This window comes from Parasteatoda tepidariorum, chromosome 5 (assembly GCF_982258835.1).
Source record: "Parasteatoda tepidariorum strain Cologne lab strain chromosome 5, Ptep-v5.0, whole genome shotgun sequence".
NCBI classification, from domain to species: domain Eukaryota; kingdom Metazoa; phylum Arthropoda; class Arachnida; order Araneae; family Theridiidae; genus Parasteatoda; species Parasteatoda tepidariorum.
The window spans coordinates 12,700,938-12,755,597 of NC_141759.1; the positions used below are offsets into that span (position 1 = coordinate 12,700,938).

General features: G+C 32.2%; 1 protein-coding gene across 1 annotated transcript; it reads left to right on the forward strand.

Moving 5' to 3' along the window:
• Positions 1 to 14,022: 14,022 nt before the first annotated feature.
• On the forward strand, positions 14,023 to 47,500 carry LOC147808571 (cytochrome P450 3A9-like). The gene is made up of 14 exons (XM_087163418.1): positions 14,023 to 14,218; positions 16,513 to 16,609; positions 18,956 to 19,008; positions 23,043 to 23,139; positions 24,943 to 25,059; positions 26,575 to 26,663; positions 28,962 to 29,107; positions 30,279 to 30,391; positions 33,940 to 34,090; positions 38,154 to 38,314; positions 40,942 to 41,030; positions 43,959 to 44,102; positions 45,890 to 46,052; positions 47,127 to 47,500. The coding sequence occupies exons 1-14, from the start codon at positions 14,142 to 14,144 to the stop codon at positions 47,223 to 47,225; spliced, it is 1,596 nt and encodes a 531-aa protein (XP_087019544.1). The 5' UTR covers positions 14,023 to 14,141; the 3' UTR covers positions 47,226 to 47,500.
• The last annotated feature ends 7,160 nt before the right edge of the window (positions 47,501 to 54,660 follow it).

Sequence of the window (54,660 nt, forward strand, 5' to 3'; positions counted from 1 at the left end):
TAACCAAATATTTTCTCTTTTTTGCTGTTGCCAGAGTCTTTTCTCTTTAGTAAGCACTTTGATTTCAGTTTCAATAATTTTCAAGCCATGCCCGCAATATCATCAATTTTGCGGTAAAGTCTATTACGCAAAAAGCGAGCTCCGTAACCAACAGTATGCGGCAACATATCAACGTTTATGTTTAAAATTATTACAGCCATTCTAGAAAATATCAAAAAATAAATCTATATATTCGTTATTAAATTTATATTTCTATAAATATACAATATATATTTTTCTAATTAAAGTCGCACTAACTATTCAACATTATTTAAATTATTACTTAAGACCACCTAGCAAAATAAGTAATAACTGTAATTTTGCCCATAGATAGAAAAATACCTGAGTTATTGGTGACATCTGATATATACAGGATGATCCAGTCAAACCTGCATTTTTGAAAAGGGAGTGAGAGCCGTGAAAGTGGGTGAAGCGAGTTACCGAGGTTACCATTGTGTCCCCCACAACTAAGCATTTCAGTCGCCATGGAGAAGTGGTCTAAACAACTACGTTCGTTCGCTGTGAAAGCGTTTTACCAAAGTGGTAGTTCTGCAGCCGCTCAGAGTCGTTTCCAAACGAATTTTCAGATTAATCGAAATAGACCAGTGCCGTCTGTTAATTCAATCAAATTGTGGGTGAAAAACTTTGAAGCAATTGGTGAAACGAGAAGCAGAAGGGCTGGCAGTGCAAGATCAGTGCGAACTCCAGCGAATATTGACGGCGTGAAAGTTTCTGTGGAAGGAAGCCCTCGGAGAACGGCGCGTCGGCATCATCTTACTGGCGTTATATTTAAACAGTGAATGTTGTTTCTTAAATGCTTTTTAATGTAGATTAAGATAGTAACAATAAAATTTTGAAATATCCATCCGTTTATTTTTTACAGTAATTTCAAAAATGCAGCTTTGACTGGATATATACAGGGTAACAAAAAAATATAGGGATCACTTTTGTGGTTATTTACCACTAAAGTTTTAACACCTTTGCCACAGAATTATACAAACCCATTTTAAAAAGAAATGTATTGCGATTTCACTCAGCCATATCAGTCGCATCAAAAATTAAAAACTCGGACAGATGCAAAATAATGCAAAACCAAAAAGAAGTGGACGGCCAAGCAAATTGAAGAAATCAGATATGCGGAAGCTAGATAAGATGACTTCAAAACCGGATCCACCAACACAGGCAGCATGGCTTAAGCTCTTAACGTGAGTCAGCAAGTTGTAAGTTATCAACTAAAACAAAAGTTGAAGAAAAAATGCCAAAAAAACCCCTAAATGTCATCATTTAAGTGAGAGATCGGTGCAGATTAAGAGGCAACGTTCATGGCCCCTCTATTAGCTTCTCCGTAAGGACAGATGGCGAAAGTTCATTACAACTGATGAAGCTTAGATCTATCTATCTGATACCAATGCTAAATCTAAAGTTCAATATCTTAGCCGTGGGCAGAACTGGCGAGACATGATACCATCAACTACGGTGCCTCATCCCAAAGGCGTAATGGTTCGGATGGGCATATCCGCCCATGGTGTGACCAAACCTCGGTTTCTGAAACCTGGGGCCAAAATAAATTCTGAGTATTACATACAGAAGATATTAAAGCCCTTTTTTAAGGATGATTACTGCAGATTGTACCCTAATGGTGATGCTGTGTTCCATCAGGACTCTGCTCCATCGCATGCATCTAAGGTCACCCAGAAATTCCTAACAGATCAGCAAGTGCAATTCCTGAGACCAGAACAATGGATTCCAAACAGTCCTGACGCTGCACCATGCGACTATTTCCTATGGGGACATCTGGAAAACAAACTGAATAAGCGAAGAATTTCTACATTGAGAGACCTTCAAACATCTATTAGAGAAGAGGTGAAGAAAATCCCCCAGGAAATCGTTTGCGGGCTTTAAAGTCATGGCAGAAGCGTTGTAGACAAATCTATTATACCGGACCTCGACATATTGAGAAGCATCGCTGAATTTATGTAATAAATTTTGGAAATAAAAACATTCAAAAATGATTCCTATGTTTTTTAATTACCATATATATATATATATATATATATATGTATGTGTGTGTGTGTGTGTGTGTGTATAGATATGCACGCCGAAATAATTTTAAAAAAACGGTAAATACCTGCAAACTAAATTTTCTAATATTTCACTAATTCGTTAACTTTAGAAAAGGTTTAGCATGCTTAAATTATAAAATAATGGCAAATTATATGAACCTTCAAATTATTTAGAAATAGTGGTTAATTAAAGCATAATAATTAGAATTTATTAAGCAGAGAGTCACAATTAATAAACTACCACTCGGAAATATTTATTCACTGTCCGGAGCAACCATATATATACAACTTAAGATACCAATACTATACTTACGAAAATCGAAGAAAAAGTATAAAATTTCAAGTTGCGACAGGGCCACGATGTCACAGTTAAAAAAGTTTTTGAAGAAAAATATTCTAAGGTTAAATGAAATAAGTTATTGCCCTTCATGGGCGAACAAAAAGGATCTACTGCGAAGGAGAAAAACGATAAAAAATGAAATAACATACTAAATATCCCCTTGTGAAAGCACTAAAGGGAAATAGCTATCAAACTATCTAAAAGGAGGAAATCTTAAAAAGAAATTAAAGCGGGCCTGTACACCCACTTTAATTTACATTGAAATGTTCACGTTATTCAATCCCTACTATTTTAAACATGCAGGGATTGATCTTTAATTTTGATCATTTACGAATTGAATTAGTGATAGAGTTTATGATAAATAGTGTTACATTTTATGTAATAATATCTCATTCTGGTAACCAGGCCTGAAAGAGAGACTGAAAAGAGAAAGTACTGGTAGTAGAACTATTTCAATAATTAATAATTTTCGGGAGGAGTTCTTTGCAATAAACAAATCACTGTTCGTGAAAGCCCTTATATAGCAAGACGGAAAAGAGAAAAATCTGGTACGTAAAACATTTCATTCCAGCATTTTTTTCGAAAAAAATGAAATATCTGTAACTATCAAGATTTCTTTTATAATTCTGGCATATATATAAAACTGCTTCTTTTCCAAGATAAAGTAGATAGTGTTGAAAAATTTAACAAAAGAATAAGTTAACTCCTCCCCAAAACTAGCTATAACTGAAATGGTTTTACTACCAGCCTTTCCTCTTTTCCGTCTCGCTTTCATCCCTGCTTTAGTAGAAGTAATTCTATATATAAATTGCATCCGTAAAAAGTATTTGGTTGCTATGGATACTTTATTATTCCCGAAAAAAAGTTTAAAAAATTTATTTGCAACCAGTTTTTACTCTTTTCCGTCTTTATAAATATAGGGACTTTTAGCCCTGCTGGTAATAGTGTTATTCTCAACTTTAATACCAAATTTATATATTTTGTTAACTTCTGATTAAACTGCAAGTTTTGTCTTTTCGCAAATGATTGTTTTAAGTTATCTGCGAATTGTGAGAAATTTATAATAACCCGTTTTGTCCCGAATTTATATATGGAAATGATACAAAAAGTGGTTTAATATATTATAGAAATTAATTGGTTTTTCCACTGTTATGGCATTCAAAAAGTCTTTAATAGATCAAAAAGTACTTGTTCCTTATAATTCTAGATCTAATCAGAAATAACTAAATCATTGTGGTATCTGAGAATCTTTTAATTCACCCAGATAGATGAAAATGCTGAAGAAATTTTCCCACCACAATGAATGTCTTTGAAAAAGGGAACTGTCCTAAATATATGACGCTGGGCGTTAACCGGTTAAAGCATTCCATTTAGACTTAATTTCTATTTTCTTTATTTATTTATTCAGGTTAGGCAAGGTAGCAACTACAGATAACAAATTAGGAGACCGAGGGATAGTGGTGACAAAAGGGATGAATCTGGATGATGAGGTACCAATGCATTATGATGCTGAATATTTTCCAGATCCTGAAGTATTTAATCTCGATCGGTAAAACATGGATCTAGGTGGCTAATGCTATGCTATGCTATGAAAATGTAAATAATCGGAATTGTGGTTACCGTTTGTGGAACAAAAAATTATTTAGGTTGCAAATTTGAGTCTGGCAACGAACTCAAACAGTGTATTCTTATTGAAGAAGTAAATTCATGTAGGTATTCAAGTAGTGCTGTTTACCTATGCTTTTTTTCAGTGCTCTTTTTCTTTGCTTTTCTTTTCGCTCCTTTGGAGCTTTTTTAGTTCGTTCTGGCGAAAATTATTCTTTTCGGAAAACATTTCGCAAAGTCCTTGTATCTATGGCGAAAATGTGTAGTAGTTGCACCTCGTTTAAGTAAATTCCATAGAAAATGAACACTGCTCCATGAAAATTGATTTTTGTCAAAAGGGAGTAGATTTCACACTCTTACGTTTCATTCCGTATGCCCCCGTACGCATGATTTGAAATAACTGCGCCGTAAGTTCGCATACTTCAACTCCAGAAAAATACAGTTGTGTCCGGGAAAAAAGTATCAAACTTGTGTGAATGAAATAGGGATTTTTAAAAATTCCTTAATTTAATCACGATAACCAAGAAACTGTTTGGGAATGAGATTCGCTCTGATGGAGATCAAATTATGTATGGCAAACATATTGCATCATCACAGAATCAAAACTCATTCAACAGCTAAAGTAAATAACCTTTGATTTTACTAATTGATTTTTATAGGTCGCAAAAGAAGCTTTAAAGTCAGTGACTTTTTTTTTCTACAGGTACCATTGGAGTACAGGAAATTCAAGTCTTTTCTCAGTGTAAAGGAATTGCCTCCAGGTTTAGAAAAAAAAGACAATATTCACCACTGCAAAATTTCTAAAAATGTATTGGAAGTTACGTGACGCGATGTTTCTTTAAGTTATGCAATGCAGTGTTTTGAAGGGTAACATATTTCAATGGTTGCCTTTATTTTAGAAGTTCTTTACCGAATAATTAATTTGGGATTTGTTTTAAACTTATTTTGCTGTTACTCCCAACAAATAGCTAGACCTGCCAACTCTTCCGGATTTTGCGGAAGATTTTATTTTTATATTTAAAGTGGTAGTAAATATATACTATTTTTTCTTTTATAATTTTAATTTTTAAATGATTTTGATCACCACTATTCTTACAAAAATTAAGCACATATATCAATATGCGTTACTATCACTGTGGTCAACTTAAGTTTTCTCAAATACAACGTATTTGTTTGGTTAAAATTGAAGTTTTAATTCCATTTTAATACCACTGGGAAAAATTATAATGGAAAGGATTAAAAGTTGGCAGGTATGAAATAGATCACAAAATTTCCAAGAACGTAGTAGCTTGCATTAGCTCTTTCATTTAGAAAATTTTAGCTGTGGTAGCAGCTAAAATTTTGTGAAGTCGAAAATTTCATGCTTACATATTATTTGGCGTGATAGTGGCACACATAAGAAGCCAGGCATTGTAAATTGTTTTAAAATGAACAGTGCAAAGGTAAAGGTATATATCGAAGATTATATTTACATAAATATTTAAATTTTTTGGAAACCTATTACGTATTCTTTTGAATCGTATACTAACAAATAGACCATAAATTAGCGCCGAGAAAAGAGCTGCTAACAACAGCACTTTCATTTGGAGATTTCTTTAGTGGTAGCAAAACAATCAATTTGGAAGTCTTAGACAATTATAATATTTGAAGTGACATTATTATAAGATTAAGAAGCAGTCAGAAACAATAAAAAATTGGCCTTAAGCGTTTGCAAGTGTGTTAACATTTTGCATTTAAAAAACACCGCAAAGGTACATTTCAAAATTACCTTTATTCTTGAAATCCTTGATACATGATTTGCAACTCAAAATAAAAGATTGAAGGCCTTCTAAATGGGTGTTAATCCATTATATTCTACACACACAAATCAAAGTAATGCTTTATTTGTATTATCGACGCGTTCTCACAAAAAAGTGTCTAACATACAATTTTAAAGAACGCTATACAAATTTACGATGTCAGAGCATTTGAATTACATGCCGACGAGTTAAGTTCCAAGCGATGAATTTTACCTCTGATTAAGAATAAATTCTCATAATGTTCTCATTACATCTACCAGCTGAAGTTTTCACTGGCGGATGTATTGTTTTAAATTAACATAAATATAGTAATCACATTGATGATCTTCGGAAGATTACAATTTATATTTAATGTAATTAATATTTTGTTGTGGTGGATAAAGAAATTTCATTTTCTTTTTTTAATGCTTCAATGTAAGCGTTTGGTCGAGGCACCAGCCTTGCGGCTTTATAACCTTTTAATCTGAGATAAAATTGCCAAATTCAACGGGCGAATGTGGTCGATTGACTTATATACAGAACAGTAAAATGTGTGATATAAACCAAAAAGAATATTGGAATAATAATTGATAAGATACAAGCGCAATCAATAGAAGAAATCTGAATAACGTAAAAATTTGAAAGTTTAGGCTTAGGCAGTTTTTGAAGTGGCAGTACTCTAAGTTTAGGAAGTAGTCAGACTTATTAAAAATTTTGTCTAAAGAGGAAAACCGCAAAAGTATCCGGTATCAGCTGGTCTGTAGTAGAAAAATAACAGTTTTTATAACAAGCATTAACCCTTTCGCGCCGACTGTCACAAATATGTGACAGCATAAAACCGAATCAATCAGGGTAAAAATATAAAACTGGTAATCAAAGTATTTCTTTAGCAGTTTATTTGTGGGCGGAGTTATAATTGTTTGATTTATTTAATTTACCATTACTTTGTTCAAAATAAAACTATTTAGTTATACTTTGAATTAACATTGATTTTATATATGATTAAACTAACAATAATTAAAGTAAAAGCAAAGTAAGTCTGTCAAATCAGCAACGACTACATTTAAGTTACCGTTTTTTATTTAATTACAACTTGATTCTGATTTTGTACGAATGCATTTCTGAATCACCCGTCCCCAAGGGGTTAAGGATGACAACTGTCTTGATAAAACAGGACTGTGCTATTCAAAAATTAAATGGGCAGGGAATGTTTGTCATGAGTGAGAGAATTGAAATTTTTCTGTTTCTTATTAAATAAATTACTTAAAAATTAAATTTTTCAAAGTATTATCTTTGAGTTAATGAGTTTTACAATAGAGTGGATTTTTTTCTTTTTCTGCTCTTTTAAATATTTCTAGAGATATAATTAATCTGCAAAAAGGCATAATAACAACTTCTGACTTCTCTCCCGCCTAAACTATAGGCATCATGCTTTGCAGATTGCGACTGCTCCCTCTTATTTTAGATTTAAGAATCCAAATCCATTGAAAAACAATTTATTCAGAGAATGGTTATGAAACTGATTTCAGAACTTAAATTATCACCTGCACATCACCTCACTCAAGCCAAGTTAGAACCTTGAACTACCAGTATAATAAATAATTAGTGATGTGCGAAAAACGAACGAATCGATATTTCAATCAACTCTTTTTTTGTGAATCGATTCATCAAGTTCGTTTTTGAAAAAGAATCGATTCTTTTTTTTCTTTTTTTTGACAATATTTTGTACTCTACACTTTATAAGCTTATTCAGAGTTAGTACTTATACTTACTAAACATCCGCAAATGCATTTGATACAGCATTTCGTTTATACAATTGGAGCTTGGTAAAATCCTAACTCAGTTGAATAGACACAGGTCCATTCTCACTCGAGTATCATGTGAATGACAATCTGATTGGTTGAAAATATTTACATGCGAACAACTTGCCAATAAGGTGTGAGAGTTTTCGCTACCGGAAAAATCGCATCCAATGAGAATGACCCCGATGTCAACGTTAGCGCACAACCGGTTTCCGGTGGTGATTAATAAAATGGACTCACTTGAAAGATGAAGGGAATTGAAAATGATATTAATGCACATACGTACTGTATTCTGATGCAGTGAAAACTATGCATCACTCTCTCTTTTTTTCTTTTCATCTACGAAATTAATAAATTCTATTGATGAACAACAATTTAAAAATGGCAACAACAACTGAAAAGCTGTCTTCTCCAGTTTCGGTTCTTCCTTCCAAATAAAAAAGATATTAATGCTGTAAAGCTCAGATATTACTTTTCAGTCCTTTAATATTAAAGAGCGAATTTTTTCATTCATATGGCTAATTTTCAACTTATAAATTTCAGTAAATATGAAGAAAAGCAGAGCTTTATGTTATCGTTTATTCTATGCCAAGGAGCGAGAGCCATAGAAAATGAAACCGTTGCGCTGATTGGGTAATGAACTTCGGTATGAATGCAAATGTCTGATTGGTTGAAAATGAACTGAATGAGAGAAAAAGAGTCGAGAATCGAATGAACGATCTTCTGATTGGTTGAAAATGAGTTGAGTCGAATAAAAGACTCAATGAACTGGTTGCCTATCTCTTAGCATTAGAAGAATCATAAAAGCCAAATGAATCGATTCTTTTGAACTGTTTCCTATCCCTTAACATTGAAATCGGCTCAAAGAGTTGAATTGAACTTCTAAACGATTCATTTGAGTCGTTTCGTATCTCTTAACATTGATATCGGCTCAAAGAGTTGATTTGGATTTCCAATCAGTTCTTTTGAGTCGTTTTCCTATACTTTAACATTGCATTCGATTCACCGAACTGTTTAAATGATTCATTTGAGCGGTTTTATATCTTTTAACATTAGAAGAACTGTTTTGTGAAACGAATCGATTCTTTTCGCTATTATCTTATTTTCTAAAATTAAAAGATACCTTCAGAGGGATGGGGGTTATGAAAAGGGGCATGTAACTAAAAATTTTTAGAAAAAAGGACATTTTTTTTTTAAAGAAAAAGATAAAAAAAAAATATTTATTTATTTTTTTAAGGGGTTGAAAAACTGTTTATTGCGAAAAATGTGAGTATTTAGAGTAAATATTTTTTTAATGCTGGGGGGGGGGAGGGATATTTTTTATTTTATTTATTTATTTTTTGTTAGGAATACTTTTAGACAAACTTATAGAATATGAATTCACATCCTCTCATTTTTTCAAGTTTTAATTTTTTAAGTTTTAAAACGTAATTCAACTATTTATTATTTTGTTTCACGTGATACATTTTGAATTTTTTTTCATTATTATAAGTGAATTTACTGTTTTATTTTTTTACGAATATCTTTATTGTTAGTTATCGGTCTTTATATTGACAAATTAAGAAAAAAAAGAAATTATAAAATTGTTGTTTTAAACAAATTTTAACAAAAAAATTAAAATTATTAAAATTCTAAAAAAATTATTAGTATTGCTTAGATCAGCAGTTCCCAAATGGTGTTTGGCGGAAACCTTGGGTTCCGTTTAGAATTACAGGGGTTCCACTAGTTAGTACCTTTTATAGTCACATTCAACTGGATCACCCTAGTGGAACATTCTGCTTCTGAACCATAGAGCTCGAGATCTAGATTAACGGTTCCCAATTGGTGTTCCGGGCAGCCCTATGGTTCCGTGGAAAAGTTACAGCTGTTACACGAGATAGTACTCTTATAGCCACCCAAGTAGAACATTCAACTTCTGCCCCTTAGAGTATAAGATCTAAAAGAGTGGTTCCCAAATGGTGTTCCATGGAACTCTAGAGTTCCGTCAAGAATTGTAAGGGTTCCGCCAGTTGGTACTTTTTTTAGCCACATTAGGCTGACCACTTAACTGGAATATTCTGCTTCTGCACTCTAGAGCCCAAGATCTAAATTAATGGTCCCCAATTGGTGTTCCGTAAAGCCCTATGGTTCCGTGGAAAAGTTACAGCTGTTACACGTGATAGAACTTTTATAGTCACTTAAGTAGAACATTCAACTTCGGCACCCTAGAGCACAAGGTCTGAAAGAGTAGTTCCCAAATGGTGTTACATGGAACCCTTTGGTTCCATTAACAGTTACGGGGGTTTAGCGAGTTAGTACTTTTCATGGCCAGTGATGAGTTTCAAAGCCTCAGATTGTATTTAGATACAATCTGAGGATATGATTCTATTTATTTAACATATAACCAATAAAATAGAAATGGCATTTTTTTTAAAGAAAATATAATATTTCTAATAACAATATAATGCATAAATTATGAAATGGACAGGCATTCATAAAATATTGCAATGGTATTTCTCAATACACTTTTCGAATCAAAATAATTACCTTCTTTAATAAAGAAATATGTTTCCTTAATTACCATTTCCAACGTTTTTGGCAGTTTTTCTAAATTTCCATTACGAAGTAGAACATAATTCGGCTTATTTTAGCCTATTATTTATTTATATTATTTATTTCAAATTATTTATTTTCAACTTAAACACTAAAATGGAATTTCTAATTAGATTTAATATAGCACAAGAGCTGAAAATTTAACTTTCGGATATTACTGATAAAACGATGAAAATTCTTCCTTCCTCTAGTTAAATACTTTAAAAATATTTTTTAATAGGCTATAACGTTCAGTATTTCCTTAAAAAACTTTATTTATAAAGTCAGGTGTTCCGCCGAAAGAAGGTTAATTATTTAGGGTTCCATAGCCGAAAAATATTGAGAGATCCTGACCTAGATCTACTAAAACAGTCTAAACTAATTTGTACGACCTCCTTTTATAAAGACTCTTCTATGGATGGTGTTTTCTACACTAGGGAACGCTGCAAGCTGGGGACTGCCCAAATTTCCGGGTTAATGTTTCAGTTGTATTTTAAAGCCATTTGGCATCATTGTGTTTTGAGATTCTTGCAAACAATGTATTTGATTACTTATTACTTATGTTTACAATGCTAACAATACTTGCGTTTACAATACTAAAAGTATTAACACTACCGTAAGATGGTGCACAGCTTGCAACACGAACAAACAGTAATAAACAAATGGAAAGAGGCCAAATCAAGACTGCCAAAAAAGCGAGTTATTCAAAATCTAGCAACCATGTCATCTTTTTTAATAATAAATAACTAAAACACATTTTCATTCCAAACTCCCCAGAATTACATAATGATATTAATATCTTATGAAAGACGGCAGATTTGAGCTCAGAAATTATCTAATTTATTTCTTTTATTGAAAACAAAATTATCCGTTTGAAAACATCGCCTATCAGAGTAACATGTAGTAAGCAGCTGCAAACTTTTTAACCGGAACTAGAGTAGGTCCCGAGCTCGAGATTGTTTACATTTCTATTGAAAACACCATTCATTATAACGACCATTTAAAAAAATAATCGATTCATAAAACCGTTCATTTTAGTGAATTGATTCTAAAGAATCGATTCATTTAAATGAATCGATTGGCACATCAGTAATGCCGAATATACAAGTTCTATGCGTTGATTTTCTACGCTAACTGGGAAGAAATTCTCATAATGTATTCATTACATCTACCAGCTGAAGTTTTTCACTGGTGGATGTAATATTACGATTTCCATTATAAGGCACTATCGCGCCACAGATTAAAAAGTATAATAATTATTATTAATATTTTGTTGTGGTAGATAAGATTTGTTTCTCTTATTTTAATGTGAGTGTAAAGAATCGATTCATTTAAATGAATCGATTGGCACATCACTATAAATAATGTTAATAGTCGCCGGCACTGCGCGGTCCCTGTACTGTATTAATATAAATATTTTATGATTGAGATGCATCTCAAGAAGCAAAGTTTTTTAATATAATTTTATTTAATTAATTTAGTGGTTGATAAAAAATCATCAATTATTATAAGATTTTTAAAGCTTTTATAAGGTATTTGTCCATTATTAAATATGTTAGTGCAGTGTCAATAAAAATTAAGTCCTTGTAAACACAAACGATGTCATAAGTACTGACGAAATTGTGGTAGGTTATTGTTAAGAATCATATCATCAGTTATAATTTTTTTTGCCGTACTTGCTAAATTCTCCTAATTCTTGCAATACTCGTAGATTTTTTCTGAAATATATGTAAGATAAGTAGTAATACTTAATTTCATTTTGGGTTTAATAATTATGATTTGCAATGATTTTGAACACCATTACAGCAATTTAAAAAATATATAGGACCTGATAATCATGTAATTATGATTAGTTAGGCAAACTGACTGTAGAGAACTTTATTTGAAAATATTTAAGGAGGTAAAATAATTTACTGTGTGAATTTTTAAAGAACTCTTCTTCTACGCGAATCTTTTCATCAAAAATTGTGAAAATTCTGAAGAATAAAAATTTTGAATTAAGACATAGGACATTTTAATAAAAATTCTGTTTTTGGGGTTTACTACTGCTAATGTTCACTCCATACCTTCGTAATTTCGAACCCAATTTAGAAGACAAAGGAACTCCTAGATCAAGTATTGGGAGAAATATGTCTTCATGGGGGACTTTTTGATGAAACTAAACAGCATTTGCGTTACATGGGGAAGAAAACCATGAAAACCTCCCATGGTTAGCCTGAAGACAAGGGGACTCTAACCCGTGATCCGTCTACCACTGAGGATATTTTACGGCGCCACTGTGGTTGGTGCGAGCCGAGTTCGGAATGCGAGCCGGGTGCAGCCTGCCTTTGACGAGATTCGAACCCGGGTCACTACATTGGAAGGCGAGAGCTGTATTTCCCTAGACACCAATGCTCTAATGGCGTGTATTGTATTTTCACTATAAAGATATCACTTTGATATTTAAAGGTATTAATAACAATTTTTATTGTTGTTGTTTGAAAAACAGCGCATATTGGTGTTTCCACTTTTAAAAATTTTTATGTTGCATACAATGTTGCATACAAAGTTCGAAATTCAAGCGGGAGTGAAAACTACAAAATTAAATATTATACTATAAGAGTCAGATTGAAACGATACCATTTTATTGAATTGAAAAAAGTTTTGCACTATAAAACAAACCTTAAATTGCTTTAAAGTGCAACACCAACTTCCAGAGTGTTTTTGGTAGCTAGTATGGAGCAAAACATTTTACTTTCTTTTAATGCATTATTTTCTTAGTTGTTTTTCTTCTTTTTTTTAAATGTGAAGTTTTACACAAAAGGTAGGAAAAAATTACTGCTAAATAATGTTTTATCAAATGATCGGACTGGCACTTGAAATAATGTAGTCTTAATAGGTAAATCTTAAATATGCTAATTAGTATAAAAAGACGATATTTTAAGGATAAAATTGGGAGATTTTTCAAATTTACGTTAGCTTCCGTACCCACACGCACGTAAGAGTTTGCGCATGTGTCAGCTCTGGTAAAATGCGCATGCGCATTGAAAAAATATCTAAGTCATGTAAAAGAGAATAATGATCTCAGGAGCTCAGATAAATTTTTATGATAATGATGATCATCATCATCCTTATAATTTGTTTTGTATAGTTAAAATGTTTCTGCCCTACTTTATACATTATTATAATAAATTATTTCACATATTCGATACTATAAGATAACTTTGTTGAAGTCAGTTATTTTTCAGTTTTCTTGACACTTCAAATTATTAACGGAATTAATTTAAAATCAGAGACTCCTACGTCAATGGACTCTCCGTAGTTTCAGAAAATATTTTTTTTTCTAGTGGTAGCAAGGATAATATTAATATTTTAATTCATTAGAATTAAATCACAAGTAATTGAAATAAATACATATTAGGTCTTATAGACAAATGTTTAAGCTCTAATACTTTTTTTTCCAAAAAACTCTGCTTTAGTTTATTACAATAAAAAAAAAAATATTTCACAACATCCTCAAATATTGGACTCTGTGGTTAAAATATTGCACAGTCGGTGTATAAAAATAAACTTATTAAATTTGCTAAGAAAACAAAATTATTTTTAATGAGGGTAATGATGCAGTTTTTGGATTTATCAAAAATAGTTGTTTAAATTATTCAAAACATGCTCGATAAAAGAAATAACAGTAGTTACTGCTCTAAGTTAGATAAGATCCGGGAAATAAAAGAAAATGACGTCGTTATTGTTATGATTTGAGTGTTACAATCGGCATCAATCACAGATTACTTTTAACCTTGAATACTTTTGTCATTTTTCTCTTCGTAAAGGATCATTTCAGTTTTGTTGTGAATAGATTACATTTCCAGTTGACAGATTGATGTTGCTATAAGACGAACGTAAACTAGTTGCTCTCTAAATAAAGAGTTTATTTTAATGAAATATCGTTCTTATTTATTAAAATATGTTCGAATTTAACATATATACGTGGTTAATTATAATATTCACTTTGGTCATAGTTGGTATTACCGGTTTTTTGCGGTGAGTGAATTTTTTTTTATAAGAAATTTATTTTAATCAACTAATTCGTATTTTAACTTTACATTCGAAATATGTCTGGTATGCCAACTTTGACTCTTTTCGAGGAATTATTTCCGAAGCGGTAGTAAAGGACTAGCTGAAATGCAATTATTCATAAAATTAACTTTTCATTGTTCGTATGGTTTACAGTCATTTTGGTTACTATTACTTGTTCTTATGTATAAGTTTGATTTAATTGCACTTATTGATTATCAAAATTAAATCAAATTAAACTTAAAAATTCTGATTAAACTAATGTGAAGAGTGTGAAATAATCAGAAAACAAAATAACAGTTGCCAAATCAAATTTCTTTAAGAAAAATAATTAATAAATAATTTCCAGATGCATTTCAATACATTTATAATTATTAATAATATTATTTTATGGCTTTTTACTGAAAGGAAAACAAAAAATCAACTCATAACAGCTTTGTTACATTAAAGTTCATTACATTAATTCCAAGAAAGAATAAATTTTAGTAAATATTTAAATTTTTTATTATCTTATTTAATAATATCTATACGACAAAATACAAAATTTGAAAGAAATCGTGAGAATAGTTCACGAGAAATTGAATTTTAAGAAAGTGGTATTTTTAAAATTTGATTTTTCAGGAATCGTAGGTAGTAAAGCAATTTAATTAAAAAAAAGTATCTTTAATATTTGAAGCATTTTTATATCCCTACTTTTTAAAAAAAATTTCGCCATGAAAGTTTAAGTTGGCAACTAGATTGATTATTTAGCATGTCATTTTTGATTTAAGAAATTTAATTAAGAACAGTATTAAAAATTTCGACTTCCACGTTTCATAACTGTTTAAAAGACATGTGCAAATAACTTGTAAATCATGTAATTGAACTTTTAAGTGCTTATGAAAAACTACTGCCTCAATTAATTTACAACCAGGAAAAATAAAAATAGTAGAAGAGTAACATTGACACAAACAAAAACAAATTGGTATGACTAATTCCTGCGAACCAGAATATATTAGAAAATTTAAAAATTATATCTAGATATCAAAACATGCCAGCTCTATTTCCAAAATTAAAACCTTTAAAATTCACAACAGCATTTTTTTTGCATCGTGAATATAAAACATTGTGTACCAGTTTTTCAAAATTTTTGCCCTTGCAGTTACCGGGTAATTGCATTTCTGCCAACTTTTATACCACAGGGGAAAAACCATCCTCCAAAAGATTGAAAGTTGGCAGGTATGCAATTGTAATTTGATTAGCATGTTATTATCAGAGAGAGAAAAAAAATCATCCTCCAAAAATTGATGGTTGGTGAGTAGTTGTGATTTTTACCAAACTTAAACTTCGCTATGAATATTACGCTTACGCCTCTCCCAACTAATTTTATTTTAAATTTGGATGGAGTAGATAACTCTCTGGGTTAGAAACTCTGTTAGCACTGTATTAGTTCGGCAGTAGTTGTAAATCAATTTACATGTTATTTCCACTGAGAAAAATCATCCTCCAAAAGATTGAAAGTTGATACAATTTACATGTTATTACCACTAAGAACAACCATCCTTCAAAAGATTAAAGCTTCCAGATATATAATTGTAATTAAATTTACATGTTTTAAATATTGAGTAAGAATTATCTTCCAAAAGATTGATAGTTGGAAAGTGAGTAGTTGCAATTTTACCCAACTTAAACTTCGCTATGACTCCCCCCCTACCAAACAGTTTTATTTAAAATTTAGATGATAGAGAGTAGATAACTCAATGGGTCAGGAACTGTGTTCGCACTTTATTAGTTAGGCAGTAGTTGTAATTCAATTTACATGTTATTTCCACTGAGAAAAATCATCCTCTGAAAGATAGAAAGTTGGCAGATATAAAATTATAATTAAATTTACATGTTATTACTCCTGAGAAAAATCATTCTCCGAAAGATGGATGGTTGGTAGATGCGTAGTTGTAAATCTACGATCAAACTTTAAACGCTGTGTGAAGCCTTAACTTTCAGATTGGTGAGTATCCATTTGAAGAAGCAAAACATATGAAGTCACTGTTAAAAAATACTTCCACTCTAAGCACACAGCTATGACTTCTTTCAAACTAGCAAGTCTGAAATCGATTTTTCTTGAGTTACATTTCAATAATCACTAAACTATAACTTATCAAGACCAATTTGTTTCAAAATTTTAAAAAATTTCCTCAAATTTAAATTTTCCTCAATTGTTTCAAAATTTAAAAGAATCTCCCTACTTTTCTAAAACTGAACGTGTTAAATCTTGTTTTTAGGTACATGGGAAGAAATGATGATTACTGGAAGATAAGGGGAGTAAAATATCATCCTCGTCAAAGTTTATTTAAGATCCTTAAAGTACTTTCTACATCGGTAATATTTGTTTTCATATTTTTCCCACAATAGTTAGTATAGATATGGATAAAATTTTATTTTAAAAAAGGGACTGCTAAAATAAACTAAGCATGCGCACTAGGGTATAAGTTGTAATAGTTATCAAACCTTGCCCAAAAGCTTTGTTTATATTATTTATAGTAATAGTCAGATATTTTAGAGCTGTCTCATTCTCAACATTCTTTAACACTTTCACGCCAGGGTGACCCACCGGTGGGTCACGCTAGATTGTCTCATCTTGGCAGCGCACCGGAGTAAAAACTGGTAACAATAAATTTCATTTTTTTCCGGGAATAATAAAAATCCATAACTTGCAATTGTTTTTAACGGATGCAATTTTTATATTGAATTGCTAATTCGCCATGATAAATTTCCTACAGTGAATTGTTATTGTTGAGAATCGATTAACTCCTCCCGAATATTATCTAATATTGAAATAGTTCTTCTGCCAGTATTTTCTCTTCTGCCAGTATTTTCTCTTTTCCCGTACCAGTATTTTCACTTTTCCCGGCATGAACGTGTTAAGAATGCTGAACCAAAAAAACATATTTCTTAAAAATCATTTAAAATTATGCTACTTGATTCCAACGCTCCATTTGGAAGTATGTTTGTTATCTTCAATTTCAGCTGACAGATACCATAACCTCTTTACATCTTTAAAAACTTCTCCGCTTTCAGCAGGAGATTTTTCTCAAATATTTAAAGACATTTTATTTTTGGTCTAATAAATTTGATTTCTAAATGATTTTGATAGTAACTAAATATAAAACAATTTAAACAAATATATTAGAACTGTTACGAGGGCAGTAAAGTTTTTGATTGCTGGCGAAATTGAAAAAAAATTGAAACTATCGTATGTAGTTACGACGCCCGGGCGAGCATCTATGGTTGTAGTTCTTAAGTGCTTATCTCTTAAGTTGGCGATAACTTATCACGGACTATATATATATACATAGCGAAAAAGAGAGAAAAACGAAGAAAATTAATAAGTTATATTTACTGCGCAAAAGCTGCAAGTATATAGAAGTTATAAAATAAGTTTAAAAACATAGGAAAACATGGAAAATAATACAGATTAATGAAAAGAGAAGAGGAAAATTATTAAAATTAAATATTTTTAAAATTATTTAATAAAATGTTTATTTCAAAGTTCAATTCTTTGTCATTTAAGTTTCAGAAAAAAATTGTTTTAATCAATGTAACAAGTAAAAAATTCAACATATGTCTATACAATAGATTGGTTGGGCAGATATGCATTTTAGTGTTAACGAAGGAAATTAACTTTGAAAAATTTATCCCCCCTTTATTTAAATATTATTTTGCTAAACATTGTCATAAGAACGTGCAAGTTCACAGCTGTATTTATCTATAAAAATAAAAATTGAAGTAAGGTGATGCAATCCAATGAAATGTGTTGCAACTTCTAGAGTGAATAAACTTTAAAAGTTGAGAGTGTTAAAACTTTTTTACCGATAACGATCTGTTGTTTTGTTTACATAATACATATTGTAAAAAGTATTGTAAAAAAATACTATTGTGAAAATTATTTTTTCGAATATTGTAAATCGTAAAAATTACAATATTGCATAAAAAATTGGATAACTATTCAATAGTTTTAGAAAAAAAGTGGCAACGAGAAGAAGCTTAACACGTTCACGCTGGGAAAAGTGAAAATACTGGTAGAAGGACTATTTCAATATTAGATAATATTCGGGAGGAGTTAATCTATTCTCAACAATAACAATTCACTGTAAGGAAATTTATCACGGCGAAGAAGCAATTAAATATAAAAATTGCATCTGTTAAAAACAATTGGTAGTTATAGATTTTTAATATTCCCGGAAAAAAACTAAAAAATGAAATTTATTTGTTACCAGTTTTTACTCCGATGTGCTGCCAAGATGAGACAATCTAGCGTGACCTACCGGTGGGTCACCCCGGCTTGAACGTGTTAAAGTTTCAACCGCTTTCTTGACATAACTATTGAGCCCATATAGCAGCTTTCTCCAATATTTTGAGGATTAAAAATCAAAATCCGTAAAAAAAAGGTGTGTTTATTAAGAGATAGACATTTTTGGGTCTGATTTCGTTATGCAAAATATCATGCACCCAAATTAATTGGCATATTTATGTTATTCCTTCGAACTATGCATTAACATTGCATCTTAATAAGTAAAAATGTAATCATTAAATTAAAAGTTATTAAAATGTTTCACTTGTTTCTTTTGCACACTGTACATCGAAATGTCTATTTTAAATACCTACTTTTAGCTGCCTCGAGATTTTAGCTAAAATTCTTAATTATTTGTATGTTTGTTTTCACAGACTTTTCCAGAACTAGTAAAATCAGGTTACCATGAATATGGACGAGTTTATGGGTGAGTTAACCTTTTTTTACTCCCTTATATTCTAATAATGTCACGTTAAAATATGTTTGAGATAAAGATTGAATTATAAAAGAAAATGCATTTACCTTATCACCCCAAAACTGATTTGTTTCATGAAAACTGTTTTTTTGGGGGAAAGAGAAAAAGATTTTTAAATTTTCGCCTACTGTGAAGAATTGGTCATAAACTTAAACTTTTTCGCTTATAAATAACGGAATATGTAAATTCTTTGTTTATAACATCTATAAAACTCGATAAAAATTGATCAAGTATTGGCCTTTACTATTACCAACATTTGTCAAGAAAAAAAAAAATTGTGAGCTTTCTTCTTCATTTTCTGAAATTATCAAGAGATGTCCAAACAAATCAGAGGTGGGAATCGGCTTTTAAAAATAAATGAAGTTGGCATTAAATCCACTTTCTACAGCCACATAAAGGGTTAAGGAAGATTTTACACATTGCACTCAAATATCCCCTGCTTTTTTCCACACCGAAATGTTTTTCAACTGTTGAAATATTTGTAAAGCTCGAATACGGCATCTGGGAGGAAAACTGGTTCCATGTCTTGACCCTCTCTCTTCCTTCTCCTCCTTTTCTCAACTGTAAAGGAATGTAAATATGATATTTTCTCCTTTCTTAGTATTTTTCGCATTTACGAGTCAAAAATATTTTTTCTAATTTCCACTACATTTTTTTTTAGAACTATGTTCAATGTAGTTTTAAGTCCCATATAGTTTCCTAACTTAAAAGTTTTAATCTATTTGAAAATCAAAACAGAAACCCACGTACTTCCGTCTCCTTTGACTCTCCACTCGCAAATGATGAAAGCATGCGAACTGTTGCTATAGGTAGAGAGTTCTACTTTACGCCATCTGTAGCCCTTTTCGATCGCCAATAAAGAATGTCATACTTCCAAATTACATCGTTTTGCTTACCCAAGCAGTAGGAAAAACTTGTAGAAGTTTTTTGTTTGTTTCTTGGCATAATGAATTACAATGCAATGCAGGGGGACACAAAAAACAGGAATTTTTTTAATGCGTATGAGCAGGTGGCAGCACTGTGGGCTAATGACCTTGCACAAGTAAACAATATACTATTTTAGTAACCATGGATCTGTAGAACGTGCAGCAGCGTGATCGCCTTAAAAATGTTTTATAGAAACAGTGATAGATTATAAGCAGCGCAGAGGGAGTTCCAATGATTTTGCATTTTAAGACGACATGATACCGTCCCATCAAAACACACTGTATGAAGTTGGAATAATAGCTTTAAAGAGATGAGGCTTGTCCAAAAGAAAAAAAACCAACAGGGCGACTAAAAAGTGCTCGCTGAGATATTGCAGTGGTCAATGAAGAATCTGGTGCTTAATGTTTACCTTTAATTATTCATATGTACTAGTAGGTGTAATAGCTTTAAACATTAGTTAATGAGAATCTTACATTAAAACACAAATTTCACTACAGCTAGAAAAAAAATCCACAGGGCAAGGCAAGTTGGTATTTCTGCCTCCACATACTAAGGAATTTTGAGGAATATTTTTTTGAGTTGCAGAAAAACTAATGCATTAATATTTTAATGAATAAAAATTTAAAGTATGTTTTCCACTGCTATTATTAATAATTTGTACAAATATTTATAATAGGTCAAACATCTTAGTGATTGTTCTAGCAATTCTTACTAAGAAGAAATGTAATACTGTTTCTTTTTCTTCTTTCTTATAATACATTTGCATTTGTACACGACCTCGGAAAAAAGTAATTCACAATAATAACGGCCAGCAAAGTTGAACACCTTTGAAGCATCGAGTTGATGAGGTTATTAATAAAGGGTTGGGGTTCTCAGTTCCACTTCTCCAGAAGAGCTCAGTTTGTGGGGGTGGTAGACGTCCAGCAATTCATCTGCCTTGGATGTCCCAGGAATTCTCAATTGGGTTCATGCCAATTCACACGCTGACTAATCCATTCGTATGATTCCCTCCTTCATAAAAAAATCGTTAACCAAGTTTGCACGAAGCTGCCTGTAATTGTCGTCCATTAACATGAAGTCATCTCCAATTGCTGCACCTTAAGGGACTACAGTAGGTTTCAGGATCTCATCTCTATATGGAGATCGGTGCACCCATCAATGGAGATGCCAGCCTTGACCATCTCTCCCCCATGGTCAAATCTTACACTTTCTTGCACGAACGCAGGATTGTTTCTAGTGCCACGATCCCTCCAGTTGAAAATACACATACTATCAGGATGAACAGAAAAACAGGACTCGTCAGAGAAAATCATTCTGAGCCACTCATTTCTCCTCCAGTTTTCCTCCCAGAATTCTTGAAGATGATAAACAGAACTTAAAATCTATTACAAAGTACAACTTACGAAAAAAAACTTAATGTTTTTTTCTTCTTTTTTTTAAGAAAGAAAAATCCTTCATAATTTTCGTCCTGCTGGTGAAACCTGCCTTAAATTAAGCAAGTAGCACAACTGCCAACTTTCGGTAGCAGTATAGCAACAACCACTTTCAACCTTTATGACAGTCACTTAATTTATGAAAGTCTAACCAAAATTTATTGAAGGTGGTATCTTTCTTTTATTTTGTGCGCTATATTTTGAAGCTTTATGAAATGGTGCAAATATCTTTCTAGTGGGTGAGCGTCGAAGATGAATTTTTTTTCTTTGTCAAACACACAATGCAGTCCAGATAGCTAAATTATTTGACACAGAATCTTGGAAAAAATTGTTCATCTTCTAGAGCGCTCGATCGCTTTTAAATATTTTACATAATGGGCTGCAATCATACCGTCGAATAACGATGAGTAGCACCTATGATCAATTGAAAGCTTTGTTAAGTTCAATGATGAAACTTTCCTAAGTTCTATGACGAAAAGTGGTCTACTATATATGAGGAGGCGAAACAATATTTGTTTCAAATTTCAAAGCTAATTAAATTTAGGAATGAATTTTTAAAAGGGTTGTACATTCAATCAATGTATTCTAAGAACATATTGCGTTTACCAAATAACGAAAGTATTTGTGTCGAATTAAATTTATTGAGCAAATATTTCCTTAGGGAAGTCAATGATATTCAAGATTTTAACCTCCAGCCCATCTGAGCAATTGCGAGCTCACAATTCAAAGAGGGCTTTTTATAATTAGTTAATTAGCGTAGTCAGCACGATACGAACAAATGCAACAAAAATATGTAAAAAATAATTTATTTTTATATAACTGGTATAAGAAATTTAAATAAAACTGATTAATTAATTTTTTGATGCATTTTAATGTGTATCATCTATTCACAAATGGAGCAGATAATTTCTAGGAGACATTAAACAAATAAACAAAAGTATTAGTTAAGTATTATTAACCTGTTTTCTTAATTAAAATTTGGAATGAAATTAAGACAGAAAAAAAGAAACATTTGTAGCAAATTCCTTTCCCTAACATGTTTCGTGAAGACTAAAATAAACTTTCACTATTCCCAATTATAAAGTATTTTAATTATGCTAAAATAAAATTAAAGTGAAAACAATTCCATTGCATTAACATACCCACATTGATGCTGCAAAGTCATGTTATTTTCTCTGATTTATAAATACCCTAAAACTAACCTGCTTTAAGTCGGCAGATAAACTTGTCTGTTTTATCCACTATCATGATGATAACGATAGTTGCAAAGAAAGTTTATATCATTTTCTGATAGTTGCAGGAGGGATTGATGGTTATAGAAAATTTCATCCCCTTTCTGATAAACTAAAGTGCTGAAATTTTAAGTGGAGCTCTGTACCCGACTCTAATCAAAATGGTTAAATTAGTTTTGTTTTTGTTAAATTAAAGACAAAATAGAACTAGAACGTGTCACTTTTGAAGGAAATAAAATGTTAATCTATCGATGGTGATAACAGTTTACGAAGGAGATGAGACCTATAGTATTTGATTATTGTCCGATAAAAACAGACTCTCTTTAGACCGTTTAAAAAACATAGTTTTTTATTACATTTTATAGTTTCATTTTATTTTATTATCATTTTTCAGGACTTTTTCGTTTTCGCAGCCCGCCATTACGATTTCAGATCCAAAACTTTTGAGAGATATATTTGTGAAGGATTTCAATTACTTCAGCCACAGGCAGGTTAGTGATGCATTTTATTCTTCAGGTAAAAATAAAAAAAGCTCTGAAACACAATACTAGTCATTTTAATAACCTACAAAATTATAAATATGAGAGGGGACATTATAATGATAAGCCACATATATTGTTTCAAATTGTTTGAAACAGCAGTTTAAATGAAACACCTTTTACGATTCAGCTCTGTTGTTGATTATCTCTGTTGTGACTCTGCCGGAAGCTGAAAATAACAAAAAGGTTTAAAAACTTGAATATTTGAAGCACCTTTGTGTCAAAGTTGTAAAATAACAGAGGTCGCCAAATAATAACTCTATGCTTCCGGTGCCATGGATTCAATCAGGTTCAAAGATCTCGTTTTCATGCTCAAAAGAGCATAAAAATGCGGTTGAGACAAATGGACATACTGCGAAAAACCAAAAGAAGATCAAGCAACAAGTGCAAACAGCGGAGGAGCACATCCATCTACCCTCAAAAGATGCGTTAAATTTAAAACAAAGGCATGATAAATCCAGAGTGAGAACTCAAACAGTTCACAAACCACCGAATGCGAGTCTCATAAGTCGAATGAAAGACGATTCCTTGTAAGTCGAATGTAATAAGATTCCAAATAATTTCTTTATCGTTGTGATCATAATTACAGAGGAAATGGTATAGCAATTCTAGCCAAAATTAATCTTTATACGGAATACAACAGTAACAAAGAAGATTACAAGAAAATCTCTATACTTCTTAAATATGACAATCATAAACTTAAAATTACCGCTGCTTACTATTCGCCAAGACATAGCCTCACTGAAAATAATATAATAAATACATTACCCTCTCTGAACTTAAAACGATTATTGCTTTTCTTTTTATTTATTTATTCTTTTTTTTTTTACTTCAACATTATTTTCAAAGCCGCAGACGAGAATACATGCGTTTACACTGTGACCTACAAGTTTTCATGCACTTTCAAGGTTTTATTAAAATAATACAAAATAAATCAGGCAAAAACATTTCGCATTAAAGTAGCACTCATTAAGTTTCTTTACAATAAATTCTTTGGAATAATACCGCCTTTTATTTTCTAAGCAAGCTTGAGCATCCCCTCCTACATCAAACAGCTCTTTCTATGAGTTTCCCACCAGAGGTCATTTTTCAAAATATTTAAAATTGATTCCTTTGATATTTTGAGCTCTCGGGCAAGCTTTAGAGCGCAACTCTATATGCTTCCTCATATCTTTTCCCTGACTCTTTTCACAGTTTCTTTTGTTCGAACCGACCGCGGTCAGCCAGTTCTCCTGTTAAAGCCATATCATGATACCTTCTGCTAGTTCTGTAAATAAAATCTGTCATCATTCCCAGATCTTTCAAGTCTCTGAAAATTTTGCCCCACTGCTCTCCTTCGATGAATTTATTTATCACTCTTTCTCTAAATTTCTACATTCTACCGAGAAAAAGGAAATCGTAAGTAATACAGGATATATGCTTGCAATAGCTTATATATTCCTTACATTAAAGTGTCGGAAATGAATTGGAACTACATTAACACTTTGTAATTGTTTGATATGCTTTTAAAGTTGTATGAGAACTCTTTGTTCACTGTGTGCATAAAACAAAACGTTTCATAGAAATGTATGCATTCAGACAAAAAATTAAACTAAACTAAAAAACATCATTTTGAATTGAATCTGCAGCTTTGCAAATCAGATTTGAAACCCCCGAATTAGGTAACATCATTGCATAAATGCATCACAAAATTTGTTTCCAGGTGTAATTTATTAAATACAAATGTTTCAAATTTGCCTTTTTCTTCAATTGTAGGATCAGGCATTTAACGATAAAATTCTGGACACCATGATCTCCGTTTTAAATGGAGAAGATTGGAAAAGAATTAGAACCATCATATCTCCTGCATTTACTTCAAAACAGATGAGAAAGGTAAATAACCCTTTTGGAAAAAAAAGGATCAAAGAATTTCTGAGAGTTTTGTCAAATATTACTAATAAGGAAACAGATTTATGTGTTTTTTTTATTTTCAACCAAAAAAAATCCTTCTGAAGGTTCCAATCTGCATTTATTCCCGTTTTCAGCTTCCAAAATTTTCGCTACTCGAAAAAAATATTTTGCTACTTTTCTTTTTCGGTAGACTGTAAAATTTTATTTTCACAGCTTCGGTTTCGACTCTAAACCATTTGAGGTTGCTGGATTGATGATATAGGACAGGGGTGGCGAACCTTTATACACCAACGTGCCATTTTTTCTAAAAAATTGCTTAATGAGGTCATAGACGTGCCGTCAAATAATTCTGACTTCGTGATTATCGGGAAAATAATAATACTAAATATTATCAACTCAAAACTCTTTATTTACATTGAAAAAAGAAAAAAAAACATTTTGCAATGTCTCAGTTATACACGTAATTCAACTTAAAGTAATATCAGAGTGACTTCTGTTGTTGCAGATTAGATGACCAATAACTTATATTAGGTTGTAAGATGTTAGTTTAAGCAGGACTGTTGATTTTTTTTGCTAGTTATTTACTGTTAGCTTGTTTTTTACGATTATTAATTGTTTTTTTTAGCATTAATTTTTAATTTTTTTATTAATAATTGTTTATTATTTTGTTTGTTTTTTGTGAATTTTAATTTAATTGTTACATATGCTTCATAGCGTCATAACATTTGTGTAATAACAATTCATAGTGTAACAACGATTGTGATCAGTGGAGTGCCCAAAATATTGTGTCGCGTGCCATAAATGGCACGCGTGCCATTGGTTCGCCATCCCTGATATAGGACAACCTACACGGTAGAAATGAAACTCGCAGAATTCGCTAATTTACCTAAGGTTAGGCTTAGCTTTTATGTTTGACATTAATGGACGTGATTGTACTCTTATGCAGAGATGCCAACTGCTCCAATATCATCGCGTTGTTGATTAACAGGACTTCCCCCAATAGTTTTTTCCCCCAATGGTTATCCGATTGACAGTCCGTGAAAATCCGACCATAAGAATTTTTTTTTTCTTTTTGCAAATAGGAATGAGTAAATATCTATTGTTATCTATGAAAGTTTTTCTTGAATTTAATTCCGTGAGTTATTGAAGTTTTTTTCGGATTAAAATAGTCTTGAATTATCGTCCTGTGATTTATGTATGAGTCATTTTCATGATATAGAAGACAATCATAACTTGTCGAGCGAAGAAAAATATATTGTTTTGTAACTACTTTAATGTTATTTTTTTAAATTTAATTTTAATTCGAACTTTAATATGTTCTTGTAATTTGAAACGATCTTATTATTAGCTCTATTAAATATTGACACTATTAAGTAAAAGCTATAGCACTGTCTTAATGTTTTAGTATAGTGGTCAATAGAAAATTTTATTAAAAGAAAGTAATCAGTTATAATCTGCATATAATATGCATCAGAAATAAATTATATTTTTTTATAGATGGAGAATATCATCAATGGCTGTTCCAAAACTGTTCTGAAGACATTTGAAAAATATTACAAAAATGGAGAACCGGTTGATTGCAAGGCGCAAGTATCATTTCAATCATGAAGTTTTGTTTTTTTCAGTTTTGTATAGTTAGTCTAAAGTAAGGACTCCCCTATCCACCCTAGGCGGTGACTATGGTAGTGAGGTATAACTCTTTCAAGTAGGAGTGTGGGGTGACTGTTTAGGACAGGTTTTGGTTCCGTTCTTTTCTTCTAGAGCTAACACAATAGACCGAAGAAAAGGAATCTTTTTCTTCTGTATATTGTGTTAGCCCTAGAGTGAAAAGAAGCTACAATCCCTGAAATATGCTATTCGCGTCTCCATAGCAGCAGATGGCCTCGGACATTGTGGTAAGGGAGTTCTTATCGTAAACAAACTATATACTGATTTATATAAAAAACACTATAATATTTTTTTTTTAGATTTTACTAAAGAATTCTCAATTTGCAATATTTTAATACTTTGTATGTTTCCCAAATATAAAAAGGTCACGGGCTGTAATATTAGAAATTTTGGAACAATAGTAGCGAAACATTCAGGGTTATATATTAACATTAGAGAAGTTCACCACAGTTAAGTATATCTAATTAATCAGTTCGCATGAGGGCATATAAAGTAAATGTAAAGTCCTACTTAAATCGATGAATCAGAACAGAACAACGTGCATCAGAGTGATTTTTAGTGACAGATCATGGGAGTAAGGAAGGTATTTAACTTCAAATGGTTATAGCTTTTGGCGAATATTGTATAGGTTTACTGACTGTTTACAAATGTTGTAAAAGTATTCGTCAAAGATGTTATACGGATAAGCTAAAATACATGGCAAGTTAAACGTCAGATCTCGCATGAATGTTTTCCTGTTACTGCTAAAATGATAAGGTGTAATGGATAGTTATGTTTCTGACATTTCTTTTCTGATATGAGTAAAGTTATGGTGTATCCATTTTGTGTCTCTAAATATGTTACTTCTTCGCATTGTTCTGTTCTAAACGCATATTTCTAATTTTTACTTGAAACGTGTCATGTGAACTGCTAATCACTTACAAGAACTTTTCGATGCACTTTGTTATTAAACCAAGTAATGGCGCTATTAACCTTAGTATATTTTTTTGATGCTGAACTGCGTGTTCCCTTTTCATTTGATTAACCCTCATGAAATTGTCTTAAATGTCAATTAATATCTAAGAATTTTCTAAAAACAAACCTGTATGGAGACAATTATCTTTAACCCTTTGACGGTTAGGGAAATGAGCAGTTTTCCTTTCATTAATTCGCGAAGTATTACGAGCAAACAGAAGTCGAAAGTGGCAGCTGTTTTCGCCCACCGTTCTTCCGAAAATGTCACCCTTCTCTGGCGATGCCAACTGCTCCGCTTTCTGGAATAGTTATAATAAAGTGGTAACAAATTATGTAGTAAAATTCGTTGAAGAAGGACAGTTACGTCTACTTTTTAACAGAGTAAGCAGTAAATTGCAGATTTAACGTTGCATTTTGAATGAAACTTATAATTTTTGATACCTAGTGATGAAAAATTTACTTAAAAGGAAAAATACTATACTGAAAGTAACTTGAATTTCGCTACCACTAGAAAATACCATTTTACAAAGCGGAGCAAGTTGTCATCGGCTAAATAAATACAACTAATGTAAAACTTTATGAAGCATTTAAATACAGTAATTACCTAAATACCCTGAACAAAGTCTTCATCAGGCTCGAAACTTGATAAGCTTTATGTATCATAATTATCTAACTTTCGCTTTTCAGCCATTTTACTTTACAAACATCCTAAAAAAACGCTCCAAAATACGCATAAAAAGAACAAGGTAAAAAAAAAAAAATTCCCTCTTCATTATGAAAAGAAATTCATGGAACCCGTACTGCCATCTGTAGGCAGTAAAACTAACTATGTTTCGCGATTCGTTTTTAACTTGGTCAATGCAGAATAATAATGGCGAACAAGCTCAGCTCGCATTGGGGAAAAATTTCACTACGCGAGTAGTGCTCGTTACTAACCATTACGGTCGAAATCTTGCTCCCGAGCGGAACTCGTTTGCACTCATTATGAAGCACGATTAGACGGCTAGCCGAACTCGTTCATAACCGTCAAAGGGTTAAAAATGGTTTTAAACATTATGTTAAATAACAGAAACAATCAAAATTCAAAATTATGAAACCAAAAGTAAAGGAATTATTCGTGGTGTTGTATTTAATAAAATATTTACGCTAAATACAAATGAATTCAACATATACTTTATGATATTCCTGTTTTTGTGCCCGTTTGAATCATGACTTGATGCACTAAAAAAGTCCCCATGAAAAATAACGTCAAATATTTACAGGATATTTGGAGCATTTGTGACAGATGCCATAGCACTTTCAGCTTTCGCAACTAAAGTAGACTCTCTTAACAATCCTGACCATATTTTCGTCAAAATGATTAAAGAATGCAATCAGGCATTTGATATAAAGCGGGTTATTTTCCTGAGTAAGTATACTGCAAAATATCTTAACTTTCTTTTGTTTTTAAAATATATGAGTATCCAACTCTTACAAGATTATTCATCAAATATTATTTATGATTAAAGAATTATTTATCAAACATTTTCATTAGGCACACCTATCGATTGATCAAATAATAGAATTATAAGAGAGTGAACAAATTTTAATTAATATATGTTATAGATATTGAGAATATATAGTTATTTATTGATACTTTTATGAGGATATTCGTAAAAACCATAAAAATATTCTAGGAATGGAGGAAATATGTTCCAGGAATATAATATATATGCTATCCCAACAGCTTCTTCTCTTCTCATTAGAAAGATGGGATACATTTTTTACACACGTACAAAATTCTATTGAGAAAATATTGTAAAAAATGTGTTCTCTCGTTGGCTTCTTATCTTCTCATTGGAACGCTTGGATACACTTTTAACACACTTACGAAATTCTAATGATTATCGTTTGTAAACTAAATAATATAAAATTGTAGGTCTTACGGGTGTGTCACATTCACTTCTATTTTCGTAATTTACATATAATAATAAATTTTCAGTTTAATGAAATGGTAATTTCTCATCCATCCATCTTACAGTTTATATAATTAGTTAAGGATACGTTCATTGTTATAGCGGGATTCGAACCCACTACTCTACCACAGAGCGGTTTGTGGAACGGCAAGACTGGAAACAGAAAGACCATTTGGTAATTAGTCTAAGTTATAAATTTGTCCGCAATTTTAATTTTAAATAAAATGGTAGCAAATTAGCGCTCAAGCAAATTTATTAACGAAAATAAGTTGAAACCTTTGCTTACGGTATACCATATTGTACCATCACAAGTGGTCCACGTGTTGTACCATCCGTAAGAAAAAGGTTAAAATACATGGTGTGATATCAGATAGATGTATTGCCATTCATTTTATTAACTTATACTGGGGTGAACACCGTAATCCTTATTTCATTAAAATAAATTTCTCTTTTATTTTGGAGGATGGGTGGAAGAATGCTCAACGAACGGTATGGAGGGTGGTTTACTGGCTAAAGAGTAAAATAATAATAAAAAATAGCAGTATATGGAAAATACAGAAATTCTTAGAGCAAGGTTAAGAAAATATCTAATATTTCAAAATATGTGTGACATTTCTTTTGTAGGTCTGATTCCTCGGCGACTGCAGGCATATTTCAGGTTAGGAGCACTGAAACCAATGGATTTCTTCAAGAAAGTTGTTGTTGAAACCATCAAAGAAAGGAGAGAAAAAGGAGTGGTAACAAGCTTTTAAAAACTGCAGTTCGTTAATACTAATAATATGTCAAAACTTTGTTCATCGATCAAGAATCAACTTGTGTTCAAACTTTACTAGATAAAGAACAAGAGTGGATGAACCAGGCAAATAACATTTTCAAAGAGCTAAAATGACGGTAAAAAGAGAAAGAGAGGTATCCGAACTATTTTTATGAAGACTAATTAGACCATAGGGTTAATAATTATTTCCCTAATTTTATTTACCAATACCTAATTTGAAACAAAAATCATGCACGCATACTCAAAACTAAAGGGGATTAATGGGTAAGAATTTAAGAGAAAGTTAAACCGATTGTGCTATGTAGAACATACCCATAATGCCATGATTAATGAGGGATAACACTGAAAATATCATTTACCTGCTATATCATCACCTCCTACATCAAGATGCCTCCACACGGTCTTTTATAAGTAGTCCGCGCAGACTGTTTAAAAAGTGAGCTAGTTGTGCGTATGAACCCAAAACCTTTTATAAAAGTAATTGAGAGAAATTTATCTTATATATTTGAGAATTGAATCTGTAGTGATTGACAAGTGAATAAGGCAAGCCAATAATATTCATAAATAAAATAAATTTTTTGTCACATATTTGCTATCACTTTCTTATTTTAACTATATTCTGTATTAAATGACTCGTTCGGTAAATGGATATCCTTCACAGTGGTCTGATCGGACTACCTATGAAAAACCGTGCGGAGGCTATATTCTCTTTTCATACAATCAGGAATGCCAGACTTTTATACTTTATGGGAAAACTTCTTCTAGTGGTAGCATACTGTATGTGTGCTTGATGTTCTTTGCGACGAAAATTTAATTTAAATATTTTTTCCACACCACTACTTGTAAATGATTTAAAACTTCTCATGAAACACCACTTAGTAACATTTTCGTTCTGAGGTTAATATTAAAATGTTAGCAAAATGAACCAGAATTCAGAAAGCAATAGGTTTTCCTAAATTCTATGAAAGATTTTGAAACGGCGTAGTAGTTGGCCGCCATATATAATATATATACGTGTGTGGCAGAGATAGCCAACTGCTCCGGACACGCCAAGAATTTAAAAAGCGGTGAATAACTACAAAGTAAATTTTGCAAATATTTGACTATTTTTGCTTGCTTCTTAAAAGGTACAGCATGACATAAGTACTATCAAGTGCATACCTGCCAACTCTTCCGGATTTTCCGGAAGATTTTGTTTTCATATTTAAAGTGGTAGTAAATATATACTATTTTTTCTTTTTTAAACTTAATTTTTAAATGATTTTGATCACCACTATTCTTACAAAAATTAAGCACATATATTAATATGCGTTACTATCATGGTTGTCAACTTAAGTTTGCTCATATACAGCGTATTTGTTTGCTTAAAATTGAAGTTTTAATTCCATTTTAATACCAGACATGCCAACTGCTCCGGACGCGCCAAAATAATTAAAAATACGGTAAATAACTACAATGAAAATTTTGCAAGTATTTGACTATTTTTGCTTACTTTTTAAAAGGTACAGCATGACAACAGTACTAAAAGTTATTAATTATATAAGCCTACGAATTATTTAAAAATAGTGGTAGATAAAAATCCACTAAATTGAATTTATTAAACTAAGAATCATAATTGATCAACTACCACTTTAAAATATAAATTTGCTGTCCGGAGCAAGTTGGCATCTCTGTAATACCAGTGGGAAAAATGATAATGAAAGGGATTAAAAGTTGGCAGGTATGCAAGTGGTGAATTATATAAGCCTACGAATTATTTAGAAATAGTGGTGGATAAAAATCTACTAAATTGACTTTATTACATCAAGAATCACAATTGATAAACTACCACTTTAAATTATATATTTGCTGTCCGGAGCAAGTTGACATCTCTGCAACTTACTCCGGACAGCAGATAAATATTTTCGAATGGTAGTCTTTCAATGTGCGATAGTTAATTTAGTAAATTCTATCTATAGGGCATTTAAATACCACTTCTTTTAAATTATCCAAAGGTTTATATTATAAGCTACTTCATTGCTTATGAATGCGAACTAGCAACTGTCACCGAAAGGTTACCGGTACAACTTCTGTCAAGTCAAGTGCATATAAGTCATGTTGAGCGTTTTAAAAAGTTTAGTTTGTAGATCTCACCCCTTTTTATAATACAGTCAGACCCCGCTATAGTGAACACGGTTTATAGTGAATGAAATGTTCGGTCCCGTGCCTTGCTATACACGTATAATGTTATTTTTTGTGGATATAGTGAACCAAAAAAGTGAAGAAGTTGGATCTAATAAACTTTTTTCTGTCTTTGACTGATTCTTTTCTTCATTTTTTTGGAATAATTTTGAATTTTCTACTTCAAAATAAATAGATATACAGACTTTCAAAACCATCTATAGAGGGGAAAGTAGCGATAAGTATTTTTTCCTGTTTGATTCCTTTATCTCACTTCCCCATCCCTAAACATGCCAAGCAGATTTTTCCAACCCAGGTAGATGATGCACCTGTTAGATGTCAGTGGGATCAATATGCATTTTCTGTCAGAGGGAATGAGTGATTATTCATTATTCGTCAAAGGGTTGGACACTAATCTGTGTTGATAAGGCCCTCATTTCTACTCCTTTTTGCTCTCAGTTCAGTTAAAAAAAGCCTGCAAACCAATGCCTTAATCTCAACTATGGCGAGTAGTAAACGTAAAACGTTCTCCTTTGATGATAAAACGGGCATAATCTGAAAAATTGAAAATGGATGTAATCAAACTGATATTTTGAGAGAATATAAACTCTCCAAATCTACAGTTTGTAACAGCTGGAATAATAGATAATTTCTGCTCATGAAAAAAAAATTTGATAGCAGAAAAAAGTTGTGAAAAGCAGATCACAAGGATGTGGAAGAAACATTACTGAAGTGGTTCAGCATTCGAAGAAGCCGCAATCTTCCAGTATCTGGACAAATGTCGATGAATTTGCTAAGCGATTTTGTGAGACTACTTTTATGTGCTCGAATGGCAGGGTAGACAGGTTTGAAAAGTGGAATAACAGAAATTCAAGATCTGAGAGTCGGGAAACGTTTCCATATTTGATATTCAGGATTGCTCATCAGCTAAAGATTAAAAAATTTTTTTTGTACGCAAGACGAAGAGTTATTAAAAATAACGCATTTTTTTACTACTTCATAATATTTTTCAATCATTTATTTGAATAATATGTAATAAAAGGGAGGAGTTTGGGAACCATTAATTAAATTGCCTGCTTAACGGATATAGTGAACTCCCGGTTATAGTGGACCGAAACTTCGGTCCCTTGAAGGTTCACTATAGCGGGGTTTGACTGTATTTTGTCTTATTCGGGGCAGTTGGCATCCATGGTGTGTGTTTAAAAAAAAGTGGTCTGTGTTAAAAGGTTTGGTCGTCAACAAACAATTATTTTGTGGTGATTTCGACTGCTATGATTTCCAGTTTTTCAGTTTATTTATTCATATTTCACACTCTTCTTAGAATAAAATCATTTTCCTCCCTTTTTCCAGAGGTATGATGATTTTTTGCAAAGTTTGATGGACGCCGTGGAAGAACAAAAACCTGAAGTGAAAAAAACAGACACAAAAGAAGAAGAGGACGTACACGATCAATATGGTAGTGTAACGAATACACAGATGCCAAAACAACTTAAATATAAATGTAGGTTTAATTATGAATATTTTTATTACGCTAACGGAATTTAATTTAATTATAAACCGCGTTTAAAGGTGCCTATTTACTCCCGACTGCGAATAAATATTTTCTAGTGGTAGCGTTTTCAAGTATGATTCCTTGTCAGTAAGTTTGATTTATGAGTTTTTACTCACCTCTGTTTCTAAATATATAGCAGGTTATGTATAACGCCGCTATGCTTTGTTGAACCTTTTAAAAAAGTTGGTAGAATTAACTGAAAATCTGCAAATTTTAGTTAATAGTTCTTTACCGCTTTTAAAATCAATTTGTAGAACCCGGAGCAGTCGGCATCTCTGCTGCATTACAAGCTTTCTTTCTTTCTTTAAACAAAACTGGGTGCCTAGGCCGCGCAGCGGCCCCTACCCCATTCATCATTAAAATTATATACAGTGAATAAAACATTTTGAATTATGTAACAATGTGGTAACATTATAATGAAGTAACCATGATTAAAAGTATGTACAAACTTGATCGGAGATTTGCATTAATTGCCATTGAGAAATGAATATAGCCATGATTAGATGGATATACATGAAATACGAGCTTAATCTGTGATATTTACATTAATTGCTGTAGAAATTTGAAACTGAGCATTAATAATTGATGATAACATATATACACAAAATCGTGATTCAAAAACATGAAATACATGCTTAATCTGTGATATTTACATCAATTGCAGTAGAAATTTGAAATTGAGCATTAAAAATTGATGATAGCATATATACAGAAAATCGGGATTCAAAATCATGAAGATTCTACATAAATTTTGCTAAGCCTTAGTGGCACCATCTAGTGTGATCAGCATTCAAAAATATTAATTCGTATAGTAATAGAGATACTAACTAAAGTTCAAAACATATTTACGTTCAACACAAGTTCAAACAGTCTGCGGCACATTTGAGACATCTTGGTTATGAGTTGCAAATTCGCTGCGTGTGACCGTAATTTTGGCAGTTGTAGCATTGGATTGGGCATCTCCGGCCGCGGAACCTTTCAATTTTCACCGGAAGGGCACAAATATTGGTAACTGAGAAGTGACTTCCGCTGATGTAGTCGGTATTTCGGGCCTATTTGGCACAGGCGTGAGGGACTGCTCCAAATTATTTTTCTTTTTCTTTTCATCTTCTTTAATTCTCCTTCCCATATCTGCCAACTCTTAAGCCATTTTGGTTTCAAAATCCGAGCATTCCTCATCTGTCGTTGAAGCACGTGCAGGTCTTTCGGTCAGCCGCTTTCCGCCACGTCCGTGGTGGTGATACGTAGTCATTGTTGTTTGATTGCAAACATGAAATGTTTGCAGCCACAAGCTGCAATTCTAACAAACTCGAAGATTTAAAAAATTATTTTCATGTCATGTGTCACCAACAAAGTTAGAAATTAGGCATTGTCTACCTTGATTAGACATTGTGTGCAATGTCTGAAATATGTTGAAAGTGCATTCTATACAATATCCAAAATAGGTATCGTACGAAATGTTCAAAAGTGAACAACATAGCAGAACTTTGGAACAATCATAATAATATTATTTGTAAATAATTATTAATTTCTAATTATCTAAGTTTTTTGGTATGTTTGTTAAATTGTAGTTAAAGTTGTTTAATTTAAAATTACATTGCATAATACAACGTAATAATTGAAAAAAAAAGAATAAGAAAAATATATTTGTTCAAAATGTTGAAATTGTGCAAAACATTCATAAGAAAAGATTTTGCATGCAATACCAAAATTTTATTACATTTTATAGACGTTGTTGAACAGCAGACCGATTATTGAGTTTGCGACTATCAATGTTCAACTCCGTAGCCTAGTAATTTTGAACCTAATCCAGAAGACAGGGAAACTCCTGGATTAAATATTGGGAAAAATTTGTTTTCGTGGAGGACTTTTGATTAAACTAACCCGCATTTGCTTTACATGGAGATGAAAACAACCCACGGTTAGCCTAGTGACAAAGGGACTCCAACCCATGATCCGTCTACCACTGAGGATATTATACGTTAGCACTGTGGTCAGTGCTATGCGGATGCGAAATTTATATCGACTTGCCATTACTGGGATTCGGGTCACTTCATTGAAAAGTTAGAGCGCTATCCCCTGAACCACCATGGCTTACAATACCGATATTGTCGTTAACAGTTACATGAGATAGAAAATCATGCTATGGAGTTTTCAATAGTTTTTTTATATTAAGGATAATGTTCATTTTTTATGCTTTTGCTCAGTTTCTGAATTATCACTGTAAGAAAATTGCAAAACAGATAAAATTTTATTGTTTTACCTGTAAGTGCTTAGTAGGCTCTGGAAAATTTTTGTTTATACTAGTATTATTATTCTCTCACAAATGTATTGATAATGGTGAGCTGATAATGTTAATTGATATGTACCTACAAATATATTGATAACGAAATGGTTACCATTTTTTTTATTTCGATGCTTTTTGTGGAAATTTACTTCAGATTGTAGAAAAGGAAAACGATATTTGTTTATCTACCACAACAAAATATTAATTATAATTAATATATATTTTAATCTTCCGTACTCTCGTGATGTTAGATAGATAACATTGTAGATTTAAGTAATACATCCGCCAGTGAAAATTTCAGCTGGTAGATGTAATGAGCACATTATGAGAGTTTAATCTTAATCAGCGGCAGGACATAAGGCATAGAACTTGTCTCGGCCTATAATCCAAATGCTAGCTGTTCTGAATAATGATGAACTCATCATCTAGTTTTGATAATCTATCCCTTTCTAAAGCCGTGGTAAGTATCCTTTCCACCAGTTTTTTAAAGCTATGGTGAAACTTTTACCACTTTAAATTTAGGTTTCCATTTGTTAATAACTTCAGCTTTCTTGAAGTGCGTTTAAATAGAATTGGCAACCATTTGTTAATTTAAGAAAACGTATAAAAGTTATAAAATGCATTATTCTTTTTGAAGATTGTAGCATTTATAAAATTTATTTTATAAATAAAGAAAAATAAAAGTCAAGTTCCTAATAGGTAGTGTTAAATAAAATTACCACCAAAAAATGGCTTTTCTATAAACTAAATGAGTTTTTTTTTCTCCTATCAATTACTATTCTTATAACTATTTCAATTCCAAAAATTTAAGATTTTGGGGACAGTGTTTTCCAAAAGAACTAATATTTATTATAGATCTTTTAAAAAGCAGGGTTCTCTTATAATTTATTATAATTGCCTCATTTTATTTCCAACTGCATAATTTGAAATCGAAATTCTGCAATCATTATGTGAAAATTAAAGTAAAAGCAAAACCAATTCTGTTACATTAATCATACTTATATTGAAGTGACTACTTTATGTTATTTTCGCCGATAAATAAATTATCCTGAAAATGTCACTTACCTGATTCATCCACTAAGCTTTTCATATATTATCCACAGAATTTACTTGCATAGTTTCTTAATTAACTTTTCAACTGAGCTTAAAAATTATTGCGATTTATTTATTTTTTTAATATATGTACTTTTTCAATAATTGGCTCAAAAACACACGCGTTAATTAAAAATTAATCAGAAGTTTGCACGCGATAAATAAAATTTAAATTCATTAAAATATCTGTCACATTATTAAGGTGAGTGACAATGTTTCGGTAAGGATTTGACTCCTAGGATACATTAATGTATCAAGCAATCAAACACATTAATGTGTGAAGCATTTTACTTTATTTCAATTTTGATTTAAATCTACTGTAATATATGAAGTTATAGCATAGGTATTTTATGTAATTGTAGTGAACTAAAGTATAAATGTTGAAACAAATTGATTTTTTTTATTGTTTACCAAGGCTTCATTTGTCCTTTGGAACTATTACATAACTAACTAGACCAATTTATATGCACTGATGACCAAATTCCTTTAAATCTAATTTACAAATCCCTTATACCCCATCTTAGCTACCACAGGTACATGCATTTTCTGGAACTGCGGAAATTCCGCAGATGTTGGACAGTATGCATGAAGTAGTAGTACTATTTTCTTTAAAGTATACAACTTCTTTTTTAGGGCTGTCAGAAGATGAACTTGTGGCTCAATGCATTCTATTTTATTTTGTTGGATACGAAACTACAGCTTCAACGATAGCTTACATGGCGTATGCATTAGCAACAAACCAACAATGGCAAGATAAATTAATTGCTGAAGTGGATGAGGCGTTCAAGAAGCACGTGAGTACATCTTAAAACAATGCCAAGTGTGTGAAAAATACTTTTTTTTTGTCAGAAGATGAGAAGTGTTAATCTGTATCATAAAGTTATGCATCATAAAGTGTTAAGCTGTATCATATCGTGTGAGTTATAAATAAGAGAGTGTTCCCAAATGTCCCCCACAGTGATAACAAACTACTCATAAAAGCTATTTGAAATTTTCCTGATTTCACAAACTTTTCAATTTTGATTATTTTCATTTAGCATGCATCGAACTTCTATAGATACTTGAAGTTTCTATGCCCTTTCGGTGATCATGAAGAATTTAATAATAATTCTTTCACCCTTTCAATACGGCGAAAAATCAGTCCAAGTGCTCCCCATTGACGGGATCAGTTATTTTTCCTCCAAGCGATTATTAGATAAAATAACTTTCATGCCCAAAAGGTTGAAGGTCTTGGAGACGCATAAGCGTCCCCATAACAGCACACCACCAATAACAATTATTTCACAAGCTTCACTGATGGGACAGCATATGTCCCGCCGTAAGGACAAAGCATCTAAATCCCAGGACAGGGTATGTCCCGGCCGGAATTCTAGAGTCCATAACTCATTTTTATTGACATTTTACTTAACATTTTGATGATTATTTTAGGCAACGTTTTTTTTAATTAACATTTTCATGTACATTTGTGTTAACATTTTTGTTAACGTATTTATTTATGAACACTTTTCGAAATTAACAGTTATAAAATAAGAAAGGTAAAAAATTGAAAAATTTGAAAGTAGTGGTGGAGGAACAGCAGTATCTAAAGTCTGGATTTCTTGAGGGGGTGGTAGGGCTGGAAACAGTTCTTGCACAGTGCTGCTACGTTGCAAGAGGTGCACACTATTTTCGAGAGTGCCTCTTTATTCATTTTTACGAACCATGCACATCTATTGTGCGTTTTTCTTTCAATTGGGAAATGGTTTCCAACATTGAAAAGTTGTTGATGATGATGATATAGTTTTGGAGGAAGAGGGCCTTTGCTTATTGACTTCCTTGTTCGCATTTCTATACTTTCGTTCGTACATTGGGCAGTGTAAATGCAAAAGCTTTTGGGAAAGATCTTGAAGTAAGAATACACTTTGGTGGCTTCGTTGCCAATAGAGAAATTTGCTTGGCCCTTGATGTAACTATCTAGTGGCATTCGTGGTGCAAAGTTAGTTGGATAGGACCATGAAAGTGACGGTGGATTCTAGTTCTGGAGCTCAACTTCATCATCAAACAAATCATTGTGATTGGGTGACACGACTTCATTGCTGGTCTCCTCTACAGTGTTTTCCGAAGGCTCACTAATATAAGCGAGCTGTCCCAACTTGTTTTCAGGGTAAATTCTTTTTTGACTCATTTCGACTCTTTATCAGAAGAAGGAGCCTTCGAATAAGCCTTCAAATTGTTTAGAAATAGTGGTGGTTGAAAACCTAATAAATTGAATTTATTAAAACAATAATCGCAGTTAATAAACTACCGCTCGAAAATATGTATTCGCTGTCCGTAGCAAGTTGTCGCTTGCTTGATTAGATCTGGAATGATTGACGTGAGAAATTCATGGACTCAGAACGATGAGACCTTAAATCGGTTTGGAGCCCAAAGTGGGCGTTATTTTCTGTCCTAGATATTTTTCAGTAACTGGGACATATGCTGTCCCAGCCGTAATATCAAAAATTTACCAGACTTGGACAGCACATGTCCCGTCCGGTGCGAAAGGGTTAAAAAAGAACGGAATACATTTTACAGTATAGATTTTGCCGCTAATTTAAAAATCTGATGAACCTCTGGGTCGTCTGGTAAAGAGATATACTTGACCTTTATGCTGTTTAAGAAACAGAGGTTGCTATGAAACGGTGGATGTTTAAAAGTTAATAGTTTTACATTTTTAGTGGTTTGCAATATTTTTGCAATAAGTTTTACTAAACTGCGTGCACTGTGTAGGAAAGGGAGGATTAACTCTTTAATCAGTTCCAGTAATATGAACTTTTATTTCAACTGTACATGAAACCTTCAAAATCACAAAAACACTCTTAATATTATCTGACCGCAAAGAATTAATCCATTTTTGTTATTAATTTAAGTATAGTTTTGTTTCAGCATCATGGCCTTTACTTCTACTAAAAGGAAGCATGCTATGATATCTGAGAGAGAAAATGATAACATATGGAATAGGGATATAGCTTTACGAAGTTTGAAATAGAATATTAATAAAGGAAATTAAATTTTAAAAAAATCATCTAAAGCTTCAGATTAGATTCCATTTGTACAAAGGGTTTAAACAAAAAAAGAGCTAAAAACTATTTAGGACATTAAGACAAATTAATTTTAAAATAAAATATATTTATACTTACTCGAAAGAATAGGCAATTATTACGTAGTTATATTTAATCAAAAAATATAAATTTTCGGAGTTTATTATGAAAAATCAATCAAATACCTACGTTAATAATCCATAACCTATACTTGAATAGTTCGATTAACCGATGAGAGTGCTGTCACAATTATTTCGGATTACTGAGGTCTTACTGTTTAAGAATGCCTAAAAAGAAGCTTTTTATTGTTTTATTGTAGGACATTAAACAAAAAATTAAATTTTTAAGCTCTATGTTTTTAGGGCGAAGTTGGTTACGACGCAGTGAGAGACATGAAACTTATGGACGCGGTCGTATCAGAAACTTTGAGAATGTATCCACCTGGTTTAATGTGAGTACTTTTTCTCTTTTTAATTTTTTAGTTCATATCGCATTCTACTTTAGGACCTGGATTTTTTTAGAGCCTCGATTGTTAAATTGTTTTACAAAAAAATAAACGCATCTAGAATACTTATTGTTATAATTATTTATATTATAAAAGCAAGCAATTCACAACTCCACCACATTCAATTAGAAAAAATTAATTTAAGAATCGAAAATATTTTTGTACTATACTATTAATATATTACAGATTTAGAATTTTGTAAATCTAGGTATCTTATCGGGTCGGGCAAGTTTGACTCAGCCTTTCATCCCTTCAGTGGGTCGATAAATGAGTACCAAGCATGCTTGGAAACTAAACACTGGGGGTTCCGCTTTCGGCTGACCACCTGACCGGAACATCTGTTCCTGCACCCCAGAGCCCAAGGTCAAGAAAACTGAGATGGCTCAGTAGGCCTTGGCCATCTATGGGCTGTCGCGCCACTGAGTTTAGTTTAGTTTTAGGTATCTTATATCACCATAATATATCAATGTCTACATTATCTCTAATATTTAGATATCCCGAGCTATATTCTAGATTGATCTATGTATAATTCCAGACATTAGAGGTCTGCTTAAACGCGAGTATTTTTCCCTTTTTTAATTTTCCTGTCTTTATAGCGTGTTTCTTTCGGCCTGAGTTGCTTTGCGAAACATATTAATAAACCTAGGAAGCATTGTTATTCTTATTTATAATGCGAAATTAAGCAAATCTCATATCATGTCCGGTCCATGATATTAAATTACTGAAAATAGCAAACTTCTTCTTTAGTTATACTAGCTGGGCACCTGGGCCGCGAAGCAGCCCCTACCCCATCCACCGTGAGTTATTTAGAATTGTGTGAGTTCTTTGTGGTCAGCAGGCAGTGTGGTAGCTATGAGGGGGATTCACAAGCACTTTGCTTGAATAAATAGAAATAAAGAAAATAAAACAAAGCAACTTGCTTTAAACTATGTGTGGCTATAGAACTGGATGCAGATTGATGGTCTACGTGGGGAAACGCTTGATAGATCTTTCAATATTGTTGTTGCTGAATCTGATGCTATAGGTGGATCTGTGAGGTCTGTGAGTTGAGGCTCTTGTTTATTTTGATGAATGTGATATGAGGCGTCGGATGTAAAGTGAGGGGCTATTGGTCTGAATTTTGTTTCTTTTTTGCAGTTTTCGATGGTGAATATTTGGTTGAAGTAAGCTACATTGCATTTTTTGGCCTTGTCAAAGAAATCTGCATTTAATTTGTGAATTTATTGTGATACGGTCGGGATCTTGAGGTCTTTATGAATATTTGTATTTCTGATGAACTATCTTGCACAGGTGATTTTTCTTAGTATCTTGTTCTGGCATCGGTTGAGCTTCTTCATGAGGAATTCTGGTATGGTTGTCCATGCAGGTGAGGCATACGAGAGAATTGGTCTAATCATCGAAGTATATATCAGTTTTCTTAGTTTTAATGATACGTTCTGGTTGTAGATGAGTGGTTGGATTATTTTTGTTGCTGTATTTGCTTTATCTATTATATTATGATGTGTTAGATTTGAAGGGAAAGTAAAAGATAAGTCAGTCGATTTAGTCATGCACAAACTTAAGCTATGACTTTTAAATTTTTTTCACCCTGATTCTTATTCCGTATGAATACATTCATGACTCGCCCGCTCCAAAGAGGTAAAGTGTATAAATAATTATAATTGGACCTGAAGGTTGAGCTCAGTGCGTTTCAATAGCTAAAGAGAGCTATTAAAAATTTAAAAATATATATATAATAATTTCAATGCTGAATAACTGCAAATTTGAAAAGGACACCGGTGTTCCATGCTGTATCTCCTAACCATTAATTATTAAAATGCTAAATATAATATTTTTCATTTATTCTGACTTAAGTTAGTACAAAATTATGAAAAAAGTATGAAAAATATAATTAATAAAAGCTCCAAGAGATGATTGAAAAATTATCATTAATTATTAGAAATAAATCTAGGTTTTTTCATGTAAAATTTATCTCTCTGGCAACAAACTAGGAAGGAAATGGTTAGGTATCTGTAATTTTTTTGTGAGGTACCGCTTTGTCAGAATTAGTAATCATTTTAGTAATAAGTACAATTAGGGTAAGCTTATTGTTTAATTTCTCCTGCTTTTTTGAAATGCACCTCAAGATATTCAGGTATGTTATATTTCATAACCCATTCAGACCTGGCTTGCTGCATACCGGACATCAATCTATATTAACTACATTAATGTAACTATCTTTTTATTATAACCATCTATCCCATAATTTTTGTTTCGTTTGATGATAATGACTCTATTGCTTTTTAAATATTGCTATAAGCCATCTTCAGACTGAAGGCGATATCGTGAAGCTAAATGGATACTTCCAATGAAGAGAATATCTAGAAGCTAAATGGTTATTTCCAATAAAGGGAATATCTTGAAGCTAAACAGATACCTTCAATGAAGGGAATATCTTGAAGTTAAATGGGTATTTCCAATGAAGGGAATATCTTGAAGCTAAGTGATAATTTCCAAAGAAGGGAATATCTCGAAGTTATAGGGGTATTTCCAATGAAGGGGATATCTTGAAATTTATCTTACTTCAACTAAGCTTATCTAATTCCAACTGAAGGGGTGAAAGGAACTGAAATTGATAACATATTTTTGTTGTTTCAGTTATTGTAAATATAGTTCATGAAATCAAAATTAAATAGTTAAGCATAAAATTTACTAACGCTTTCAATTAAAAAAAACATTTAAAAAAACACTCGTTTGAGCGTGAAAAATTGGTTCAGAGTGCGTTCATACTTTTCAAACCGTTTTGTTTCCCAATCAAAAACTTTTAAAATTTGAAATGAAGTTAATTTAATATTTTTGTTTCATTTGTTTTATTTTATTATCTTTCTTTTTCAGGACAGCACGAATAACGACATCAGATTACAAGTTAGGTGATACAGGTATAGTTTTAGAAAAAGGAATACCTGTGCTTATTCCACTGTACGCAATGCATTACGATGTCGAGTTTTTTCCTGAGCCCGAAACTTTTAATCCCGAAAGGTATGTTCCATTTTAGATGTGAAATTTGTGATGATTTTCATTTTGAAATAAGCATTTAGAGTTAAAACCAGTCTAAACATTGTTCTTCTGCAAACATGAAAGCAAAAAAGACAATAGTTAATTGATATATTTTAATTGTTATAAAAAAAGGAACATATTAAACGCAGACGAATTTAAAATGAAGTAAGTTGCTTCTTTGCAGGCTGATAGTAAGAATAAATAGATGTTCTAAGGCAACAGGAATATACCCTTTACACAAGGCCTGACATCAGGCTCGTGACGTCACAAGAGGAACAAAAATCTCCGATTATCGTAGCCTTCTTTCAGACAAGCACTGACGGGTGAGGAAAACTTCAAATCAGGCCTGAATTCAGGCGCGGGATAATTGGATCTATGCCTCACGTGCTTATTTTTCGTCTGTCCTTTCAAGGTGAGGTTCTTAACATCAGGAATGATCTAAATTTGACCCACCTTATTTCAGGTTTGTTTAGGGATTATAATGATTTTTTTTTTCACTTTCTATATGCTAATTACAAAATTGGCGTAAAGTGTCACGATGACAAGAAGCCACAGTTTTCTAAAAATAAAAAGCGTGTTTTTTCTCTTCCCAAATTTTAATGTTTGAAAAAATATCTCAACACTGCATTTCTCTTTCGAATAAAAAATTACAAAAATTGAGAATTATTTATTGATTATAATGATTTTCCTCTAATGAAAAAACTTCGGCAAAATTGGACATTTTTAACATAAATTTAATATCTTAAAGTTTATATAATTGCACGTTCCCTTCCTGCCCTGAAAGAGGCATTTCTCGCCCTTGAGTTGGCTACAAGACAAATGGTCTTGGTCATAAATGTAGATAAAACAAAATATATGTTATTCTCAAGAAACAGAGTCCCAGACCCCTATCTTGAAACAAATTCTTATAGATTTGAAACAGTGAGGAGTTTTACTTACTTAGGATCAATTATTACCATTGACAACAGAATTACTCCTGAAATAAAAAACCGACTCTATTTGGCGAATAGGGCTGTCTATGGGCTCAGAAGATTTATTAAATCTAGGTTTCTTTCTAGGAAAACAAAGTTCTTAATCTACAAAACTCTTGTCCGGCCAGTCTTGACATACGCCTCTGAAGCTTGGACAATGACAAAACTGGAGGAAAATTGTATCGCAATTTTTGAGAGACAGATTTTGCGGGGTATACTTGGTGGTGTAAATGAAAACAATAACTGGAGAAGGAGATTTAACTTTGAACTGTACAAGATTTATAAACAACCTGATATTATTAAATACATAAAAATAAAACGAATGAATTAGATCGCAAACGTGATTCGAATGAGTGACGAAACACAATAAAAAAGATACTGCTTTTTAGACCAACTGGAAAAAGAAAGCGGGGAAGGCCGCGGTTGAGATGGGCTGACTCAGTGGAGTCTGATTTTTTTGCTATTAATGAAAAAAATTGGAGATCAAAGATAAATCGGAAGCCCGCGTGGATAAATCTTCAGAGGAAGACATTGGCTCACATTGGGCTGTCTGGCCAACTATGATGATGATCATTAATATCTTAAAAAATTTATAAATTTTTTGTCCGGTCTGAAACCTAAATAATTCTTTACTGCGAGATGGTGTGTATTTAGTTTGGAATTATAGCTTTGTTTCGAGTGTGAGGCAATTAAAATGCGTCTTTTTTATTTTTTTCGACAAAAGCTGCAAAAAATATTATTTATGATGATACACTTTCTGTTTTTTCGTATTTATTTGATTTAATTATTCGCTTCTAGGTTCATGGATTCATCTAAGGTTAAACACCCACAATATACATATTTACCATTTGGCGAGGGACCACGGAATTGTTTGGGAATGAGATTTGCTTTGTTGGAGATTAAGTTATGCATGGCTAATATATTACATCATTACAAATTTAGAACTCATTCAACAACAAAAGTAAGAATTTTTGTATGTTATAGATAACCCAAATCATGTTTTTTTTCAGTATTGTTTTTTTTAGGTAATGTGTTAGACAAATTAATAAAAAAATTACTTGTTATGAACCAGTATCTGTAGTGAAAATTTTTTGTATAGACCACTTTATGTTTCCTGTTATTGATGAGTTAATAATAAATATTGGATAAGACATTTTCTTAAATAATTCGGAAGCTAAAACAGTGGGGCCACAAGTAGAAACGTCTTGAGGCAATTTATGTAGCAAAAGAGATAACAGAATATTTTAATATTAGATTTCACATTCTGTTTCAGTTGTATACTCGAAATAAGGAAATCTATTCCAAATCAGTGTCGTTTAAATAATTGTGTTTATTACACAGTGGACGAAATGTTTAGTTAGAAGAAAGTGATTATACAAGGTAGAGGTGATGTGTTTGGGGTACCAGTGGTCGGAAAAAAACTACAACTACTTTATTACAACAGTAGTTAACTAAAATTACTTTTTTTTTAATATAGGAACTGCAAACTACTTTCGAAATGTAGTCAACAAATTTAGCTGGAGAACACCAATATTCAAAGTTAGTTTGAATATAATATTGAAAAGCATGAGGAGGTATTAAGAAGTTTTAATTCATGTTTTTATGAAATTATTTTTTATTCTAAAGCACTTATTATGAATTTGTTCTTTTAGCTTTACGCTATGCTTTTTTAATCAGTATGGTTTTCTCTCCATGCTTTTCGCGTCAGTAATTTAAGAAATGCTAGGAAATTTTTAAATATTTGTGAATTAAGTGATCAATGCTTTTTTATATCCTCCAAAAATAAAGTACAGTGGGAAAAACAAAAAAAAAACGGACCACCCTGAATAGCATTCGCCTTGATCCGATCTTCACGTTCTAGGATTCAAATCTTAATGGTTTGAGGGGATGACTGCAGAAATTTCAAAAATTTATTTTTACTAGACCCGCTTGCAATGTGTTAGATGGTAAAATCTGAATGAATGAAATGAAATTTACTGAATAAAAACTAGAGATATAGCAAAACACAAAAATGAATTTATGTTTTTTTTTTCAGGTGCCTTTGGAATACAAGAAATACTCAGTGTTCCTCAGTGTTACCGAACTACCTTTGGCTTTAGAGAAAATTAATCCAAGTGCGGATTCAACATTGTAAAATTGAGAATGCGCACTGCTTCATATTTTCACCTGTGAGAAGTCGGCATATTCAAGAAGATTAAAAAAAATAACTCTATACATACTTCTTTTTGTAAATATAACTCACTATAATCTTAATCCGTATTAGAACTATTTTTTGTATAAAGGATGGTTTATGAAGGAAAAATAAACAGTACAGAAAAAAAGGATTTATTTCATGCATATGAAAGTGATAAATGAAGTTATTTAAAATGTTTGTGTTTAATTTTTTAAATAAAAATAGAAAGAAAAAAATATACAGATTATTGTTTCATTTTCAGTTTTTTGTAATACCATCTAGCAAGTTCTCTAACGTTTATTAACCCTTTGACGCAAATTTATCATGTTTTTCATACTTATTTAACTATTTTGTATTAATTTAGGTCAAAATAATATAATTTACATGTTGCTTACGCCACTACAGCGCCATCTGTCGTAAAGCAGACTTTCCTCACACATTCACTCTCGGGACCGCAACGGGGAGAAGATGTGTTAGCTATGATTATTTTGTGTTGTCTTGTATGGTTTCCTTAATAAAAGCTTTAAATGTAAGTCCCCTAGAATGCATTGAAGCTAATCCTCGACTCCATAACATATATATTTATCAATAAATGCTAAATATATTAATATAAAATAATAAGTTATTTAGCATTAAAATAATATATTTGTGATAGTCAGCATGGAACATCAATGTCTTAAGGGTGAAATCTTCACAACACGATTCACTTCCAAACAATAATTTTTCAAATGTGCAGTTATTTAGATGATCTAAGAAAAACAGTTATTTATCATTAAAATCTTTCTAATTTACAAAATCAATTGCTGATAAATTTTTGAATGAGGTGAGAAAAAACTTTTTTAGTTAATGGATTTATAAATTTAATTTTTTATGATTTAAACCACAAATAGCAACTAAATCCATATTATTCATCAATAAACTGAGGGTAAGTCATAGCAATTGCAGAGGTGCATATTTGCTCCGCTCTGTAAAATATCAAATTCTAGTAGTAGTGAAATTCTAGTAGTACTGAATTATCCAGCTACCATATACCAGTCATTGCCGTCCTAGGCACGCAACAAATGGAAAACTCCACTAGTGCGAAGAAAATAAACTGGAACCTCTTCTACAATATACTTACAGAACAGAGCGAATACCCCCTACCAAATAATGAGACTGGTGTACAAAATAATGTTACACAGCTAACTAATGAAATCCAAAATGCATTAAATGATGCCACTACAGTTATAAAAGATGCTGATAACTATCAAAAGCTCCCAAGAGACATTAAAGATAAGATTCATTATAAAAACTATGTAAGAAAACAATGGCAAAAGCTTAGAAATCCCGCTGATAAAAGAGAACTTAATAAACTTATTAAGGAAACCAAAGAACTTTGTACTAACTATTGAAACAATAGCTGGCATGATAAAGTTGTGAACTTAAACATCACAGACCAGACTACCTGGAAAATATCTAAGTCGCTTAAAGCTACCAATGGCAAATTACCTAGGCCTCACTATCAATAACAAACTAACTTGGAACCTACAAATAAAGAAAGTTATCAATAAGGCTCATGCTGCATATAGTTGACTGAAACCAATTATTAACTCCTGTTCTCCACTACCCCTAATCTGAAAAAAAAAAATTTACACTATGTGTATAAGGCCTATATTAACATATGCATGCCCCACCTGGGGATGTATAAATCAGACTCAACTAAAAAATCTAGAAATGACCCAAAACAAGCTACTGGGGCGTATCATTGGAGCCCCATACTATTTACCAAATAATGCTATCAGAAATGATCTAAACTTAAATACCATCAGCGAATATATTAGTAAACTAAATATATCATTCTTCAGCAAGGCCAAAAACCCAGATCCAGTAGGCTTTAATGAACTTTTGAATGAGGAACTACTTCCAGATATGATGCAGCACAATCCTATTACTTCGTTTTTATTATCAGATTGGATCCTCTCAAAGCATTATAAGTTAATAACCCCCCCCCCCATTATTATTATTACGGATACCCCCAGAGAGGTGAAAGGACCTTCATGTGATCGCCGACTCGGGAGTATCCACCCCTATATATTTACTTAACTTGCCCCACTTACTCAGTTTTCATTTTATATTGATTTATCATCTCAATTTTACTTAGCCTGACACAGAGTATAAACTTGCGTCTACCATGGCTTCTGCTACTTCTCTAGTATTTCTTGCATAACGACAGTACAACAGGCGCCTACAAGCTCTACTACATGATGGAGGAGTGGAGTGTCCGCTTTTCGGACAGGGATTCCGAACACAACTTCAGTCTAAGTCTAACTACGTCTTGCTAAACCTTTTAAAAAACTGGCAAAATCTGTATAATATTTGAAAATTTAGTTTGTAATCATTTACCTTTTAGCCAGACGAGCAAGGCAAGTAAAATTAGGGTGGCATTCAACGTGTTAGCAAAATATATCCGTTACTTAACACATTGCTGACCGGCAACTTTTTTGAAAATTACCCCATGTGTCCGGCTATAGTTTTGAAAGCGGTTGAGGAAGTAAGACAATATAAATAAACTTTAAAAATTTTTATTTATTATTCAACTCTTAATATTTCCCTTTTTTGTATGACAAAAGGTATAACATTCACCTACGTAGTGTAATGAAACATTTAGAACGTTAGAAATTACAAGTAGCTCGGTACACAGCCGCGTAGCGGCCTTAACCGATTCATCGGATTTTAGATAGATCTATGATGAAGATTCTGGCACTTACCGCTCCTAAGAGAGGAAGAGAATCTCTTAAATAAAAAATATCACAGCAAGCTGCGATTACAAAAAACAAAAAAGCTGAGAAGGCATGGATTCCTCGATGCTGGCTCGTGATTGGCCGATCGTCTAAGTCTCTGAGAGTAGGGATCGAAGAAGCTTAACAAGCTCTTCATCTTTTAAGAGTTCTTTCATCTCAGTAAAAAGTCGTAAGAAACGACTAGCAGAATCAGTTGTTTTTATGGGAAGAGTCTTTTTTCCTTTGGGCACTTTCCTGGGTCTTGCACCACAGCCCGAAAAACAAGCTGGGTGCTCACCGTTGCAGTTGACACAGGTCGCCGGTTCTGAGATAGGTTTCGTACATTCATACGAGTAAGGGACTTTAGCACACTTTAGGCAGGCGGGATCCGCTGTACCGCTACGCTGGGTATGTCCGAATTTATGCCATCTGTAGCATTGAATTTGAAAACGTCTCCCTCGGAAACGCTCTATCTGTACTTTTCTCTCTAGCATAGAACTGATGTTAAAGATGTCTCTGTTGACTCTGGTATCCGATTGGATGATGAGGAAAAGTGGGAGGGGCCTAAAGTCCTGGCCACTTCTCTTGAGTTCTTTTAGGTATTTCTCCAATTGAGGTATTTCGGAATCAGTCTTTAATCCTCTGATAAGGGTTTTCAATTTTCTACTCGGTTGAGAGTCCTTAGGTGTTGGAGTGGAATCAGGAGGGTCCACCGTCGCCTCGGCTCCGGGTTCTTTCTCACGTTCCGTCGGTACTGGTTCCACAGGTGTTGCGGGAGTAGGAGTTGGTTCAGGCTGGGTGTTATCACCGTCCGGTGTTTCATGGGCTTGCGACGCCGAGTTGTCCCAAGTTTTCATCTTCTTTTTCTTTCTCCGTTTCGGAGGAGTAGTATCAATAGTTTCCATGTCGATGAAGTTCTGTGGTTGTGATTCAGTCTCTGCGATGGGGTTTGAGTCTGTAGTTTCTGGCCCTAAAAAGGGCCTTGCTTTGTTTGGAGTTGGAGTGTCAGGCTTTTCTACTGGTATCAAGTTCTCGGTCTGCTGGGGAATATTTGGCTCGGTTGATGTTTCCATCTTTTCAGTTAACACTGGCGTTGTTGTTTCCTCAGTAGTCCATTATTCCTTGATTTCCAAGTATCGTTCAAGCATAAATGCGCATCGATTTTGACTTTCATTTTCTTGTTCGTTGAGCCTCCGTCGAGTTTTTCAGAAATATCAGCAATGTAGTTTCGTCGTACTCTGATCATCTTGTCGACGTTATCTGGAGTTGCTATTTTACTGGCGTAATTTTGGCAATCCTCTTTAATCTTTCCTAGGTCGAGAGTTGGATAAGGGTTTGGGATAGACATTATTTTGCCGCCGCGGCCAAATCTATGATATGATGTCGTTTTAGTGATGGAGATTGGCTATAACACAACCGTTCTCCACGAAGTCTCAATGGCGAGAATCTCTGGTCCAAATCTGTGCACTGTTTCAAGAGTTTTCAATTGTATAAGGTCTCGTAAAGTTATAATAAATTGGTAGTATTAAATAGTAAAACTCGAAAACTAAGGAAAATTACGCCCACTTTTTAAAATAGTCACCACGAGATCACTGCTAACATGATTGATATGACTCGTGACCGGTCACCAATGTGTGATCAGCAATGTGTTAACAAATAAGTACACAAGCAAATTGTACCCATTCATCTTTCTTAATCGTATCATCCAATTTCTTTTTTCTCTCCTTTTTTTACCAAATTTCCTTAAAGTTGCTGATAGAAATAAAGCTCATAGTAATAAAAGAATCTTGTGAAGATTCATTTTGTACCATCTCAGTTTAGCATTTTCAGAAGCAGCACGTTTTCTTTGGGTTTAGGTTATCTCCATTTAGAAGAAATTGAATGCAATATTGAATAACAAAATTAAATAAAAATGTAACAAAAACAAAGAGAAGCGTAATGAAACAATCAGTATAACGTAACAGAAGCAAAATAAGATAAAACAAAAATAGTAACTTTGAAAAAGAGTTGTTTTGAAAATATTGGAGAACTTAATGATAAATAACGGCAATAACAGGTCTATTAATGAAACCAAATTAAAGCATAAACAAAATCTATCTATCAGGTAGGACAATAGTTGTCACTTTTTGTAGGACAAATGCAATTTTAAAATCAAACAATTTAAAGATTATCTGCAATAATTAGTTTTCAGCTTAAGCCGAAACTAAAAATCCGTCTGCTTTCAACTGCTGACTTCAGCACTTACATGAGTAAACAAAGGGGCGTGGCCTAACTAAAATGCTAATATCTCAGTAAAAAATGGTCCAATTTAAATAATTTTTGATTTGTTTGACAGCTTATGATGTCTACTATTCAAATATATAAAAATCGACATTTTGATCATTTTTATCGAATTTCAACGTACGTTAAATCAAATAATGTCTCGCTTACATAATTCTTTCTTACCATCCGCACTTATAAAAATGCGCAGACAGCTTTAATTTTGTGCTAACTGTCTTTCTAAAAGAGAAAATTACTAAAATTTATTAAAATTTATTGAATTTATTAGTGTTAAATACTGGTAGATATGTTCATAGTGTAAAAATATAGTCGCTTTTTGATACATTGGTGAAAATTGATTACGATCATATTTTTAAGAGACTGTTCTTCATAAGCTTTTATCGATAAAAATTTAAGGTCAACACAAGGGCATGTAGGGACGATATAGGACTCCATAGATAGCCAGATACTGTTACGATAGTTTATATTATCCGTGTCGTTGTTAACGCTTAGATAAGAGAAAATTCTCAAAATGTACTGAAGTTTCAAAAATATTTAACAGCTTTAATCTTGTGAACTACATTAGGTTTTTGAAAATCAAAGTTTATTCACCGATTTAGTTAAGATCATCACTTCCATATGCAAGTGGTATACTGTGGAGGAAGTAGGCGTTACTATTTAATGTATGTAAACTATTTTTGGGTGATTCACCGTCGAGGAAGTGACCGTGTGTATAAAATAGTCATCGCTCTATGGATGATTCACTATCAAAAAAGAAATAAATAAAAATATTGGTTATATTTTCCTCTTTATGCACTATTGGAGCTTTCGTTTCATGCCTGTTGTGTTTCACTTCCTCTTCCATGTCTTGCACATTGCTTTTAATTCATGTGTAACCGTCCTTCGCGCTTGAAAGAAAATCTAATATCAAGTAGATTTTTTTTTTTTTTTTTTTAATTAAGAGAGGAATTTTTCCTAATGTTCTGAAATTTCACAAAATTTTCACAGTTTTAACCTTGTCAACTATATTACATTTTTGAAAATGTAATTTATTTTTTTACGTTGCTTGTGGTTTAATTTAAGATATTACTATACGCCATCTGTTCGTACTGCAGAGTAAAGCTAAGAAGAGAAAGTAGGCGTTATTGTCTAATGTAAGTTCAAGATTTTTGGACGTTTAAGTGTGTATAAAATTCATACATAAATATTTTTCCTTACTCAAAATTGCAGCATAGTTTCTCAATCATGACTTCCATGTCTTTGTGTTTGACTCCATGTCCTGTAAATTGCTTTTAATTCATGCGTAACTGTCCTTTGCCAAGTCGAAATAAAATATTAATGTTGTCGCAGTGACCTGTGACTATATTTTGATCGGATAGGTACTTGAAGATTTTGATTCTAAAAATTTGTTTTTCCTCCAAACAAATTTGTCTTGTAATGAATAGTATGTTTAATTTTAATAATTTTATGCTAGTATGGTATTGCTAATAGCATTCATCAGAATAAATTTACGTAAATTTTCTATTAAAATAAATCCTAATACAATTTTGCAGCCATTTAAATTTTATGTTAATAAGGTTAGATATAAGTAAACTAATGTCTATGATCTCCATCATTTAATTCCAGTAAAGAATTAAGTAAAACTTTGCTATTTAAGAGCGTTCTAAACAAATTAATTATAAACTTTGTTTTCTTATTAATTACCAACTTTTACTAGGCCCAGTTTAAATAATTTTCTTAAAAAATGAGTCAGTTAGGTTTTTGATCTTTTAATTTGTGAGCTGCATTTATGTCAAAGATTCTTCAAATATATATTAAGAGTGATAGTTATAGAACATCGAGTTAAACCGCCTTCCTACTCACCTACTATTTTACTTCCAACCCAGAATCTTTATAACTATATATTTAATTATTTATTTTAAAATCAAAAATTAGTATTGAATTAACTTAATAAGAGACTGAAGTCTTAAAGGCACAGAGAGTTAATTTCACAGAACTCGAACTGATTTAGCGATTGAATTTAAAAAATAAATTGACATAAATTTCCTTGAAAATTAAAATTTTGAAGTATCAAGAATTTTTTGCTCCCTAACAACCGGAATAGTTTTTGATTAATCTTTTTTATAAAGTTTTTAAACGTGAGCAGTTCCTGCAAAAGCGCAGAACAATTTGGCTTAAAAACATACAATTATTTTTGCTTTATATGCGAACACTTTTTAATAGTAACGAAGTAGGCGATTACTAGGATTTGAAAAATATATAATCACCTTCATTTAAGTTACCGTTTTTTGTTTAATTACGTCCTGATCCTCATTTTGAACGAATGCTTTTCTAAATCACGGCCGCTACAGTGTTTTCGCTGCCTAGCCTATGGACAT

Excerpts from the sequence above, each read along its gene's own strand:
- LOC147808571 (XM_087163418.1), top strand. The coding sequence starts at position 14,142 with ATGTTCGAATTTAACATATATACGTGGTTAATTATAATATTCACTTTG. Across the intron at positions 41,031-43,958 it reads ATGTATCCACCTGGTTTAAT|GACAGCACGAATAACGACAT; the intron begins GTGAGTACTTTT and ends TTTCTTTTTCAG. Across the intron at positions 46,053-47,126 it reads GAACTCATTCAACAACAAAA|GTGCCTTTGGAATACAAGAA; the intron begins GTAAGAATTTTT and ends TTTTTTTTTCAG.